At 43.9% G+C, this 72,089-nt stretch overlaps 1 protein-coding gene across 1 annotated transcript; it reads right to left on the reverse strand.

Moving 5' to 3' along the window:
* Positions 1-24,807: 24,807 nt before the first annotated feature.
* Positions 24,808-56,474, reverse strand: GOLGA5 (golgin A5). Its single transcript, XM_032837268.1, has 13 exons — positions 56,217-56,474; positions 53,701-54,274; positions 47,770-47,997; positions 46,204-46,423; positions 45,406-45,529; positions 41,715-41,918; positions 37,910-38,080; positions 35,345-35,473; positions 32,796-32,894; positions 30,821-31,046; positions 28,229-28,334; positions 26,588-26,651; positions 24,808-25,286 (listed from the first exon to the last, which is right to left on the reverse strand). Exons 2-13 carry the CDS (start codon positions 54,242-54,244, stop codon positions 25,206-25,208), a joined length of 2,196 nt encoding a protein of 731 aa, XP_032693159.1. The 5' UTR covers positions 54,245-54,274; positions 56,217-56,474; the 3' UTR covers positions 24,808-25,205.
* Between the last annotated feature and the right edge of the window lie 15,615 nt (positions 56,475-72,089).

The raw sequence follows: 72,089 nt of genomic DNA on the forward strand, positions 1-72,089 counted from the left end.
CTTTCAGGCACTGGCACCTCCTCATGAGAAGCAGTCAGCAAGGCATCCAGCCGTCTTTCAATCCCTGCTTCCTTCCACCCCTCCATTCATCCATCCATCCCCCCATCCTTATAACCATCACTCATCCTTCTGTGCAGTTATCCTTCCTTCTATCCATCCATCCATTCTTCCTTCCATCCTTCTATCCTTCCAACCAACCTTCACTCATCTTTCTAACCATTATCCACCTATCCTTTCATTCTGAATCCATTTGTCCTTCCTTCTTTCCATCTGCCATCTCTTCCCTCCTTCTCTGAATCTATTTATCCCCCATCGTTTTATTCATCCACTTCCCAAATCATTTTTCCAACTGTTTCCCAACTGTTCATCCTTCCATACATCCGTCATTCTGCACAGATCATCTCCTGGGGGGCTGCTATGTGCCGGGCCCTGGGCTTGCAGTTGGGGTCACAGAGATCAACAAGACATCTCTTCTCCTGGAGCTACTGACAGCCTTGAGGAAGGGGGAGTAGGGAGAGTGTGGGAAAGCACCCAGCACTTGGTGCACATCAGTACTTAGGATCTGGAGCTCTGTCGATGAATATCTCAGTAGAGGTCTCTCACTGGTAAATGGGGGAGCTGGCCACAGGACCCAAGATTTGAGTGACTGTTCTTTTCACGGCCCCAATGCTGCCTCTTTCCTGAGACTAGACTGACCATCGTCCACTGTAGGGAGAAAATGCCAAGGGGGGAAATGCCAGGGCCAAGACCTCATGTAGTGAGGACATCATCCTGGCCATCTTCATGGTGACCTGTGACACCAGTGACCTCCGCCCAGGGAACGGTCAAGGGGCAGGACAGCAGGCTGGGGGCCAGGAAGCAGGAGGCTCCACAGAGGGAGGGAACAGAGAATTTATTAGTCATACAGACCAGCCAAGCTTTTCACATTAAGCCCCTTTATCTCCCGGCAATTGCATCTGATCAAGCAATAGAAAGCAATTTGCTTAAGTGGTGAATTTAATCACGCTGCAGCCATTCAGAAACCACTTAACGCCTTCGCCTGCAACCCGCTCTGCTTACTTGGAAAGCACACTTCTTCAGATGCATGGCTTTCTGGCTCTCCGCGCCCGGGTGTGTAGGTGACATGAACTGCAGAATGTCCCTCGCGCTGAAAGGCAGCTCTGAGAATCTCCCTGGGTCGGCCCTTTCATCTTAAAGAGAAGAGAGAGTGGAAACTTGGGCAAGTCTTGTTCCTTATCTCTTCCTCCCAAGGGTCCCGTGGGTCTCACAGACGCTGAACCCACCGCCCAGACAGGTGGACTCCCTCACCGGAGTTCAAGTCCTAAACTTGAATCATTTCTTCATAATCGTATCTTCGCAGATTGCTTTTGTGAATTAAAAATTTTTCCATTAGAGTACTCAGCCTCCTGAATCTTTTTCCATTTTATCTTCTAATCTCTGCTGCTGGCTTCCCCCCGACCCCACAGCCACTAAGTTCAAGCCCGCATAACTCCGTGCCCGGATCACTGCGGCCCCGTCCCACCCCTATGATCACTCAGTCCCCAATCTTGATGTCCTCTATTTCTCCACCACATCACTGCCCGAGAAGTTTTTCTAGAGAACAGAGTTGGCCAAATCTCTTCTCTGCTTGAAAAGCACAACGGCTCCCATCACCCAGCGCAGTCCTGGAGCCCTTCCCTGGGGATTCAAATGGTGGAGAAGCGTCAGGGACCAGGGAGGCACCAAATCTGCCTTTCCGCCAGATTTACTCTAGAACTCACCTCCTTGGTTCACAGCCTAGCGCACAGCCCTCACCCTGCCTCTCCTCTGCACGGAGTCCTTCCTCGCTGCGCACTCTCCGCAGCATAAAATCTAAGGACGTTGATAGAACATTCAAAACCCTTTCCTGTTCCATCCTGCCTTGTCTTCCTTCCCACCTGAAAGATCCGCTCACCATTTCCCTAACAAAATATGCACTTTCAAATGTCTTTCTACCTCAGGGCCTTCGCCTATGCTCTTTTTCCCTCTTCCCCCAAACTGAGCCCCTTGCCCTGGCCCTCTCTAGCTCTCCTCATAACTGGCCACTTCTCACATTTTAGGTGTCAGCTTCAGGATTATCCCCCCATAGAGGCTGTCCTAGGTCAGCTTCATGCAAAGCCAAACCCTGAGTGGGGAGACATGGGTGAGGGATTGATTAAGGAAGTGCTGGCCTTGGGAAACAGGCTGAAGGGAGTCGGGAAAGCAGGCTAGGCCGAGGGGCCAGGCCAAGCGAACATGTGCTCTCTGGTCTGATCCCCCTAACCTCTCAGCCGGGGGTCCTGGAGAGTAAATCACAGTTTGGAGTTTTCTTTGACTCCAAGCAAGGGGTCTGGCTTTTGTACCCCTGCACTTCAGTCAGTGGCCAGGATCCCCCAGCCCCTGGATGGGGGGGACCTAAAACCCAGACACTTCCTACTGCAGTGGCCCAAGGGTTTCTTCCTTTCTTCCTTTCTTCCTTTCTTTCTTTCTCTCTCTCTTTCTTTCTTTCTTTCTTTTTTCTTTTAAATATTTTATTTATTTATTTGACAGACAGAGATCACAAGCAGGCAGAGAGGCAGGCAGAGAGAGAGGGGGAGGCAGGCTCCCTGCTAAGCAGAGAACCCCATGCGAGGGTGGATACAAGGACCCTGGGATCATGACCTGAGCTGAAGGCAGAGGCTTAACCCATTGAGCCACCCAGGCGCCTCAGCCCAACTCTTTCCACTCAAGAAATCAAAGACCGAGTGAACCAATGGCCAAGAAAGAAACTGGCAAAGATAACAGAAATGTTTTCATCTCAGAGGTTTTAATGGATAAATTCTTTCAAACTGTCAAAGGGCAAATAATCCTAAGAACATATATATTCTTCTGGGGGACATAGAAAAATGTAGAACGCCACCTAATTTATTTTACAAAGCCAACAAAATCCTGGATAACATCTGAGGTAAAGCAAAATCTATAGACAGCTCATGAATACAGAGAGCTATACTCATTCACGGTCCCTCCCTTTGTAATAGAGACCTGATTTTGAGTTCAACACATGGATGTCTGGAATAAATCTCTACCTTTCTCAGCAGTTAGGACTCAACTGGATATTAAGAGAGTAATCTGACATAACCAACTGGGATTTAGCCTAATGATGGAAGTGTTCCAATAAAGTGTAGCAAGTATTATATAAATCATGTGAGCAAAAGCATACAATTATCTCAGGAGATACTCCAAAAGCCTTCAGTGAAATTCAAGCCTTTGTTTTAGAACGATAAGGAGATTGCCTTAACACGACAGGAGTAGGTATCTCAGCTTCTATGCTCGTATCACATTTTATGATGCAACACGAAAGGAATTCCCATGAAAATCAATATTAAAATGAAGTGATCTCTGTCACTGTATCAAGTATGAAGCTTACGAATTAAAGTGGGTGGAAAAATAATGTCTTAAATGAGAGAGAAATTTCCTTCTCAGGCAATAGAAATCTGGACGTAGGGAATTCAGAGGAACTCCCTTGTCATCAGGGCACAGAATTTCTTCTTTTTTCCCCCACCATCGTCGTGTTTCCCCTCCATCCTAGGTCTGTATTATTTTCCTCTTGCTGCTATAACAGATTGGCACAAGCTTCCTGGCTCCAGTCAATGAGAATGTATTATTCTCATTGGGAAGTCAGGAGTACTCGGGAGTCTCACTGGGCTAAAATCAAGGCATCTCCACGGTCTGGGGCCGTGTTCTCGTGTTTCTCTCCTGCCCTTTTCGGCTTCCAGAGGCTGCCCGGGGTTCCTTGGCTCTTGGCTGCATCATTCCCATCGGTGTTTTCACATCGCTTTTCTCACCCTGACTCCCTGGCCTTCTTCTTTCCCTGATAAGGACCTGGTGATTACACTGGGCCCGTCCCCAAAACCCCAGTTGATCTCCCCATCTCAGAATCTTCAGCTTCACCATATCCGCAAAATGCATTTTCCCATAAAACCAGTACTCTCAGGGCGCCTGGGTGGCTCAGTGGGTTAAAGCCTCTGCCTTTGGCTCAGTCATGATCTCAGGGTCCAGCATCGAGCTCTGTGCTCAGCAGGGAGCCTGCTTCCTCCTCTCTCTCTGCCTGCCTCTCTGCCTACTTGGGATCTCTCTCTGTCAAACAAAGAAATAAAATCTTTAAAAAATACCCACAAAAACCAGTACTCTCCACAGTCATTTCCAAAGGTGAGTTATTTGTTTGCACATGACCGTGTTTACCAATTTATCTGATGAAAATTTCTTCTGCAACCTCTCAGACCTGAGAGGGGATAGCACAGTTCCCTGGGTCGAACTCTTATTGATAAATAATAATACCATCGAGTGTTTACTATGCACTGGGCTCTGCGCTAAGCGCCCTATCTTACTTACCCCTGCAGGCAGGGACTGTCTGTGTTGTTTTGCTGGGGAGGGAAGCTCGTAGAGGGAAGGGAATTTGCTCCTTTCCCCGAAGCTAAGAGCCAGGGTGGGGATTTAGGACCACGTGCAGAGAAGGAGCTTGGTCTGCAGCTGGTGGTGGCTGAGCAAGGCTCGAACTCAGACCTCGTACCCAGCCCCGGCTGTGTTTAAGGCTCTGCCATAACCCAGCCCTTCCTTAAGGGCCTGGGGCGGCTCTCCCCTGCGCTGGCCATCCAGCAGCTTCTGTTAAAGAGCAGCTCCCTCTAGTGCACTGAGATCGGTTATTGCGCTAGGCTGATTATTAAGGAGGAGGGGGCAAAGAACAAAGAGGGATGGGAGGAGGCAGGTGGAGAGAAGAAAGGAATAAAACCATTATCAGTCTAAGTAGGAGCCAGGAACGTGCAGGAGGAGATCTGCTGGAGTGTCTCTGAAGTCATCAAAGCAAGCAGCCAGCGTGCCCCAGGGTGCCTTGGGAGCAAATGTTCCAGCTGAGGTCACCCCAAGGCAGGCAGATCTCATCACCGTTGGAAATCTGTGAACCAAACCAGTCAGCTGCCCGGCCCCCACCCCTGCACGTCCCGTGCAGGGTCTGACAGCGCTGTTTGGGGAGCAGGGGTGTCCCAGTACCAGGGGAACCAGCCTCCTTCAGTTCCCAGGTCAGAGAAAGGGCTGAGCTCCTCACTGCCAACTAGAGATGCCCCCTCGAGGCCTGATTCCAGAAAGTCAGCACCGCAGAGAAGGCCTGAGACCCTATGTCGGGCTCCCCTGCTGAAGCCCAGAGAGGCCCTGGTCCCAACCCAGACTGCTTACCTGGCGGCAGCGGGTCAAGAACAGAGTTGGGGCTGTATTGTCCCAATCTCTTTCATCATTTCTAACTCTTTCTAAGCCCTCTTTAGGGCAATTCATAGGGACTGAGAGAGGCATCTTGGAAACAGCCTGTCTTTGATTGTCAAACACCTTTGCGTCTAACCACCAGGTTGCAAGAAACACGGGGTGGCGGGGTGGGGGGGTGGAGACGGAGGAACACAGGAAGACGGACCAAAAAGGCCGTCAGATAGATGCATAACGCAGAAGCTCTGCAGGACATGACCCAGTTTCTTCCCCAAATGAATTGCAGGGGGAGAAAGAGGGACACCTAATACAGGGATTTAAAGACACATCAACCTGGGATGCCTGGGTGGCTCTGTCGTTAAGCGTCTGCCTTTGGCTCAGGTCATGATCGCAGGGATCGAGCCCCGCAATGGACTCCTTGCTTGGCAGGAAGCCTGCTTCTCCCTCTCTCATTCCCCCTGCCTGTGTTCCCTCTTTGCTGTCTCCCTCTCTGTCAAATAAATAAAATCTTAAAAAACCCACAAACACATTGACCAAATGCAAAGCCCCCCCCCCCACCTTTGGGTCCTGATTTGAACCAGCCAGCTATAGAAAAAAAGAGCCTTTAAACATTAGCTAGACATTTTCATGATATTAAGAGATCATTGTCATATTTTAGGTGTGATATTAAGACGATGTGAAAAACAAAGGGACCTCGTCTTCTGCAGACACAGACTGACGTGTTACAGAGGAAATTGTAGGATGCCTGAAGTCCCTACTAATCCGGGAGGGGTGTGGGGAACCCAGACATGACAATAACTACCCGGGGATTCATTATCCTATTTCCTCTAACTTTATGTATTTCAATTTTCCCTCATTAGGAAAAAATAAGACCCGAGAGAAGGGGAAAAAAACAAACAAACGTGATTTAGAGGCAGACCTTGAATATTGAAGAAGAGTATTTCTTTTTCCTACAGTTTCGTTTTCATGAGTGCACAGAGGAGTGAGGACTGATGGATAAAATCCACACACAAAATGACACGAGGGGTAAATGCCGCGGGGGCATTGGCTGTGGTTTCCTCCGCGGCTCTGAGACTCGTTATTTGCTGGTTCTCCAGCGTGGAAACAGTCTTGGCTGTGGCCTGGGGGCTCGTCAGGTTAGCTGGGAGAAGCCCAGTGTGGGTCCGACCTGGCAGCATGCCCTGGGGGCTTTCCATTGCACACCCCCCCACCCCCCGGGTTCTCTGGGGACAAGGCCTGGCCTCAGATGCCAGGAACCCACCACAGCAGACACTGATCGACAGCCCCGGTGGGGCCACTGACACTCAGCAGGTGGCCTCTCGGGAAACAGAGCCGGAGCTGGCTGGGGGTCAGATCCCGCAGGAAATGTCAGACCAAAACTCAAACAGGAATCATGTTCGTTCTCCCCAGAGTTTGAAAGGATGGATGGATGTCCTCGCTCGGATCAGACAACTGCACTATTTCAAAACGCTGGCCAAAAGGCTGATCGGAGGCAGGGGGGAGACGGGGTCGGGGAGGAGCCAGGGGGCAGCGGGTCACCCCTTTTCCAGGCCAGAGTCTGCTTGTGAAAGATCAGGTCTATTTCCTGCGGTGTGGCTGCTCTGAGTCCACGAGAGAGGGACACCCCGACAGGCCCAACAGCCAGGGGGCAGCGGCAGGTGTCCTGGGAGAGGAGATGCATGAGTGACCCATGCTCACGGGAAGAAGCACGTGCTTTGCCAGAAATCAGAGATGAAAATCATGACGGGATATCACTGGGGCCTGTCAGGCTAGCCAAACCCACCGTGCGATCCTGCATTTGGATCCCGGAGTGGGGGGTTGGGGGTACACGCTACTGCATAGGACATTATTGAAATGGTGGGTAAATTGTGAATATGAGTTAGAAGATAGGATTGTATCAAAGCTAAATTGCTGATTTAAAAAAAAGATTTATTTATTTATTTTAGAGAGAGGGAGAGAGCGAGTGGTGGGGCGGGGGGGAGAGAAAGGGAGAGAATTCCAAGCAGACTCCGGACTGATCGCAGAGCCTCCAAAAATTCATGGTAATTATTTCTCTGCTTTATGTCATTTCAACTTAATGAAAGGTTGCATAGATCCCACTGTCAGATAGTTGGGGGTGGGAGGGAAAGCCTGTATACCAAAAAGGTTTTTTTTTAATGTGAAAACAAAACAAAACAAAACAAAACTTACCATGAATGCTCAGTGCTGCAGGGAGTAGGGACCAGAAAGCTCTTGTCCTGCCCCAGGGAGAGAAAAGCCACATATGGAATCTGAAGGATTAAGCAGAAAGAGCACAAGGTTTGACCCAGACCTTCTGCTTGCAGGTGGTAAGCCCCAAAACATAAGCACACCTGTGTATGAAGATTAAGGTACAGAAATTTTCACTGATGCCCTAAGTGTTCAACTGTAGGCTGGTTCAGTAAGGGGTGAACATTCACGGAAGGGAACGCAGCGTCATCATTTAGACGATTCTGTGGATCAGGATGTAATCACACGGAGAGACGTGTGGAATACACTAAGTGGGGAAAAGAGGTTCCAAGGGGGCACCTGGGTGGCTCAGTCGGTTAAGGGACTGCCTTTGACTCAGGTCATGATCCCGGAGTCCTGGGATCGAGTCCCGTACCGGGATCCCACCTTCACAGGGAGTCTGCTTCTCCCTCTGACCTTCTCCCTTCTCATGCTCTCTCTCACTCTGTCTCTCTCTCTCAAATAAATAAATTAAAAAAAAAAACTTCAAAAAATTAAAAAAAAGATTCTAAGACATTATGTTCAGTGGGACCATTGTGTTGAGTAATAGTCAGAACCAAACCAAACTCTGAGTGTGTGTGAGTACGTAAGTGTGAGTGTGTGAGCGTCTGGGTGTGTGTCTCCATGTAAAGCTCCTCGAGGTCAGGAATCGAGCCATACTTACTATCGTATTCCCCGTGCCTGGAACCATGCCCGACACATGCCCAAGTGGTAGGCAGAAGTTAATGAATGAATTAAGAGCTGCAGTAAAAGGGGCGGGAGGCGGGACTTCAAAATTCCGTAACGGTGTTTCTAGGTGGAGTAAATACAGACGATCTTCCTTTTCCTCTTTCTCTCTGTACGGTCTGAATGTTCTATATCAAGCATTGATCAGTTTTCCAGTAAACTATTTAAAAATATATAAGCAATTATTTAAAAAATACTATGAATAATTCCAAACAATAAATACAATTATTTAGACCAGTAGATACGGGGCGCCTGGGTGGCTCAGTCCGTGAAGCGTCTGCCTTTGGCTCAGGTTATGATCCCAGGGTGGTGGGATCGAGCCCTGCATTGGGCTCCCTGCTCAGCGGGGACTCTGCTTCTCCCTCTGCCCCTCCCCGCTGCTTATGCTCTTTCACTCTCAAATAAATAAATAACATCTTAAAAATAAATAAATAAAACAGTAATTAAAAACTGGAAAAAAGTCACCTTCTTCTCATGGTCCTCGAAGACGCTCTCTCTGGAAAAAGGGTCAAAGTTACGGAAATGACGGCTTCCAAACCTCCCAGGGCATCCGTATTCCCAAAGCCCAGTCGCATGGAGGTAGGAGGGGTTGTGACGAAAGGCAGGTCATTGGAACTTTCGGTGGCCCCTGGTGCCTCCCCTGTGGGGCAGGTGAGGATGTGTGTGGTGTGTAGCACAGAGTGATGGGGTCAGCACCCCTCCATGTCTGCCATGGACCCGGGGAGCTTTGGCAGGAGTGGGGAGGAGATGAAGATTATTGCCCCCTTGAAGATGCGGAGCCTGAGGTCCAGAAGCTTGAGTCCGAGGTGCAGGGGGGCTGGCTTTCATTGCATCTGTGCCTACCCCACCATGCCTGACAGCCAGGAACCCTCCTGAGCCCTGTTCTCACCCAGCCTACTGGACTTGCCCTGGGGGGAAAGCAAGACTCTCCAGCGTTCCCTGTCCCCTGAGCAACCCTAGAGAGACCCTGTCCGTCTTCGCAGAAGGACACACGTCTGCTCTGAACTGGCCGAGGCTTGTCACCTCTCTGCACCAAGGCATGAGTCAGAGCTGACCTCTCCCCCAGCGCGAGAGCCTGCCCAGATCTGCTGGGAAGACACCCAGCCGTGGACTTTGCAGCTCGCAAGATGGTTGTTGACAAACCCCAGGCTCTGGTTTTCATGAAAAGCAAAGTGAGGCCTTTTAAAAATAAATTAACACTTCATTCTTTAGAGCTGTTTTAATTTGTAGAGAACTGAGCAGACCGAACAGGGACTCCCACCCTCCCCCCACGTCTCCCCCGGTATCGTCTCACGTCAGCGCGGCCCATTTGGTACAGTCCACGAGCCACTGTTGTGACCTTATTTGTACCTGAAGCTCACAGTTTACGGTTTCTTCTCTGGCCGTGGTGGTAAAACACACGTCACCTAGAATTTACCATTTTAACCGTTTTTAAGTGCGCAGCGAAGAGACCTAAAGGACTTTTCACTCTGCTGCCCCTCCCCTGACCACCACCATCATCTCCCAGGCTGAAACTCTGTGCCCACCAAGCAGTGGCCCCTTCCCCCATCCCCGGCCCCCATAGGGCTCGTGTCTGCTGGTGAATCCTTCCTGGGGTTCACACACATCCTGTGCGTTTGGACAAATGTGGAAGGACCTGTCTCCACCGTGACACGGCACAGAGAAGAGTTTCCCTGCCCTAAACCTCGCCTGGGCCCCACCTGGTCATCCCCCTCATCTCCCCTAATCCCTGGCAACCGCGGGTCTTTTCACCGTCCCTAGAATTTTGCCTTTTCCAGAACAGCCTGTAGTCACCATCACACAGTGCGTCACTTTTTCTGGCACTCAGCTCACACATTTAAGGGACCTGGTGGCTCGACAGCTCATTTGTCTTCAGCCCCGAATTCTATTCTGTTGTCTGGATGTGCCCCAGTCTGTTCATCCCCAAATGAGGACTTTTTCATGATAAAAAAAGAAAATTGTATGTTAACTTTTAGAAACGGGGAAAAACCAAGAGAGGAGGAAGAAAAACAATTCCCATGTCATCCTGTGCCTGGAAACCACGTTGTTCGCATTCCTCTGTGCACGTGCGCGTGTGCGCACGTGTGTACGGACGCGCTTTGGGGTTTAAGATAGTGTGGTACGTAACATTTTTCTTCTTTTTTCCCGTTACTTATAACTTAGCTCTCTTCATGTTGCAAGCTGTCTATAAGCGTCTTTTCTTGGGCATGGTTTGAAGTGACTCCAGTATTTTCCCTCGACTGGGGATGTCCCAGTTTCTTAATCATGCCTCTGTTTCTCAACCCTGGGATGGTTTTCAATTGTAGGCCGATGTTAATAAGTCTATCTTGAGCTGTTGGTGCTTAAATAATTGTATGGGTATCCCGCCACTTGCTAAGAAGTGGAGTTGCTAAGTCAGAGAGTTCAAATATCTTAAAGATATCCCAGAGATTTCCTTCTTTATTTTTTTAAAGATTTTATTTATTTATTTGACAGTGAAAGCGAGAGAGCACAAGGAGGCAGAGCAGCAGAGGGAGAGGAAGAAGCAGGCTCCCCACTGAGCAGGAAGCCAGATGCTTAAGGACTGAGCCCCCCAGGTGCCCTGATTTCCTTCTTTTTTAAAATGTATTTTAATTGTGATTAAAAAACACCTAAGGGACGACTTGGTGGCTCAGTGGGTTAAAAAACACATAGAATTTTGGGGCACCTGGGGCACCTGGGTGACTCAGTCGTTAAGTATCTGCCTTCTGCTCAGGGCATGATCCCAGGGTCCAGGGATCGAGCCCTGCATAGGGCTCCCTGCTCAGCATAAAGCCTGCTTCTCCCTCTCCCATTGCCCCTGCTTGTGTTCCCTCTCTCTCTGTCTCTCTCTGTCAAATAAATAAATAAAATCTTTAAAAAAAATTGGGGGACACCTGGCTGGCTCCATCCTGGAGCGTGTGACTCCTGAAATCGAGGTTGAAAGTTCGAGCCCCACGTTGGGTGTAGAGATTACTTAAAAATAAAATCTTAAAAAGAAAAAAAATTATCATCTTACTTTTTAAGCGTACGGCTTGATAATGTTAAGTATATGTTCAATGTTGTGAGAAAATCTCCAGAATCTTTTCATCTTGCGGATCTAGAATTCTACCGCTGAAACGACAGTTCCCTGTTCCTCCTGCCCCCCAGCCCCCAGCAGCTACCATCTCACTCCATGTTTCTGCGAGTTTGATTACCTTAGATGCCACATAGAAGTGGAATCACAGTATTTGTCATTCTGTGCCTGGCTCATTTCGCTAAGCATCATGTCCTCAAGATTCATGCCTTTTTAAGGCTGGGTGATATTCCCTTGTATGGATACACCGTGTTTCGTTTGTCCATTCATTTGACGATGTACATTTGGGTGGACTCCACCTTTTAGCTGTTGTGAATGACGCTGCTAGGAATATAGAGCAATGAATATGTGAACAATTTCTGTCTCAGTCCCTGCTTTCAGTTCTTCCGGGTCCATGCCTCGAGGTGGGACTGCTGGATCATATTTTTAATTTCTGGTGGAAATTCCATCCTGTTTGCCATAGTTTTCACACCGGTGACATTCCTATGAACTGTGTTATTAATTATTCTGATTTCTCCACATCCTTGTCAACACTTGCTTTTTTCTGTTTTCATTTTAAATTTCTTTTAAAAGTCCAGAGGGATCATCTGGTCAGTGGTTCCCAAAGGTCACAACTTTTTTTTTTGTTTTTTTTTAAGATTTTATTTATTTATTAGTCAGAGAGAAAGAGAGAGCGCGTGAGCACAAGCAGGGGGAGCAGCAGGCAGAGGGAGAAGCAGGCTCCCTGCTGAGCAAGGAGCCTGACACAGGACTAGATTCCAGGACCCTGGGATCATGACCTGAGCCGCAGACAGATGCCTAACCGACTGAGCCACCCATGCGTCCCAGGTCATGACTTTCATTTGAGCTCACAATTCAAGAGATGTTTGTCTCTCAAACACACTTTACCAAGAATTTATTCTTTTCTCATCTCTACCCAGGTCTGGAGGTTTCCCTGGGAACTGACTGCTGACTGTCTTCCCAGGTCCGTGCCCTCTTCTTCCTGGGTACGCTTCCTGCTAGATACATTTCCCGCAGCCAGCGGGCACCATGACTCCGATCACAGATGAGTAAATAAAGATTTAAAAAGAAAAAGTAAGAAAACAAAACAAACAAACAAAACCACACCTGACTACTGATAGCGTACTGTCGACCAGAGCCTTACTGACTACAAACAGTCGATGAACACATGTTTCGGATGCCCCATGTGTCATCTACTGTATTCTTATAATAAAGTAAGCTAGAGGAAAAAGTGTTTAGAAAACCATAAAACACATTTGCAGCGCTGTACGTACCGAAAAAATGCCACGTATGAGTGGCCCCGCACTGTTCGAACCCATGTTGTTCAAAGGTCAACTTGTATGTGCTAACGATTGTGTTATTCATTTATTTATTTATTTAAAGTGGGAGACAGAGTGTGTGTTTGGATTTGCTTGCATGTGCAGAACACAGCTTCTGGAAAGACCCACAGAAGCCGTTATGAGCAGTTCCCTGTCTCACCCTTGGGTGGGGACAGGTGGGGGACCAGGCAGAAGGGAGTGAGGTAGGGGGAGGCAGGGGGAGGAAGACTTCCAGTTTGTCTTTTCATGCATTTTGCTGGTAGGACCACATGAATGTATTCCCTATTTAGAATTTAAATAAATACAATGTAAAAATTGTAATAGTCTGCTTTTCCATTTTATTGTAATTCGAAGTTCAAATACGCCCCATCCAGGCGTCTGATGTTGACTCCCTGAGCCGAAAGCTGCCAGCTGCAGGCAGAGCTGCTCAGGGCTCGAGCGGCCCAGTGGCCTCCACATGCCCAGGGCAGCTGGGCCACCCCCTCGCGGGACTCCTGTCCCTGTCTGGCCTACATCCGGCCCACGATGCCCGGGCAAGCTCCAGCCCTCCATCTGCTGCCCAAGCAGGCAAGCCACTCACCCACTTCCTGCCAACTGAGCATCCTAATCACACGTTAATACTAATTGCCCGTGACTAGAATCTTCCACAGTCATAGACATTAACCAAAGTCACGCCTAACGAGCCTCACCGTTAATTATCAGTGCTCGCTGCTCCAGGATTTAATTAAGCCTTGGCAGGGAACAGCAATCCACACAGGATGAGCGGGGAAAGGAGCTCGCAGAGATGCCCTCTTCCCCTCAGGTGGCCTGGCAACGCTGCTCGAGTCTTCCTTCCACACCTCCGGGGTTTTCCCAGTGAACAGGCAGAGACTGAGGATGGGAGCTCGCATCTACCCGGTGCTGGCTGCACGCCAGGCCGAACCAGACGCTGCTGCGCACTCATCGCATCTGACCCCTGCCGTCGCCGTGGAAGCTGGGGCTCCACTTGATGGATGAGGAGACAGAGGTTCAGAGAGGCCCAGGGACTTGCCTGGCGATTGGCAGAGCCAGGTCTGAGTTGCAGGCTCATCCATTTCCACGACTCGCTGGAGGAATGGTCTTGATCATATTTTATTCTAACCTTGAACTTGTCTCATGTTTTTTCTTTCTCCAAAGTAATCCCAAGCATTATTTCATCTCAGTTCACATTTGTTTATTAAGAAAACAAAAGGCTGGGGGCGCCTGGGCAGCTCAGTGGGTTAAGAGTCTGCCTTCGGCTCAGGTCATGATCTCAGGGTCCTGGGATCGAGCCCAGCTTAGGGCCCCCTGCTCAGTGGGAAGCCTGCTTCTACCTCTCCCTCTCCCCTCCCTCTGCTCGTATGCTCTCCCTCACAGTCTCTCTCTTTCTCATATACTCTAAGATCTTTTTAAAAAATAAATAAAACAAAAAGCTAAAGCACCTGAAACCCACAGAAAGTGTCATGGCGGGAAGGCAATGGAGTGGTGGGTGTCAGGGTCGCCCTGGTTCCGGTCCCAGCTCCGTTACTAGAGGCTCTGAGACCTTGGTCAGGTTAACCGTTGGGTGGTTCTAAGGACCAGATGATATTCACATGTGTCCCTTAGCACAGAGCGTGGTGCCTGGGAGCTGTCACTGTGTCCTCAGCCATCTTCTGTTAGAGCCACACCTCACTCGCTCGTCGCTTTTCCTTCAAAGCCACTTTGATTGTAAAAACTCGGCCCAGTGATTCGTGATTCCCTGCCCGCCTTTTGCACTGTGACAGGAACATCAACAGTGTTGCCTTAGTTCCTCCTGTGCTGAGTCTTCCTGCTAACATAACCTGATTTTAGAAAACACAATAAATAAGAAAAGTGTTCTATCCTCAAACTGACCAATAATCGAAGAAACGAATGCTCCACCAATGAGACACCGTGCTCTCTGCTGGACTTCTAGAACTCTTCTCTCTTTTTAAAAAAGATTTGTTTTTATTTGGTGTTGGGGCAGGGGAAGAGCAGAGGGAGAGGGACAAGCAGACTCCGCACTGAGTGTAGAGCCTGACACGAGGCTTGATCCCAGGACCCTGAGATCATGACCTGAGCCAAAACCAAGAGTTGGATGCTTAGCCGACTGAACCATTCAGGTGCCTCATCTGTCTTTTTAATTCTAACACTGCTGGTGCGAGTGCACCAGGAACTGAACTCAATTTTGGTGGGTGGGTAAGCTGGCACTATCTGGAGGGCAATCAGCCAATTTGCAGCGGGAGTCTGAAAAGTGTCTCTACCCTTTTACCTAGTAATTCCACTCTGGGATATATTCTCAGGCACTCATTCTCAACTCAAATATATATATATATTTGAGTTGAAAACACACACACACACACACACACACACACACACACCTTTCCATTGCTGCATTATTTTGAATGGTGAAAGGATTGTCTCCAAAAATATCCAGAATGAACAGAATGGTTAAGTTGTAGTCCAGCCACCCAGTGGACATATTATGAAGCAATTTAAAATGGTGGTTAGCAATTTAAAAAAATTGTTATGGGCTATTCTAATGTGGAGATTGTTGTTTCTAAATACTATCCATTGAAAAGAGACCAAGGGGCTTTTTGTAGAAATGGTGGATTCCAGATCCAGGGCAGGGAAAGTTCCAGGTTAGACTGGCATATTTTGGTGTTCCAGAAAGCAAAGAAGTGTGCCAGAATGAATGGTGATAAGTGGACAGGAAAAGGGAGCTGGCTTACAGGGGCTCCCACTAGCCAAATCTGGGACAATTTAAATATCAACAGGTATAGTGATAAGAATGAATTTTAACACATTGAATGAAAAACAAAAAGAATTTAAGTACATAGTGATCAAATTAAAAAAGAGGAGTGGAGGGGGAAAAAATGGTCAGCTAACAATGGTAGAAAAAGGATGACAGATTGAAAAAAGTCACCATTTTGCAATTACTGATATTAAAATTCAGGCAAGGATTGTCAGAGCATTTAAAAACAACTATTGGGGAACAGAACATTTCCATGGTCTCAAGGTACCACCCCATGAGACATTTATTCACAAAAAAAGGGGGAAATATGCCTTTATGATGAAGAGAAACTGTTTTAACCAAGTGATAAAATAGAGCATCACTGACATTGCACGTCTCCTGAATGACCCAACACCACCTGCACAGTATTTGTCCCCAAAATATTAAATCTGAATCCAATCATGAGGACAGACAAATCCATATTAAAGGTAACTGGCCCGTACTCTTCAAAATATCAGTGCGTGCGCGCGCGCACACACACACACACACAATCGGTGCACAAAGGACAAATGAAGGGAAAGGGAGAGCTGTTTTAGAATAAAGAGATTGAAGAGAGAGGTTAATCCAGTGCAATCTTGGATTAGATCCCGGATCAGAAAAAACTTATAAAATAGCATACAAAGAACATTTTTTGGACTCTGAGAAAAATGTGAACAGGAACTTGGGATACTAGGGAATGACCTTGCACAATGTTAAGTTTCTTGGATGTGTTAATGGTATTGTTACATAGGACATTTTCTTCCCGGATCCCAGCTGAGATATCCCAGAATGAAGAGTCATGAGGTCTGCAATTTACTTTGTCATTCAGAACAAAAATGGAAAACAGGTGGGGCAAAATGTTAACAGCGAGGGGATCTTGTGAAGGGCATGTGGTTTTCATTGTGTTATTTCTTCAACTTACCTGTGAATATAACATTTTTTGTGCTGATTTTTTATCAACATTGGCAAAAATTGCACAGGAGGTATTTATGACAATATTGGTAGATCCTGTTGTGTCATCTAAGTATTATATAAAGTTGCATAGACACATGCGTATACAAATATGCAGGTACCCATGCTGGATGGTCGTTACTTTTTTTTTTTTCTTTTCAGATTTTATTTATTTATTTGACAGAGAGATAAAGAGAGAGAGCACAAGTAGGCAGAGCAGCCAGCAGAGGGAGAGGGAGAAGCAGGCTCTCCTACCAAGCAAGGAGCCTGATGCGGGGCTCGATCCCAAGACCCCGGGATTATGACCTGAGCCAAAAGCAGCCGACCAACTGACTGAGCCACCCAGGCGCCCCTGGTCATTACTTCACTCATTCGGCTTCTATCCCACCTGCTTGGACCTCATTCACTTTTGGAGCCCACTCCTCTTTGTCTTGGTTCATGAGGTCTGGATGTGGGTATATGAACCACATCCATCTGTCCCTGGGGATCGGTGGGCACATATCTTCATTAAGTCCAACCAGAACCAATGGACATCAACCCCAGGGCTTTTTCTGGACCTATGGGGTAAAAGGAGTATTCTTTTTCATGGAGGCTGTCCAGCTGATGGGATGTGAACTGAAGCAGTATAGTCATCTTTGGGGAAAGCTTCCTATGAATCAAGCTGACACTGAAGGAAAACTAAGAAGGAAGGAAAAAGATACTAGTATACAGTGTCTGAGTACCTGGATTTAAATGTGCCTGAAGTCAGGTGAACCTGCCAATTTCCTTGTTGCTTCTACCAGTTTGAGCTGGTGTTTGTTGCTTGTACCCACGGCGCCCAACCACTACAGTATGGAAAAGCGTAGAAAAGTATACTAGCTTTCTATCACAATATAACCAATTACCACAAGTATAGTGGCTCAAAACAACACACGCTCATTATCTCACAATTTCTGTGGGTTAGGAGTCTGGGTACAGTTTAGTTGGGTGCTCTGTTCTGGGTCTTACAAAGTTACAGTGAAGATGTTGGCCAGGGCTGTGGTCTCATCTGGAGGCTTGCCTGGGGGAAGAATTTACTTGTTGTCAGAATTCATTTCCTTGTGGTTGTATGACTGAGGACCCGGGGTTTCTGCTGGCTGTTGGCTGGACACTGCCCACAGTCTCTTGACATGGGGCTTCCTCAACACGGCCACTCATTCCATAACCAACAAGGAGAATCCAGTCTGCTATGACAGCATCTTATATAATGTAATGTAATCACAATGCTGACGCCCTACTGCCTTTGCCATGTAATGTAACCAAATCAAGAGAGTGACATCCCATCACCTTTGCCATATTCTCTTGGTTAGAAGCAAGTCATGGGCCCCACCTGCACTCGTGAGGAAGGGATTACCCAAAATCAGAGACGGCAGGAGGTGAGAAATCACTGGAGGTCAGCGTACAGTTTGTCTGCCCCAAAGGAGATGAGGAGAACTCACTTAACAAGTGCCGCACACCACTAAACACTTATTTATTACTTCTGAGCACTAAAGCATCATGTGTATTAACCCATCTCTTCCTAATATCATGGTGGTTGTCACTGGAAAGGGGCTGGATGAGGAGGTGCTGAAAGGACACTAGAATGTTCTGTATACATTGGTGTTTGGAGTTTTTGCAATGAGCATGGATTCACTGAAAACTATGATTTCAACAATACCTGCTCTTTCTCCATTTCTGGATCTTTCTGCATATACACAAAGGGGGAAAAAAGACTGGAAGGAAATAGGCCAAAACGTGAAGACTCACTAATTTGGAGTGGTGGGCCTATGCATGAATGATACTTTCTTCTTTATACTTCTCTATTTCTTACAATTAAGGGATATTATTCTAACAATCAGGGGAAAAAGCCCAAGTGATCTGGATGTTTTTTTAGGTCCAATTTTACAGTTAAAAATAATGCAAACCTTCTTTGTTTACCTTCTGCAGAAAGGCAATTTCCTGCTTGGGTGGCTGATGGAGTGTCTGCTCCTAGAGCTCAGAGAAATAAATCAGATGGCAGCAGGGAACACACACCTGCTTCCTCTCATGCTGATAAAGAACAATTAACTCTCATCAGAACATATCTGGCTTTGCCCCAGGACTAAGTGTTATTTGAAAAAATATAGCAGGTTTTCTCCAGCGACTAAAAGCTCCTGGAAGGTTCTGGCCAAGATGGGAAATGGAAGACTCGCTACCAGACAGTTTTGGTAAGGGAACATGTTCAGTGACCAAGGAGTTTAACCTCATGACTATAAGAAAACAAACAAGCAAGAGATCGATTTGAGCTCGTGTTTGTAACCAGTTGGAGGACCTTGATGGGTCTCTGAACTCATCTACTTGCAGGCAGAATGAAGAAATTGAATATGGAGGACCCCCTGTCAGAGCCAACTGACCAGACCACCCCTGTGGTCAAAACCAGTAAAACACAAACACCCAACGTTCGGGCTATGCTTGCTGCAGCAAGGGAGAACGTGGGTCCGGAGCACGTCCACAGTGGAGACGAGAGGGGCTTCTCAAGGGTGTGGGCTTGTGTGGGATGATGGTGAGGGCATGAAAGAGTCGGAGAAGTTCTGGGTTGGACGGTTTCAAGAAGCGGGGGCAATTCTGTGACTGAGTATCTCAGCGGTAAGTGTCCAGCAGGGGAGTTAAAATGGGGTTTTATCCTCTGCGGTACAGCAGCACTGGCTCAGAGAGCAGCAGTGCTTGTCAGAGGAGGGGAGGTGTAGTCATTTTTGAGCTGGCCTTGTCGCCATCTTGCTCTAGGAAACATGGACAACTGGTTGTCTGCCAGGTTCTTTTCCACTTTCTCGGTCCACCCCAACGTTAAAATAAACACACTGCCCAACAACAACAAAACCTAACATTTGAATACACCTTCAACTTAGAAAATGCTCTTTTTACCTATGGGGAAATTCTTTGTCATTCTTTCCCGTTCCTCCATTCTTCAAGATGAGGGAACGGAAGTAGAGATGTTTAGGGGCTTGGCCGTAGCTAGGTAAGCAAGCTGGAAAGTAGCAGCAGCCAGTTCTCAGCTTCGTATTTCTTCACTGTCACACACCGCTATTCCTCCTTTGTCCTGGTTTCTGGAATTGCACCCATTCTGGAAATCGGCCATGCGCCCTCCTCGGCTCCGAAGACAGCACGGAGACAGGTGTATCAAGCGTGGAGTCCAGCTGGAGTGATGGAAAGAGAAGAGGCAGCTCCGTTCAGCACCAGTGTGATGAGCAGGGACTGTGGTGTGCGATGGGAGCTCATCACCAGGGAGGGACACTATGGGTGTCTGCTGCCACTGGAACAAATTACCACACAGTGGCTTAAGACAATACCAATGACTTTTTACAGTTCTGGAGATCAGAAGTCTGAACTGGGTCTCACTGGGCTCGTATCAAGGCCTTGGCAGAGCCGTGTTGCTCTGCGGAGGCCCAGGGGACACTCGGTTTTCCTTGCCGTCTCCGGCTTGGAGGGGTCGCTTGCATCCCTCGACTCACGGCCCCTTCCCCATCTGCAAAGCCAGCAACTGAACCCCTGACTTCCGCTTCTGCCACCACTTCTCCTTCTGACTCTTCTGCCTTCTGCTTCCATCTTTTGAGGACCAGCGTAGGATTACTGGTCCGGAGACTAGCACATGGGCATCTTTGGGGGGCCATTAGCCTGCCCACTATAGGCACCCAGCCTAGCATCTCTTTTCTTTTTTCGGAGGGATGGGGAAGGAGGTGTTTTGACTTTGTAGAGAAACTGGCATTTAAGCTGACGGCAGGAGGGACGGAGGGTAAACGGGGAGTGTTGTAAGCAGAGGGGAGGTCTGGAGGCGGAGAGGAGGTAATCATGCACTGGTGGGTATGTTAGTCAGCGATCACTAGGTTATGTTCCCCAACAACCAACCTCCCAAGTCTCCGGGTCCCACAGAAGCAAAGAGTTAAGTGCTCATTTAAGCTACACGTCCACTGCGCACATGCCCCACGTCTGACTGTGGCCCATGTCAGCCTTCCAAGACCGAGGCTGAAAGAGCAGCGCCTCTCTGGGACATGCTGGGCTCACGGCAGAGGAACAAGCTCCTGCTTGGGGATGACACATATCTCCTCCACTCGTATTTCACCAGCCAAAGAAGTCCGTTTATAAGGCCAAGGTTGACAGGAAGTGAAATGCTTCCAGAGGAAGAGGCCGTGAGTAATTGGGGAGGATAGGACTGGAACAATCCAAGAGACCAGAGTGCAGACTGAGATGTGTGATGGGGTTGGAAGCTCGGAGGCGGTGAGGACCAGACCATGCCTGGCTCCGATGCGCATCAGTTTCCCTTGCTGGGGTGCAGGTTCCATGAGGGCGGGAGCTGGGTCTCTGCCTTACAGTCCAGCCCAGTGTCGCCCAGCCTTTTCAGTCACTGCCCCTCCCCGCCATGAAATCTGTGCCACATTGCCTGGTGCACATGGCATGCACACCTGGGCTTTATATACAAAAACAGTACTTCTGCCCTCCCGAAAACCAATTTTCACCCCCTTGCTGTGACATCGGCCCGTTGGAAAGCATGTTCTAGCCACAATTCCATTTAAGGTTTTAATTGAATCTTGAGTTCAGTTGACTTACAGCGTATTTGTGAGTTCAAGCAAATTGCTAGTGGCTGAAAAGTGTGCCCGTGCAAACCTTACTGCTTTGTATAAACTCGGCTTAAGCAGCACTCCTAGAGGGGAGAGGTCCAGCAGGGAAGAGAGGGAAATTTGATATGAGGAAAGAGCGTAGTTATATGCAGGCGTTGCTTTGCAGAACTTCCGAAAATTGAACCTGCGTATCTTCTTGCTTTCAGGAGTCTTCTCCACTGTCTTTCGGGAGAAGTCCATTAAGCACGACTGAACTTTCCCCGATGAGTAAAGCTCTTGTCTGTGTGCAGCCGGGACCAGCAGGATCCTCGGGCCACCTTTTCGTTTTGTTATTTTAGATACTTACGGCCTTTCTCTTTCTGGGGAAATTCTGGCAAGCTGCCCGGTCAGAGTCCTCAGCACTGTCAACGTACCTGGCCAGGTGGCTGCTCCTCTTTGGCCTGGTTTTAGGAACCAGCCACGCTGCACGAACGGGCAGACGCTGAGCGACGGTCCCAGAGCACAGAGGGACGGTGCCGCTTGGTGCTCTGCCTGGCGCAGCCGGCAAAGTTCAGGGAACAGCAACGGAAGGCCCGTCGCGGGCCGGGCATTGGTCTGGGCACTGAGGATGCAAAAGCGGATACGGAAGGCCGGTCCTCTCCTCTGGGGATCAGAGATGTCCCAATATGTTGGGGTTTCTGAGGTCTGACCGCGTGCGACAGCGGTGGTGCTAGGCCGTGAGTCATGCCATGCTTGGACAAACACGGGACACGTTTATCTTCAGCTGTACTCTTGGATTTCATTTCATTTTTGTTTGTTCTTCACTTGAACAAACAGGAAGAGTTAACAGTGAATGTGGAGACGGAGAGGTTACGGGGGAACGCGCAAGTTCACTGACGCGGTGTCCCTGCAGCTACACAGGGAAACGCAAGCCCCGGGCCGCGGGTTCAGCCCGTCTTCACCGCAACGAGAAATCTACGCTTTTCATCGTTTGCGTCTGGAGCCATTGTAGCCTGTGAGTTTCTGAAGTACAGATTTTTAAGTTTTCAAGTTTTAATATTTAGAAAAGCAATTTAAAGGAATTGGTGGTTCAAGGTCGGAGGAGGTTACTAAGGAGAAACGAGAGGATTTCACATTCCAAGTCCTCCCCTCGGGCTATAGGTCGCTACCACGCTGGCCCACCGCTCTCGCTTTCCTCACCGGGCCTGCTCCCATTCCAGACGCCTTGGCCTCATGTCAGCTACTGCCCGGGAAGCCCAGCGGGTTTTGCATGGCCTACCCCGGCGCCCAGGCCGCGCGCCAGCGTCACTTCTGCAGAGGACTTTCCGGCCCCCTCCCCCCACCTCTCTCTGTTCCTTCGCGTTGTTCCTCCGAGCATTTAATACCAAGGGTCACGTTCTGCGCGTTTTGTCTGCTCTCCCACCTAAACAGGAAGCCCCACCAGCGCAGAGACTTCCGCTCCCTGCTACTCCCAGTTCCTAGAAGGGACCAGCACACAGGGCACGCATACGTTGAATTACTCTGTAGCCTTATTAGAGCTTAAAATAAAACTTGACCACTCGCCTTTTTCTTTGAGGCATCTTCTAAGAATAAGGCTTTGAACTTGATGTTCAAATGTTCCTTTAAAAGAGAAAATCTCTTGGGACGCCTGGGTGGCTCAGTTGGTTAAGCAGCTGCCTTCGGCTCAGGTCATGATCCCAGCATCCTGGGATCGAGTCCCACATCGGGCTCCTTGCTCATCAGGGAGCCGGCTTCTCCCTCTGCCTGCCATTCTGTCTGCCTGTGCTCGCTCTCTCTCCCTCTCTCTCTCTGACAAATAAATAAAATCTTTTAAAAAAGAGAAAATCTTATTTGAGGTGTATGCTTGAGTCTCAGAAGCATGAACTTCTGTGTTCTTCTCACTCAGGAAAGAGTTCATAGGAACACTAGTTAAACGTGTTCAGTATAACCACTAAGACTTTTTTTTTCTCAATCGTTTCTTTCTTCTGACTAGTCACAGCCTGAAGAGCCTCCTTAGGCTATCAGTCCCTAACTATGCTCTTAGGTTTAACAGTTCTTTCCTTCTACTTCCATCCTACCAAGGTGCCCATATAGGCCCTTTCCAATACAGCCAGCCTCTTGCCATAGAGAGCGAGCACCCAGTGAGGCATATCTGAGTAGTCGGGGTTTTTGCCCCCACAGGGTGAGTTGGATTCTTAAGGCTTCTTAAACTGAGGCTGGACAGCCTAGCCCCAGATAGCCGATCCCCTCCTCCCCAAACAGACAGGCTGTTAAACATGTGTTTACAAACCCATGCTTTTCCTTTGATGGTTTGGTACTGTAGCAACAGAAATGGTAGCCTCTGATATGCACAAAGTCTACAGAAAGAGAAATAGTCTTCTAATAGTAAAACAATCTTATTTTCCAATTGATAGCTATAAATAGAAAGCAGTACAGCGTTCTGATAATATCTGTATACATACATATCTGTAATGTATGTGTATTATACAGACACTACATATGTATAATGTCTTTAAATGAATACACTGGATAAAAATGGAAAACAACTGGCTCTCATGCAATCCTTTTAATGAGGTCAAGGTTTCGTGCTATCTGAGGATAAATGAAAGGGAACACTTTTTAAAAATTCCCCAGTTGTTAGTGGCTAAGAATATTGAAATTGAAACTCAATTAAAATTAAAACTAAAAAAAAAAAAAAAATCTTGGAAACACTTTGTCAAACTATTTCCAAAGCCAGGAAAGTGCAAAGACTGAAGAAAGATTTAGAGGCATCCCTACCAAAGCCAGGAGGACGCACAGAGACGGGAAGTCTGGCAGGACACGACAGGGAAACATGTGCTGTTTTCCATTTAAGTCACGTAACCTGGTTTTAATCATTTTTCAGAAATTTTTCCAAATTAGAAGAGAGGAAAAACCTCCTTTAAAAGATAGCAGCAAGAACTACACTTGTCCTTTATCCCATTTGAGATCAAACCTGGCCTCACAGCTCCACTGACAGGCCACCACACCCGAGTTAAGCACGGTCACGTAAACCCACAGTTTCTACTCCCAATCTCTCATCTCCACTTTCAGCTGATGCGGCATTTCTGCCTTCTTCATTCACGCTAAGTTGAGAAAAAGCTCAAGCATGCATCAGATAACCTTCAAAACTTCATTTTCTGATGAAAAATAAGAAACATATACATTTCCTAGGGTATCAAAACTTCTGGAGAATTAACAGCCAATTAAAATCATGGTACAGATGTCATTAACGGAAACTCTGGTCAGGTTTTCAGTTAGGCACCGGCCGACGTCTTCAACAACATTCCTGACAGGAAGAACTACACCCCCCGCCCCCTGCCCAAGATCTACATGTATTAATCACACCTGAAGACAAACCACCAGTAACCAGAAGACTAAGAATTCAGACATGTGGAGGAAAAGGAAAGCCAAAAGAGACAATGATCTTAAGGTAAAGGAAATGTCTCTTTTCAGAGACTCTGAAACATTTTTGCACTGGAGTGTTTTAAAAGTACAAAGGTTGATAAAACAGATTTCATTCCTAAAAGCTAAAAGCAGGGATGTCTTGAGCTAACCCAGGGCCCAGGCTAGAGAAAAGGGAAAGCGGAGGACAGTGACTGAGTGCGTAACAAGCAGAGGTGGCTGGCACGGTGGGGACGGGAGGGAGAGGTGCGCACGACCGAGTGGGGGCAAAGCACCATGAATGACCTACAGGAAGCTGCCGCTGCCGCTTTCTGCTCTACTCACGCCAGCTTGTTTGGGAAGGTCCTATTCAATGGGGATGAGAAACTATTATTTTAAAAAAGAAAAACGCACGGTAAATTTTATTTGTGTTTATACAAAAACTTAACACCAATCCAGTCTTTAACATGTAAGAAGAAAATCTGTATTTGCAAAGCTAAATATACGAAAATACAAAAGCAGACGGAATTATCAAAAAGAAAACATTTTATTTGTATCACTAAATACAATTAGTCTCCCTGATTATAACCCATAATGCGTGTCACCTAAAATAGGATGGTCTGTACAGAGGCGAACAAACCCAGCCGGTTTCTGTGTATATGATTATGCACTGAACCTCTGACTTCAGAAAAAGCAGAGCTGAGCTTATTAAATTATTGTCTGCCTGTTTTAGAAACTCTTACCATTTGAAGGAAATGAGAGGAAGATTTAGGTAGCAGAGTACTTGTATAATAACTTAACGAGTTAAAAGCCTGTAGTGATGAAGTAACCTTGTGCACCTTTCTCAGCGGTTTTAGGCGACTGGTCCTTCTGCAGATCCCAAGTCCGAAAACAGACAACCAATCACTGAGGTGACTGGGCTCAGTTCATTTGCCATGGGGTTGGTCGTGATGCATTTCTGGTGTGTAAGTCAACAGAACGATCATGACCCAGAGGTGAAGCAAAGCCTGAAGAAAGAGCAAACAATTTATAGATTAGCCAATAAATCAATCTCCACCAAAGGCTCGCTGTGTCGTACCCTGAGGGCGGGAACCACGTCTTATCTTTGCAGTCCTGAGGCTAGCTAGCACTGGGTCTGCAACCTTGCAAGCGCCTGGCTACCTGTTTACTGAATAAGTAATGAAGAAATAAACATGCAAACAGACGGGCTAAGTGCAAGGGAGGGTAACGGTTTTGAAACCTACACAATCCTCGGTTGAGAATTATCAGAGTTGTTAGCGCTCTCATAACACACACGGGTACACATAAATAACCCATCAGGGGATTAGAACTCAGAGTAGAGGCCAGGATTGAAACTGCTAGATACACATGAAGTTGGTTGCAAAGGCTTTTTAGAACAGAGTCATGGTTGTATGGTTGGCGTTTTGCAAAAGGGGTGAACCGTGATTTGGTCAAGAGGAGACGGGAAGACATTCCTGATGGGAATAATGTGTCAGGCTTCAGAGGCTGATTTAAGGTCTAACACAGGACCCACAGTGAGGACTTCCCCCAGCTCCCTCCTGGCAGTGCTGACAGCAGGACAGACACCTGGCGCAGGTGTTCCTTATCAGCTCCGACACCGGAATCCACCTGTGTGCCCCTATTCTAAATCCTTCTTGATGCTGTTCAATTTTTTTCTTTTCTTCTCTCCATCCCACAATTTTCTTAAGAACTTTTTATTCAAAGGAGTAACTCTTCCCTCTAGTGGATCACAGAGAAATTTCTACATAAGCTTTTTCTTTTTCAGGAAGACTGCTTGTCTTAATTGAACTCAACTAGATGTCCTCACTCGGAACAGTTAGAGGGCTTTTTACAGTCAAAGGACACATGAAACAGTATCCCAAACCATGGCGACCATTGTATTAGAGCTAAGAAACCTGGAAGAATGGAAATCAACCTTGAGGTCCTTTCAGAATGCAAAGCAAAACACATGAAAATAATCAAAGAAACTTTACATCGACATAAAAATGCAATCAACTGTTTTGCACGCCATTTTTGTCACTCGAGGGGCTCAGAAGTGGAGGTAACGAACTGCAGTACAGGTCGTTTTACTGTAGGACAAGCCTTTGAGCAATTTATGTTTTAGACATAGCGAACTGTAACTCTACTTGCATCCTTGAGAAAAAAAGTTTTCATGGCCAAAAATGAGTTCTATTTTCTTTAAAACTAATTGCTGGACTTTTAGCCAAAATGACCAACAACTGAAACAAATGTGCTAAAAATCAAGTGTAGCATTATTTTTTCAAATAAGTTTTTCAAATATACTTACCATATATATAATTACAAAAACTCGTGCTATGGGGTATCTTCGGAGAAAAATTCCCAGGCGGATGCTGCGCAAACAGGGGTAGGGGGGAGGAGAGGAGACAGTTACACTCAAAGCACAAATTCCTGGGGTAACAGCTAATGATGCTTTTTAGGATTTCCTGGATAAACTATTAAGGTGACCACCGTAAAAGAAAAATCATTTTACAGTAGACTGTTAAGTGATTACTTGAAATAACCGCACAGAAACATCACAGTAAACAAATACTTTCTCTATTCTTGGTGGCTTGACTTAAATACAGTCTAGTTCTCTTAATTCTTCAGCTACAACTATAGGGGGAAAACTCTCTAAATAATTCTTCTTTTAGAGACCAAAGAAGTTACATGGAAGAGACAAGGCGAGCATCAACACATGAACAGGAGAAAGAGTCTGGCTGGCTGACACCTGCACAGCTAATCTGGAAGTTGGTGCACGGACACATGCTCCTTCCTTCCTTCCCTCCTTCCTTCTTTCTTTCTTCCTTTCCTCTTTTTCTTTTTTTTTTTTTCCTTCCTTCCTTATTTATTTAAATTATTTTTATTAGCATATAATGCATTATTTGCCCCAGGGGTGCAGATCTGTGAATCATCAGGCTTACACATTGCACAGCACTCACCATAGCACACACCCTCCCCGGACACATGCTTCTAAAAGGCTTAGAACTACAGAGAGGCAACCAAACAATTAACTAAAGAAAATCTGGGAAGAATATGAAGCCCAGATCTTACTACTCACACCTCTTTGCAACATTTTTCCCCTGTCAAGATGGATACACATACAAGGCAAATACTTTCTTCTAGGCCTTTCTGCTTCTTTCACTGCTATCAGCATAATGCCCCGTATCTAATTTGTCTAAAAATTATTACATATGTTGAATAAATGAATAGTTGAAATAAATGTGCTTAATAATCTGAATGTAACGACTATGGCATCGTTGGCCCCGTGGCCTTCAGAACCTTAGCAAATCATTCCCTCCATTTTTAACACCACAGCTCTATTCTTACACAAAAAGGTAAGAGATTGCTCTACTTTGTAACAAGTCATTATAATTGTGTTTAATTATAAACACTAAGAGGCCAAATAGTTTAGTGGATTATTTAAACATGACGTTTATCAAGGCAAACATACACTGTTAAAACGTTTTCTTTATAAGGTGCATGTCTGCTAGTATAAAGAAGTTACAAATATACAAAAGCATGTATATACATGATATGTTGCTTATGTAATATATGTAAAATATATGTTAACATGAATACTGTTCACTTAAACATAGTGGCATCTTTTATTCTCATCACATGATAAAGTAATAAAAAAACATTTCAAAAGATGCATTTACATGAGATGGAGATTTTCTCAATGAACTTTAATACGAGTTTACTACAGAAAGAGGAGAGATGATCAGGGTTAATCATCTTCAGTAAAACACAGGCACTGGCCCACCAGATGAAGCAATCTCATGAGATCAAAATACCGTGAAAGGAAGCAGGAAAATATTGCTCTAAATTATCAGCTCTGCCTGATGGGACTCACTGTGACTGAAGCCACCAGAAAATGGTACAAGAGCAGCTGACAATCCATCACTCAATCATTACTGCCCTTGCTTACCTAAACTGGTCAATTGAACTAGCAGCTTTTCGGACTTTTCCGTACATTCCTGCCAGATTTGTTTCTGTATCATTAAAAAGCACAGGAACGTTTCGGAGCCGTGTGCCTGTTTAAATAAGAGAATAATGAATTAGTGTACAAATACCAAAAGCAATGTCCTAACAAAATTATAGTTGAATATATTACTGTATTAGAAATGGAAGAAATTCTCAAAGGCCAACTTTCTAAGCATTACACAAAGAAGGTCAAACCATAAAGACAGATAAATTTGATCATATAAAATATTTAAATTTCTATATCCATAAAAATAAAAATTTAAAAACTAAAACAATTATTTCCCCATGAAATTAGTAAAAACTGAAGTTTACAAATACCAAATGTTGTCAGGAGTCAGTATTAAGGAGCACTTTCTTCCTACGCTAGCAAGAGTGAGGCCAGACACCCTTTCTCCAATGCTGATGACTCCCAGATTGGTATCCCCAGCCTGGACCACCACTCCAGACTCATCTACTCATCTGTTTTGTTTCCATCTGGATGTCTAACATCATCTCAAGCTCAGCATGCCCAAAACCACGATTCTGACTTTCTGCCCTCCCTGCCAACCTACTCACCCTGCCATTTTCCCCATCTCAGTACATCACAACATTGTTCCATCAACTCGGGCCAAAACCCTTGACTCCTTTCTCTTGAACTCCACATCCAACCTGCCTACTCACCTTTACGATAACCCCCCTCAAGATCTCACTCTGGTTTGAACTGCCATCATCCCTCACACACATTAATATGATGGTTCCTCTCTGGTCCCCCGCCTCCACTCAGCTCTCTGTAATCTATTCTGGACATAGCTGCCAGAGGCATCTTGGCAAAATGCAGTCAGTCACCCCTCTCAAGATCCTTCAAAGTTCTCTGAATTCCACTTTGACTACTCTCCCCCCTCCCTCAGTCTTCTCCAGCTGCACTGGCCTCCTTTCTGTTCCTACAACATGCTGGCATTGCTCCTACCTCTGGGCCTTTGCACCTGCTCTTCTCTTTGCCTGGAAACTCTTCCTGCAGACCTCCCTTGGGACTTCAATAAAGTGCTTTAATTTGCCTTCTTTGGTATGTGTAATTACTAGTGAGACTGAACACTTTTCTAACCAGAAATACTGTAATTTTCTTCTAGTTTTTCCAGGTTTTAATACTTGATTCTTCAGTCTAATAGGGATTAATTTTGTGTGCAAATGAAATGAAGATTTAACTTTAAACAAATCCCCCCCCCCCCCAGCTCACCAGCTAGTCCAGCACCACAATGACTCACTGATTTCTGACAGACTGTGTTTAATTCTTATGTATTTATTAGGATCTTCTCCTGGGCTATTCTGTCACAGATTAGAATTTTTTTGTTTTCATTTTTTGAAGTAAGCTCTAGGGGCCTCTGGGTGGCTCAGTCATTTAAGTGTGTGACTCTTGATTTCAGCTCTGGTTGTTAGATCAAGCCCTGCTTTGGGCTCCACGCTCAGCAGGGAGTCTGGGGAGATTCTCTTTCTTTCCCTCCCTCCCTTTTTCTCTCTCCCTCTAATAAATAAGTGAATCTTAAAAAAAATTGGATTTATATGAAAAAGTTAAAAACCAATAAAATAGATAATATAAACATATACAGCAAAAAAAGTCTGGAAGGAGATATTCCAAAATGTTATCTGAGGGGAATGGATTATTTGGATGATTTTAATATCCTTTTTTTGGAGATTTCTTTTTATAGCAACCATGTTATTAAAAAACAAACATGTAAAATAACAAGTTATTTTTTAAAAACTTAAAAAAACTTTTATTTACTTTTTTAAAAGATTTTATTTATTTGACAGAGAGACAGTGCACAAGTAGGGGGAGTGGCAGAGGAAGAGGGAGAAGCAGGCTCCCTGCTGAGCAGGGAGCCCAATGTGGGACTCGATCCCAGGACTCTGAGATAATGACCTGAGCTGAAGGCAGATGCTTAGCTGACTGAGCCACCCACGCGCCCCTTAAAAAAACTTTTAATTGAAAGCCAAAGAACTGAGAAATTTACTGAATGACTACTTTGTAGGCTTTATGAAGCTCTAAGATTAAAAACCGGATCTGTTGAAGCTTATACTGAAATCTTTAACATTCTTCTTGATTATGTATTTTGGAAATCTACAGATTTCTCTATTGAAATTATAGAGCATGGATATACTTACAGGACTATTAACTTTAATATTCATAATTACAGACTGGAAGATTTTTACAGCAAATCGTGAAGTTTCCTGAAAACCCCTTACTGCCAAATTATCTACCTTGTCATCAATATCTTGTAGAATGTCCTATGTATTTCAATATGATCACTGTTCCTCAAGTCTCCCTTCTCCAAGTCCCATACTCAGCAGTGGTATATTAATAGCCCACTGTCCCATTTGCTAAAGATCATGTCAAACGGTGCACGGCTCAGGCCTCACATCAGGAGAAAAGCAGTGTTTTGCTGGATGGAGCTTCTTTTCAAATAAAAATGGTCTTTCTGTAACTTCTCAAAGTCACGCCTCAATTAGCAAGGTTGGAAATAAAGGCAATGCAATGTTCTTTTGAAATTCCTTTTTTTGTTACCTTCGCCATTGTCAACTCCAGACATATTAATAGAAGACCCATTGTTGCTACTTCCACTGGCGGAGTTCACCTGCTGCTCAAGGCGCTCCAGCTGGAAGACCAGAGAGTTCTTCTCTGTGCTGAGACTCTCCAGCATGGTCTGCTTCTGGATCAGAGTCTCTGTCAGCTGATGGAGTCGGTTTTCCAACTCAGACTGACTACTGTTGCTCAAAGTTTTATTTGTAAGCTGAAAGGCAAAGTGTTCATAAAATTAGTACATAAAGTAAAAGTCTTACAACATAGAACCTACACTCCTACATGTAATGTGTAGCATTATTCAATTTCTCAAAACTCACTGTCTATGGAAGAGATTTTCAAATTGTATTAATGGGCTGCAAAATCAATTTGATGGGTCACAACCAGATTTTAATAACAGTAATGGCCTAGAATGGGACAGAGAGTACACAGCACATAGCATAAAGAGTATTGTTTTGTGAAACTTCTGTTTTAGTATTATACTTCTAAGTACATCTGAGTTATTGGGACACAAGGTATACTTTACTTCTCACCGTGGTGTCGTGATCAAAGACATCTGAAAGCATCGATCCAAAGGACAGTCTGAACTTCTCGGCCAGGAATCAAAACCCTCCATAACTCAGCAGTTGTGGCGCAGTGCAAAGACCGCAAACTGAGGTTTTAGGTTTTCACCTCTGCTCTGCAATTTTCTAGTTGTCTGACATTGGACAAATTGCTACATCTCTCTGTACATGATATGTAGGGATACTATGACATTCTAGCGAGTATCCGTGCAGTGGTACAGTCCACTGGGGTTTTAACGTGCACTCCCCTGATGACGGATGATTTTGAGCACTGACTTACGTACGTATTTGGTCACTCATTTAGGGGTTGTTGGTCTGTTTGTTTGGACAATGTATGAAGACGCTGATCTCTTTTTAAAATTGTAAAAATCAACTTCCTGTTATGAGACAAAGATTTTCCTCTGTTCTACTTAGATCAAAAAAAACTTTACGAGCTAACCCCCTAAGATTAATTCTTAATTAACAAAAACAGGACAGAATCTTGGGCTTAGGAGGCACTCAAAAAACATTTAATAAATACAGGAATGCTTAAGGATTAAACCAATGGGTGGTTTATGGTCCTTTCTTTTGACTTTCTGCTAACAAGTCATGTTACCACTTGTAAGCACTTCACAAAAGTAGGTGAGGGAAGAATGGAACACTGAAATCAGATGCTCCTAACTCTTAGAAAAACTAAAATATTTTAAAATAGTTTAAATCATGGACTGCTACAAAGTCTGACAACTTAAAAACTAAAATTATTTGCCTTTTTAATGTTCAAACTACATCATCAGCTAACCAAAAAAAGAAGAATCAATCTTTATGTAAATTAAATGATCAATGAGCTCATTATTTATTATGTCAATAAATATAAGGGATAAAAGACAAAGTGAACATAAGGGAGAAAAGGAAACGCCAGAGTTATAGGATAAGTGGATGCATGACTTTGTCACAGTTAATGATAAGCGCTGGTAAATCTGGGTGGTGGGCACATGTTATTTCCTAAATTTTACATTTTCAGAGTTAAAAAGAAGTCTTGGTGACTTTACAAAAGACCCATCAATTGTTAACAGGAAGGTATCACTGGATTTTTCTTAGGAAAGAGAAACAGTAATTATTAAACTGGCCGTCAGCATAACCACCACTGAAGTTACAAGATACGAAATTTTGGGGTAAGTCCCGTGTCCTCGGATGGCTGTGGCTACAAGATACTTCTAGATGAAGAAGCTACAGAATACAGCAAACACAGATTAAAATGGCTTTAGATGAAAATTCTGTATCAGACTGAAAGAAATATCTCATTGTTCCAACAGCAGAATGCTACTGAAAATACGAAAAAAGAAGGTCTCTCTATATCCTTTGAAAAAAATTAGCTTTGCGATGTTATCTTTTCCCAAGTTGTGAACACTCATTCATACCTGATTCCTAAGTTTTTGAATTTCTTCTTCTCGATCTTTAATCCTGCTTTGCAATGTGTTCTTTGTTCGATACAGATCTTCTTCTATGTAGTGGAATTCCTACAAAGTGAGACATGAATAAACAGAAGCTAAATCAGTGCTCCCGATTTCATCCCCAGTATCTGAAACATTCCTGACACACAGGAGGCACTCAGCCAATGTGTGCCACGTCTATGCGGAATGAAAAATGAGGACCGTTGGAAGGGTCTGATGAACACTACTCCAGCAGGATATATCAAGTCTTTCCATGGTCACAGGTCTCCACTTTTCTTGGGTAGATATGTAGGGATAGCACTGCTGGATCACGTAAGTGTTATGTCTAACTTACAGGGAAAAAACTCACCCAATTGTTTTCTGAACTGGTTTCAAAATCCGTGTGGCATTTTGCAGCCCCACGGCAATATGGGAGAGGCCCAGTTCTTCCACATCCTTCCCAACATTTGGTATTGTCAGTCTTGGTTAAGTGTAACTATTCACTAGGAACAACCTGGTATTGCGCTGTGGTTCCAATGTGCATTTCTCTAACACTTAATGGTGCTGAGCAGCCCTTCATGTGCTTATTTCTATCAGGCAGTGTTAGAACCTGTTTTGTTCTATCATGGATAAATGAGGAAAAAAGAAAGACCTCCGATTCACTAACAACTACACAAATGAGCTGCTGGTTTGTACAATGGATACGATGAGTCAGTGTCAGTTGGAATTTAAGAGCACAGCACGTGTCAGGGAAGAAAGAACAATTAGCTAAGAATCTTCAAAAGCATTATGCTTAACTACAGATGAAGTAAGTAAAAGGAGCCGTATGAAGAGGTAAAGATAAGACAGGATCAAACTGCCAGACTCCTTGAGAACATTTAGTTCAACCAGCTCACTTCGCAGATGAAAGAAACTGAGATAAGTGAGAGCAGAGAAAATGAGGCAGTAATTAGGAAACGAGAACTGCAATTTATAAGAAGGTCTGCATGATTTCTTTTAAAGCTCTAGGCTAGCCCAAAATTTAAGGTTGAAATTACTTAAAATTAATAAGGAGCGCTAGAGGACTATTTAATCCCAAGATTAAGCACTTGCACCTAGAACATCCGATGATTAAATAAATAGCCTAGAGCTACATTCAGCTGTGCTCGCCTCTACTGGACTCCATCATTTTAAAAACTGGCCCCGGCAGTGGATGTGGGAAGACCATCTGCCATAAAAATGAAAATTCTCTCACTAACCACCAAGAACATCAAATTTTTGCCTTTCAATATATAATAGCTCCTTGAATAAATTAAAATGCAATTTCTGGAAGGACAGACAATTTCCTAACTAAATTATCTAGGACAGCCTATGATGTACTCTGCAGGTGGCTACTCGGTCATTTTCTTACCACTCAGGAAACAGATACAGGTGGGACCTTTGTAATAAAAACAAACATTTCTCATAATAGAACCAGTTTCAGAAATGATAAATCCTAATAAAAAAGATCTAAAGAATATAGACACACAAAGCTGAAAATGTTGTTTAAGTGAGGCACTGATCATTATAACAATAGTTTTCTGCAAAATGAAGAGAAAACAGATTTTATTGTGAGGATAAAATAAGATCATGTATACTAAGTGTCTATAATAGTGTCATTATTCAGTAAGTTATAAATGTTACTAACATTAGATTTAAAATCTTGTTCTGAAAATGTGGATGTAAGCATGTTTAGCTATTTTAATAAGGAAACTATTATGTAAGTATACTAAGTAAAATAATTTGGTTTGGGGAGCAGACAACTGCTAACTGAACAAAGAAATGTAATTTTAAACATGATTTGTAAGAACAGTCTATAAATATTTCTTCTCAAATAGAAAGATCAGTCTATTACCACACTAATGTTGTATTTATATTTCTATTAGATAATATTACTGTTGTTCTTAGAAAGTACAAGTGTAGTAAAATGTGAAAGTCAACAGATGTTTTTAAGTTTTCCATACATACACACTATAATGAGGAGATATAATAAAACACAGACAAGGTAGCAGCAAGGAGTCTGGGACAGGCCTTCTGGGTTCTAGTCTATTCTCTGGTTAACTGTGTGAGATTAGGCAAGCCCATAACCATTCTGCGGGTCTATTTCTTATCTGTGAATTAAACAGTGAGGGGGTGGGTGGTAACAAGACCGTAGAGGACTAGAAGGTCCCCTTTACCATCACCACTCCATACCCATTCTGCAAGAACTTCAGTAAGTTGCTTCACTGGAGTCTCCTCAGAGAACCACCAGCAAAGTGTCTTCCTTGGTAACCGTCCAGCTAAAATCCTTACCTGCGGGGTGCCTGGGTGGCTCAGTTGGTTAAGCATCTGATCATGGTCCCCTTGTCCTGAGATCGAACCCCATGCTGGGCTCCCTGCTCCGTGGGGAGTCTGCTTCTCCCTCTGCCCCTCTTCCCACTCATGCTCTCTCACTGGAGTGCATGCTCGCTCTCTCTCAAGTAAATAAATAAAACCTTTAAAAACAAACAAACAAACAAACAAACAAACAGGATCATTACCTGCTTCTGTCGCTCTAACTCGGCCTCCAGCTCCTGTTTCGAGGCTTTCTGCCCAGCTATTTGGTCTTGCAGCTCCTGTAACTGTTCTCTTGCGGTTTCTGCTTCGCTAACCTGCTGTGCCTCCACATCCTGAAACGATGAGCCCCACATGTGAAAGCAGTAATCAACTGTTCATTTCGACATCTTTCAAGTACTCCCGCTGTGCCATGAACTGGGCTCAGGAGGCCCTAGAGGGATGGGGATAAGTGAGACATGGTCTCAGCCTGGAAGGGGGCATGTAAGCAGCCACTTAACTGTACGCCACAGCCCACAGTGAGAGAAACGGACAGATCCTAGAGCCGCCAGAGCGCAGGAAGCCCGGAACTGGATGAGGATGTCAGCAGCGGCTGGGACAGTACAGCTCTAACCGAAAGCTAACAATTTCCAAAGGAACAGAAACATAACATCCGTAAGATGGCCCCTGGAATTGCAGGTTATAGTTTGTACACATGGGCGTCCAGTGGCAATGTAACTTCTCTCTCATCTCACCTGAGGTTAGCCTCTTTTTTCATTGTTTAGCTTTATTACCATTATCTGTTCTTTTATCTTTCTCTATTTCTTACTTCTTCACTTAGTGTCATTATTCTCACTTCTTCGAACTCAAAACCACCTTCTAGATTTCCTGTGGAATTTACTAGTGGCAAAGAACATGACTCTAGGTTTCTGTATTTTCCCCTGTACCGGTTAACCAGGTGTCTGTCCATACAGTGCTACAAGAGATTAAAATCAGCATCTTAATTTGCTTTTTATCTTTTGGCACAGTCTTTATATTCATCTATGCAAACTTTGGCACTTCACGTACTGTTTGAAAGAACAGGGGATTAATGATATGCCCAGATAAGAACACCAGTGTGCTACTCTAGTTACACAGCCTCCTGGATTTAGAGGAAAGCAGCAAGAAGTACAATTATTTCCCTCTCTCCTTGAGTTTTTGGGGCTAGTAGCAGGTACTCTAATCTTTGTCATCAAGTTGACTTTATCAGATGAACTCTTGAGAGGCAGACAGTATGAGCAGTGGGTAGTAACACACATTCTGGAAAAAACAAAACAAAACATGTGTTCTGGAATCAGACAGACTAAGGTTCTAATCCTGTTACTTTACTAGTTATAGGAAGCGACTTTCCTTCTCTGTGACTGAATTTCTTCAAACTGTAAAATGAGAATATACCATCTTCCTTGGGGGATTACAGCAGGGAATCAATGGAAGGCTGACGCTGAGAGGTTAGTGCAATGCCTGTCCAGAAAGTTCTTAGCTATTACAGGCATTAACAATTCTCCCATGTTGCTAGATATACCATAATGCTTACTGTAGATTTTATAAACTTCTTGAGAAATGCTCAATGTCCTCAATGATGCTGGGGTAAGGATATTAAATAAAACGAGTCATATTTTTTATAATCTCACCCAAATACACATATAATAAATAAGACAAGGTATAAACAGGATTAGCATCTACTCAGTGTCTAGGTTCACAGGACTGAAGTCTTTGGAATTCAAAATTAATTAAAGAAAAAAAAAATCCAGCCATACAGACTTTAAGGACGACAAGCCTTGATCAGCGCTTGTACTCTGCCAATAAGAAGTCCAGAAGTGACACTGGCTACTATTTGTTGAGGGCCTAATGCATGTCAGGAACAATGCTTGGCCCTCTGACACGTATCTTTATCCACAGGAGAACCTGTGTTTATCTCCACTTTACAGATGAGAAAACTAAGGCTCCATGAGGTGAAGCGTCTCGTGCAAGTAACAGATCTACTAAGTGCCAAAGACGGGACACCTCTGTCCAAATCTGGTATTCAAGCCCACACTCTAGGTAAGAAACCCTGGCCTTACAACTTCCACACTTTCCTCTTGTAGGTCCTGCCCATTTTACGAACCAATAATTTGCTGAGTTAATGCACGGATGAATATTCTTCGCAAAATGTTTTTCTTTTAAAGAAGGCTTATCAGCCCACACCTTGTCCTCCCTCATTCTCAGAGGCTCCTCTTATAATATTTATATCAGAGGCTCCATGTTTAATCTAAACAAAAGATCCAACTTACTTTTGGATTAAAAACAGCAATTACCCATAAACTACAAATCATAAAATTTCTCGTGAAAGTATAATTAAGGGACTGTCTGTGTGTCCATTCCAGTATCAGAAAATGTCCCAGTTTTATAGACAAGTCCAGATCTCAATTGTTTTTTAACCACTAGATTATAAGATCCATAAATATGAAGACTCTGTCTGGATCCTTGTTGTAACCCTGAGCCCACAAGATGACTGGCATATAGTGGGCATAAGGTTAGAATTTAATGATCTCATCTAGTTACCTTTGTTTGTTATTCCCAGGACTTCACTGTCCCTCAATGGACAGGAAACCAATCGCCTCAGATGCATTACTACTCGGCGACCACTATTCCCACACCAGTTCCACACACCCTCTCACTGACACAACTTCTCCCAAAATACAGACCACCGCCGCTCACCTGCAGATCGCTGGGGTCAGTGGCTGTCTATGCTGTGGAGCCGTACTCGATCTTACCTGTAATTCGGATCTCAGCTGATGTAACTGGCCCATCAGCTTCTGTATTTCCTCCTTCTGCATCTCCTTTTCGTGCCGAAGTTCTTCCAGCTCCATGCTGTTAGCAGTACTGCTGTCGAGGCCTTCAAAACCAGATCCTTCCTTTAAGCTGTTAATCAATTTTTCTTTAGACTATTATAAAAAAAGAAGTATCTTTAAGCAAAGCAGACATTAGCTTGTATACGGAATACCATCAATATTACACCGACTAAGCCACTACAGAAATAGTCCAATTACGTTCTCCATCAAAGAAAGCCCACATTGAGATAAGAACTCAGCAGGGCCTTGCTGTACACCGTCCTTGGATTTTAGTCCCCAAGACCACGTGACTGTTGAAAACTTGTCGTTAACAAGATTTCCCTTGTACTTTTTTCTCATCCTTTCTCATGCTTTTTATCTCCATCAGATGCTACTCAGCAAATATTTATGGAGCACCTACAATGGGTTTGGCACTCTGCTCAGAGTCCCATGCAATGAAGAGGTCTCTCATTTGGGATGGTACCCTCTGCCTTATAAACTAAAAAGGAAGTTACAAATATCCAGTATAAGACAATAAACAAGTTGAGAGGCGCATCTGCTAAGATTACTTGCAGGGTTCCGAGGAGAAACCACATATTGGGGAAGAGAAGGCTTTACTTGAAAGCAGCAGTTACGCTGATCCTGAAAAATGGCTAGGATTTTATTTTTATTTTTTTTATTCCTTTTTTTTTTAAGATTTTATTTATTTATTTGACAGAGAGAGATCACAAATAGGCAGAGAGGCAGGCACAGAGAGAGGGTGAAGCAGGCTCCCCGCCGAGCATAGAGCCCGGTACAGGGCTCCATCCTAGGACCCTGGGATCATGACCCGAGCTGAAGGCAGAGGCCTTACCCCACTGAGTCACCCTGGAGCCCCAATGGCTAGGATTTTAACAGGTGTGGAGAGAACAGGACAAAACATAATAATGCAAAAGCATTAGGGCGTACAAGAAAGTATTGTTGAGAGGTGCTCGGATAGGATCTTAGAGCCAACCTGGGGGGCTTCAGATGCCAGGCTAAAATGTTTGACTTTTATCTGGTGGGCTAAAACAAACAACTAAAAAGTAGACAGGGAAGTGACATGACCAGAGATCCATTTAAGGAAGGTTAATCTGGCAGTGTATCAAGCAGGGGTTCACAAACTATGACTGATGGGCCAGATCTGGTCTGTGGCCTCTTTGTATACAGCCCACCAGCTAAACATGATTTTTACATGTTTAGAGGATGATTAAAAAAAAAAAAAAAGACAAAGAGTATACGATGAAGACCACATAGAACCTGAAAAGCCTATAATCTATACTATTTGGCCCTTTACAGTAAAAGTTTGCTGAGCACTGGTGGAAAGGATGAGTTGGAAGAAGAGATTCGATGTGGGAGGACCAGTTTAAGAAGTGCTGTAATTATAATTCTAGGCCATCAGTTCTTCTGCCTTCAATATGAGGATCTGAGAAGCACTCTCCTCCATCAAAAATAGTTTTTCTTTTCACGTGGTAGAATTATGGGTGACTTCTTCAAAGTTCTCTGTATTTTTCATATTTCTATAACACACATAATTTTCTCTCTCTGCCCTCCAAGATAGTAAAGGTCCAGCCCCCTGTGATGAGCTTCAGGCCTCTACTTCTGATTGCCTTCCTGAAACTCCCACCTCGGTGTCACGTCAGTCCTGCAAACTCATTGTCACTTGTCCTAACGCCCGTCGGCACGAGCCTGTTCTCCTTCCTGGTCTCTGCCGCACTACACTGGGCGTATCGCTCATGCGCTCCGGAAACGAGTCCTTCTAAGGTCCACTTGCAGTTCCCCTTCCTCCAGCTGAATCCCTAAGTCGCACACACCCCACCTCCGACCTATTCCATCTGCTACCCTCACTGCCACAAACTAGACCTTGTCCTTGTCACTTCTCACCATTAATTCCGATACGCTCCCCTGTACCATCCCCCTCTCACCACTCCATCCTCACCCGTCAATGTCCACAGAGGCTTACCGAGCACCTCCCGAAGGCCCCGCCCGGTGCCAACTCTCCCCCTGCTCAGTCTCTCACCATTCCCCCCCACCACTGCTTAGGAGATAAAAATCAAAACTCTTCTGCGCAGGATGTGAGGCCCTCCATGGTCTCTGGCTTCTGCCCCTCACTGCGTTTTCTCCCCCCACCCCGGCTCCCACTTGATCCCTAAGCCTGCATGCTCCAGCGGAAGAACCAGCTGGCGTCCAGTAAAGATGTCATGCTCCCTCAGACACCCCTTGCTCTGGGACAGCCGTTCTGTCTGAAATCTCTTCCCTACCACAAGCCTTCCCACCCATGCTTCAAGTTCCTTATTACACAGTGTCATCCGGTCATCCCTGACGCCCCCTCGCAGATTTTAAGGGCTTACTGCATCAAAAACTTCGTCACATCGAGTACAGTGTCCCTCTGCTAACTGAACGCTCCTTACAGAAAGAAAACACCCCCCCAGCATCTATCATAATGCCTCGTGGATAGTTAGGTGCTCAGTAATAAATCAGAGTGACACGGCAGAAGCAATCGGAAAGAACCGTCTGGAGGAATGGATATGCTGTCTCATGGATGTGGAATCAAAACGGTATCATGGCTCAAGCTCTACTGCCTGGGAAGAAGGTGTCATATTTACGGAAATTGGAGAATGAACAAGAAGCTGGGGGGAGAAGGGCACATCCCACAGAGAAGCCTGGTAGGCATTTAGAAACCGGGGTCAGGAAGTGAGGCTGGGAGACATGCTTAAGTGACACCGAGGTGACAGACAGAAGCGGAGAAAGTAAAGGATAACACCACCTGAGAAGCAGTGAGGGGGGTGGGGCCTGATTTTGAAAGGACTCTTCGTCTCTGGAGACTCGGAGCAGTGAGAGAGGACAGGGAGAGAAGGCAGCCCGAGTGGGACCAGAGGCAGGAGTTTAAGGCGGCAGAACTAATGGTGTCCAGTGCTCTACCCCAATCAAAGTGGATGGAAATTAAGAAACGGAAGAAAGTATGTATTCAGGTCATTAAAGATATCTGGGAAGACAGTTTCAGAAATGTATCAGGGACAGAAATTACACGAAGGAGTTAGAGTTAACAGCTCTAAAATAAAGACGGCATATTTACGATAATTCTATTAAGTCTGATACTGAAGAAAACAACAGGGAAATGGATCCAAGCGGTCAAAAAAGACAAAGCGTTGTTTTCTCCTTAAGCAGGAGTTCCAGGACCTAGTCTTTGATCTTCCACCAAGCAACCGTATGCTCTTGAGTAAGCTGAGCCAGAAAAAGGGGGCAGAAAGGAAGAAACGGAGACAGGACAGACTTAGGAGGAAGAGCTTCCATATAGCAGAAGAGGAACCAGCGCACAGGCTAGAAAACCCTCCTAGAGAAAGATGAATGGATACCTTTCCTTCAGGAGGCAAAGGACAGAGAAGCCGAGGACTACATGAGGTGACATGGGGGAAGCTGGGTGAGGCCAAGACCACTAGCTCTGAAAAACTCAATGGGGGATCCTCCAGGAAGAGTAAAGTGGCTGCCTAATGACAAACGTTGATATTGCCATGTTTAAGGTGACTGGTGACCTGCGCCAGGCCGTGGCAGAGTGAATTGTCAATAAAAAGAAAGAAAGGCAGTAGGAACAAGGGCCATTTCGGTGCAGGAAGTCACCTGAAGTGAACCAACCCGGGCGAACACGAATAAATCCTCCCGCAGATCCAGACGGAGTCCGAGAGCGTCTCCAACCTGGCAGATCTTAATATCCAAGACATTTCCTGCCTACCTGGAGGATTCTAGTAGCTTTTTGCTTGTAGTCGGTCAGCTCCTGCTTGGAGGACTCCAAGCCGGCCTTGCACACTTTGACTTGCTGCTGCAGCTCCTCAACCCTCTTCTTCTCCTCCGCGCATTTTCTTTCTGCCAGAGTGACTGCTTCGGCCAAATTCTGACGTTCTACTTCCATCTTGTTTAGGCGCGCTGCAAACTCACTCTGTAACAAATTTTTATATCATCTTTAGATCACGTCCTCTGAAATATATCTTACCAACCATCCAGTCAGATGTCTTATAGGATTTTTTTTTTTTTCAGTTCAGCCCAACCACATAACAGGGAGGTTAAAAAATTAAACAAAACACCTCATTTATTAGGAACTGAAGACTAGGGACTCGAAGGTTGTTGGCTCCCAAACATGGCAATGCATCAGAATCGATTAGAGGGTTTTATTTATTTTTTTCTTTTTTTTAAAGATTTTATTTATTTATTTTGAGTGACAGAGAGCACAGAGGGAGATGGAGAGGGAAAAGCAGACTCCCTGCTGAGCAGGGAGCCCAATGTAGGGCTCAATCCCAGGACCCTGGGAGCATGACCTGAGCCAAAGGCAGACACTTAACCGACTGAGCCATGTAGATGCCCCAATTAAGGAGTTTTAAACAAATACCACCACCCAAAGACTTCCCTAGACTTATTGACTTGGAATTTCCAAGATGATGCTTGGAAATGGAAATCTGTTTAAGATATTTCCAAGGTGAATCTGGTCAGCCTGATACAAGCTGATCAATCAATAAAACAGAAAGTCTATCAGAAAGCAAATGAAGGGGCACCTGGATGGCTCAGTCGGTTAAGCATCTGACTTGTGGTTTCAGCTCAGGTCACAATCTCAGGGTCAGGAGTTCAAGCCCCACATCAGGCACTGTGCTCAGCGTGGAGTCTACTTAAGTCTCTCTCTCTCTCAAATAAATAGAATAAATTAAAAAAAAAAAAGGCAAACCAAAGAGATAAGTAAACAGCCACATCTTTTTTAATAGCATGGCTAACGTTTTCCTTCTATTTCAAATTTCCTAATGAATTATTCAATATAATTATTTTAGCTTAAGAAACTTCCAAAGCACATTCTAGAAAAACACATGCCTATCACTTACTAGCCTATCCAGTTCTGAGATTTTATTTTACTTTTATTCTCAAAAGTTCCCATCACCAGAACACTCAGGTGAGGCAGAAGTCTGCAAGCATGTACAGTTCACACACCAATAACTAAAGCCACAAACCTTTGATCCAATATTAACTTCTGTTTTAAATAAAAAGAGCAAGAGGACATGCTAATCTCTACTAAACATGTGAAATGTGCCTAATGCAACTCAGAACTGAATTTTTCTGCTAATTAACTTTAATTTTTCTGTTAATTCACTTTAATTAAACATAAAACTACTTAATTCAATTAATAATAGGTTCATTGGGATATAATTCACACACTGTAGAATTCACCCTTCTATGGTGTACAGTTCAGTGGTTTGCAGTGTATGCAGAGTTAATTGTACACCCATTACCACTACCTAATATCAGTATGTTTTCACCCCCAAAGGGAGATCCTCTACCCACTTCTCCCTTCCTTCTAGCCCCTGGCAATGATGAATCTACTTTCTCTGTAGATCTATTACGGACATTTCACGTAAGCGAAATCATCTAATATGTGGCTTTTGGCGTCCGCCTTCTTTCACTTAACATTTTACAGGTTCGTCCATGTTGTAGCATGAATCAGGACTTCTTTCCTTTTTATGGCTGAATGGTATCTCCTTGTATGCATATAGCACACTTTGTTTACCCATTCAGCAACTGAAGGATATGTGTATTATTTCCAGTCTGGGGCTATTGTGAATAATGCTGCTGCGAATATCTGTGTACAATTTTCTGTGTGGACAGATATTTTCAATTCTCTTGGGTACACACCTAGGACAGAACTGCTACACCATATGGTGTACTCTATGCCTAAATTTTGAAGCACTGTTAGCGGAAAACTTCTGAGTATGTTTAGAACAACTGGGCATGTGAATTACTTTTTTACCCATCAAATTTATTAAATCTAAATATAGACCAAGTATTATGTAAGAAAATTTATGACTGGGTGCCTGGGTGGCTTAGTCGTTAAGTGGCTGACTTTGGCACAGGTCATGATCCCAGGGTCCTGGGATTGAGGCTCATATCGGGCTCCCTGCTTGATGGGAAGCCTGCTTCTCCCTCTCCTCCTGCTCCCCCTGCTTGTGTTCCCTCTCTCACTGCATCTCTCGCTGTCAAATAAATAAAATCTTTAAAAAAAGAAAAAGAAAATTTATGACTGAATTAAGTACAAAATATACCATATTTTAAAGCAGTTGCAAAAAAGAATGTAAAATACCTCATTAGTGATTTTTATTATTAACTATATGTTGAAATGATAGTACTTTGATTTTTGTTGTTGTTTTTAAGTAGGCTCCATGCTTAACATGGAGCCCAACGCAGGGCTTGAACTCACAACCCTAAGATCAAGACCTAAGCTGAGATCAAGAGTCAGACGCTTAACTGACTGGGCTACTGAGGTGCCCTGAAATGATAGTACCTTGGATATACTGTGATAAATAAATACATTCATTAGATTTCCAAAAAGCCCACATGAGCTGATAGTTCCTTTCAGGGATAAACTATTTTTACCTGTTGAAAAGACAGTCTGAACCAGTGGTTCACTGGCCAATAAACACACCTGTGAATCTTATGAAACTCAAACACCACTGCTTACACCCGACCTCACGCTGTGGGACTGGACTCCCTGGGAGTAGAGACCTGGCATCAAAAAATATTAAAAGCTACACAAGTGATTCTAATGTGTAGACAGGGATAAGAATCACTAAACTAGATGCAAAAAAATTCATTTAAGACTAAAACTCTACATATATTACATACAATTTCTCTGGAAATAGATGAATCAGATTAAACTGGAATGAGAAAAAGCTTACATAAAAAAATTAACATGCCTCACATCAGTTTTTTTCCCCCTCATCTGGCAAAGTGTTTTATTCAAAAGTTTCTCAGCACCATCTAGTTTTAAGAAAGAGGCCCCAACCCCTGGGTGCCTCAGTGGGTTAAAGCCTCTGCCTTTGGCTCAGGTCATGATCCCAAGGTCCTGGGATCGAGCCCCGCACCGTGCTCTCTGCTCGGCAGGGAGCCTGCCTCCCCCGCTCTCTCTGCCTACTTGTGATTTCTGTCAAATAAATAAATAAAATCTTAACAAAAAAAAAAAAGAGGCTTTTTCTTCAGCTTTTCATCAAATAATGGTAATGTTGGCTGTACAACAAAATAAAGTGAAAAAATATCTATCTCTACTGAATATTAATTATTTTAAGTGTATTCCTTTCTTAAAGGGGTGCTGAGGGGCTGCTTCTGCTCTATGACCACTGCCCAACCCGTGTACCCCCCCTTCAAAGACCGTCTCGGAGGAAAAGTGCCCACACTTCCTGCCAATGCCTTGTTGATGGATCATAGAGGATGTTGAAATTTATTTTCACTGTAATCCAATACATAAGGTTGAGTAAATTTAGCAAGTTATCAAGCTAACTTTTCAAATACTTAGTTGTTGTCACAGAAACAGATTTTTCTGAGAATGTGCTGCAGGATTTTATCACGGACTAACTGTGTTCTAAGACAGCAGAAAGGCATTGCTCCTTTCTAACCTGCATCTGTTTGCAGCTCTCCTGCTCTCTCTTCCGGGCAGCATCCGCCTCGTGCAGTCTCTCCTGAAGGGTCTGCAGGGCTTGGCTCTGCAGGCTGCTGCCTTCGCTGTGATCCTGCATTATTCTACAAGAAAAGGCATCACTTGAAAGGACTTATTGCCACCGTGTCCAAGTGAGAAGGTGCAATAACTTTCAAGGCATCAGCTTGATGGCACAAAAGAGAAGATTTGACTGGGGTGCCGAGGTGGCGTGGTCAGCTGGGCATCTGACTTCTGGTTTCGGCTCAGGTCACGATCTCAGGGTCGTGATACTGAGCCTCATGTTGGGCTCCATGTTCAGCACGAAGTCTGCTTGAGATTCTCTCTCCCCATCTCCCTCTGCTGCCCCTTCCCCCACCCCTCTCTCCCTAAAATTAAAAAAAAAAAAATTTAAAAAAAAGATGGTTTGACTAAAATATTCTTAAAGAAATATTTTTGCCTTTTAATGGAATGTAACCTATATTTTTAGGCATCCAAATAGAAGCACAGACCACATATCATTATATGCCCAAAAGAGTTAAGGACACTATATTCTTCAAATATTTTTAAATTCAGATTTTGCTAACAACGCATCTCAAGATTCAAGTAATAAATCAACTTGTAATCACGCACATTTACAACATTACCAAAAGCTAAATTATCCCTCCCTAAATTTCGAAAGCTAAGTTTTCATAAAACAGTCTACACTGCAGTGTTCATCATTACTTGCACGGGGAAGAATCTTTCTAGTCCCTCTGTCACTATCACCAGGATGAGCTACCGTGACTTCTCCGTCTGCAAGGCTTCCAGGGCTTCGGAGCGCATGGCCAGGAGCTGGTCGGCCTCCTGCAGCCTCACTTTCAGCACGGCCAGCTGCGAGTCCTTGGCAGCCACGGCTTCGGTCAGGTCATCGACCTGGGCGCGGAGCTCTCGGGTTATTTGATCACTCTTCGAATGGTCAACATTCCACTTCTCAACTCTTGCTCTTGCTTTGGTTAATTCTTAAAAAAAAAAAGGAATGATAATGAGAGAGATTTCTCTCTTCAAGCAGACACACTTCTCTCAGAGCACACAGACTCTCCTTTGTCCCTGTCGGGCTTCCTACCAGAATCAAGAGCTTACAAGTGTCTTCCAATTATTTGCTTCAAGTGGGATACCCGCTTCTCAAGGCCAATGTTCCCCCCTGTTTCACGGTTAATAGGTTGGAAAGGGCACAAGGGTGGCTGCTCTTCCACAAAACAATCTTTCTGAGACATATCCCAAAGCATTTGGGAATCCAAACCAGTATACGGCAGCGTTCAGAACAGCAGCCCAGTCGGTGAATTTGCTGAGTTCTGCTAGTGACAGGAAGAATGCAAATACAAATCAAGGGCACAGAGTGAACCCCACGGTAGGACCAAAACAAACAAAATCAAAACCTGAAGATAAAAGGCAGGAGAGAATGTGTTTCTCTTGATTACTGTAGCAAAAAGATGCTATTTTTTAAAAAAATCTAGGACACTGGTGCCAGAAGAGCAATCGGTGCAGATTTCCACACTCTCACACATTTATAATAGCAGTTTGCAAGCAAAAAAAAAAAATTTTTTTTTATACTGAAGCAAACTCTACAGGGTCTCAGGAAAAGCTCTATTTCTAGGTCTTTATTAGTCTGGTAAAGTGAAGATTTTCTGAAGTCAGTCCAACAAGCCCTAAACTTTCTGGGCCTCCATCCATGTCTTGGCAAAACTTTTCCTACTGTCCCCACACTCCTTTCTAATTGCTGCTAGGAACCAAGGCAGAGACTTCTTCGCTTCTCCCTTTTATTTTCCCTCAGCCACACTTACATTAAGACTAACACAGTCCACCCCCATCACCTCATTCATGAGATTATTTACTTTTAAATTACCCATTTCTGAGGAATCCAAGAGTTTTCTACTCTAGGGCCACTTCACTGCGTATTTCCAGAGGGTATTATTCAAACTGAATTCCATGTTCACTTTACATCCCCTGGAGCAGTACGATACTGTGACCTTGTCTACTGGTATCCACTCCTTTGTTTAACCCCACCTCTGGTTCATTAACAGCTCCCCCAAAGGTTCAGAAGAGATCAAATGAACCAGATAATTACTAATGTCCCCAGTTCTTAAATTTCATAACTCCTAAAGAATGGCCAAACAAAGGCAACATTCTGTTTCAGATTAGTAGGAGGATGACTGGTTCTATTTCTAAATCCGGGCCCTATATTTCTATGAAAACCGGGTTTTGTAAGTCTCATGTGAAATATTTCTAAGTTTCGATGTAATCAGGTTTTCAGTTTATTTTTGAAATGTTAAATTCCTAACCCTCCACAATTTAAATAAGGCTCTACCTTCTTGAGTTTCCTTGGATCTTTGAAGTAATGAGGCCATTTCTTGATTTAAAGACTGAACTTCATTCCTCAACAGCTGATTCTCCAATCGAAGATTAGACAGTTCATGGGATTTGCCATCGTGACTAGGTGCTGGGCTGCGGTCAGCAGGGACAGCACCTGATGATACATTTTCCTTTGAAGAATCCTCTTGACCTTCATGGCCAGAATCTGAATTATTAGAGGTTACTGTAAAAAAAAAAAAAAAAAAAAAAAAAAAGAATCCACTTTTATTACACTGGAACACTCACCACATACACATTAGTAGCTTACTTTGGTAGAATGCCTTTTGGCTCAAGTGGACTGCTGAAGCTTTAAAAAAAAGCAAACATTCTTTTTTTTTTTTTTTTTGCAAACTTATATTCTCAATAGAGTTCCTTCTGATGAAATTTCATTCACCTACATGGAGGCTACAGATCTCTAAGGATCTCAAATTTTGGATATACTGAATGAATGGTGATAAACAACAGACACAAGAATACAGTTCTGGAAGGAGGAAAATCAAGAGATCATCTAAGCAGTTGGGATTAGGAAAAAAGGGTTTCAGTCTCCCTCTGTCTCTAAAGCATCTTCTAAACCAAGAGGAAAGTCTCAACAGTGAAAATACTAAAAAAGCACAAAAGAACAGCTGTGGGTTTCAAGGCAAAGACAGTAATCATAGGTCAGAGCCATTTGTTACATACCAAACTGGAATCTAAAAGGCCTTATACAAAGAGACAGAGACTCATAAATTCAGATTGATCTTGTTTTGGACTAAACGTGATCCAAATGCATTTTTAAGGAGATTTTATTTATTCATTTGGCAGAGAGCGAGCACCCAGCGCACAAGCAGGGGGAGCAGCAGGCAGAGGGAAGGGGGAAAAGCAGGCCCGAGCTGAGCAGAGAGCCCGACCTGACAACCCGATGAGCTGAAGGCAGACACTTAACCAACTGAGCCACCCAGGTGTCCGTCCAAATGCGTTTTTTACTCTAAAAAAAATTATGTTTGTGCTAAAAAGTGAACTGTATCTCGATAAAATGGACTAAATAACTATGGGCAAAAGAGGTGACACTTCACAAAGGAAGATAAACAAGTGATCAATAATCTTATGAAAAAGCTCTCAACATCTTCAGGGATCAAGGAAATGCAAATTAAAACCACAGTGAGAACCAGTACACACCTGCTAGAAGGGCTAAAATTAAAAAGACAACACCAAACACTGACAAAGACATGGAGCAGCCAGAACTCAGATTATTGGTGGGAGTACGAAATGGTATAACCACTGTGGGTAAAGGTTTTGCAGTTTTTTATGAAATTAAATACTCCCAGTGACATTTTGCCCAGTGACTCCCCTGCCAGGCTTGAAAGTGAAAACATTTTCCCACAAATAGACAAGTACGAAAATGTTCATAGCAGCTTTATTCACAATAACCCAAAACTGGAAACAATCCATTGTCCATAAAAAAGAGATAAACTGTGGTATATCTCCAGTAGAATACTACAGAATAAAAAAGAACCAACTATTGATATACCCAATAACACGGATGAGTCTTACTAACATGATGAGCAAAAGAAAGCCGAGAAGAGTGTGTATATCCTACAACATTCCATTTATATGAAACTTTACGACAAAAACTAACGTGAAAAAAATCAGATCAGTGGTAGTTGGGGAAGTGGGATGGAAAGATTAGCTGGAAAAGGACATGAGGGAAGGGGGCAAAGAAGCGTTATCACAAAAGTGTGGGTTACATAGGTATAGCCATTTATCTGTATAGCTAAGATTTGTGCATTTCAACATACAGAAAAAATTATGAGAAATGGAAATTTGAATAATGACTAGGCACTAGATCATATCAAGGAATTATTACATTTTCAGGGTGATGATGGTGTGGATGTTTGTTTCTAAGGTTTACATTCTGGGTCACCTGGGTGGCTTAGTAGGTTAAGCATCTGACTTTGGCTCAAGTCATGGTCTCAGGGTCCTGGGACCAAGCTTGGACTCCCTTTCCCTCTATTCCTCCCCTTGCTTGTACGCTCCCTGTCTCTCTCTCAAATAAATAAAATCTTTTAAAAAAAAGTTAGCATTTTTTAGGGTAATAAAATGAATTATTTCTAGATGAAATGATATGAGATCTGTAATTTGCTGCAAAATAATTCTGTGGACAGTAGAGGTAAGAAAGGGATGGAAAGTGGGAGGTATAAATAGAACAAGAATGGCCATGTTGATTAATATAGCCAGACAATACGTAATATTGGAGGGAGTCATCAAAATCTACTTCAATATGTTTGAAATTTCCAAAATAAAAATTTTTCAAAAGAAATAAAGTATATATCCAAACTTGTGGGATACATCCAAAGTAGTATTTAAAAGGACATCTATAGTCTTTAATATTTACATTAAAAATGAAAAGAAAGAAAATCAATGAGTTTTCTATCCACCTTAAAGGCTTTAATAACAGCAGAATAAACCTCAAAGCAGAAATTAACAATAAAGACCAGAAACTAATAAAATAGAAAAGAAACTTGCTAGAGAGAATTAAAATGGTCTTCTGAGGGATATATCATAAACAATATGCCAATAAATTTTTTAAATGTATACTATGTTGAAACCTACCAAATTATATACTTAAGCATGTATAATTTATTATCCGTCAGTTACACTTCATTAACACTATTTGAAAAAAAGGCATCTGGCACAGTTCCAGATATTATTTTTCTGTGAGTATCTGTGATCAAGCTTTGGTTTCTGCAGGGTTAATATGAATGATTAATGTACAAATGGGTTTTTTTTGGCTGTGATACTTTCATTATTTACCTGAAATTAAGTAAAATAAATATAATCCCCCTAAGTGTATATAAAATAGACAAATTCTTAGGAAAAGATGTAACTCACCAAAAATAGAGGAAATGGAAAGCCAATGCAATCAGTAGTTAAAATCTTCCATTAAAAATACCCCAGGGGCCCTGGGGTTGCTCAGTCAGTTGAGCATTTGCCTTTAGCTCAGCTCATGATCCCAGAGTCCTGGCATCTAGCCCCACTTTGGACTCCCTGCTCAGTGGGGATTCTGCTTGTCCCTTTCCCTCCGCCTCTCCCCTTCTCCCAACCCCCACCCCCATTTATGCTCTCTCTTGCTCATGCTCTCTCAAATAAATAAATAAAATCTTAAAAAAAAAAAAAAAAAAAAAAAAAAAAAAGAATAGCCCAGGCCCTGATGGTTTTACCACTGAGTTCTAGCAAACAATCAGGGAATAAATAATCTTACATCAAATAATTAGTACAATAGGAAAGGAGAGAGCACTTTGCAAATCACTTTATAAGGCTAGCATAACCAGATTACCAAAACCTAACAATACTACCAGTCAATTTTGCTTATGAAATAAATGCAGAAATCCTAACCACAATATTAGCAAAATGAAAGTTAAGTTTGGTTTTAAGTTATAAAAAGTCAATTAATTTGTATACCATATCAATATTAAAGAACAAAAATTTAAAAAAAATCCCCAGATACCTCATTACATACAGGAAAAAAATGCTACTAAAACTTAACAGAAAAACTCAAACTAGATATATAGAAACATTCTTCACCTGATAAAAAGTACCTATGAAAAACCTTACACAAACATTATATTTGGTAAGACAGCCAAAGCCTTCTGTTGAAGACAAAGATAAAAAAACTGGTTTTCATAAGCCAATGCAGTGAGGCAAGGAAAAGATTTTTTTCTTAAAGATAAACAAGTTAAGAAACCAAACTGTCATTATTCAGATACTGTACTGCTGAAAATCTAAATGAATGTACAGAAAAATATGAAGATTAAGAGCTATGTAGGTTACTGTGTGTCAAAGGCCAATATATCAGCAACAGAAAGCAAAAATTTTTAAAAGATATCACCTAAAAGTTTCAGACTAAATTTGACAAAAAGTATGCAAGACCCTCATGGAGAAAACAATAAAATCTTAGTGAAAGACACTTAAGAATGGAATTGAGATTATACCACGTTATAGTGGGTGAAAAACCTCAGTATTGTAAAGACACTGATTCTCCCTCAACTAACCGTCCATATAGAAGCAATGGACTCTCAATAAAAAGACCAACAGAATTTTTGTGAAACTTGGCAAATTCTAAAACGAATATGGATGTACAAAAAAAATCCAAGAATAGCCAAAACATTCTTGAAGGACCCGGTGGGAGAAATTCCTCTAGGAGGCATCAAAACACTATAAAACTGCATTAATTAAGACAGCGTGGCATGGGTCGGGGTGCCTCGGTGGCTCAGTTGTTGGCTGGCTGGTTCAGGTCATGATCCCAGGGTCCTGGGACTGAGCCCTACATCGGGCTCCCTGCTCAGGAGGAAGCCTGCTTCTTCCTCTTCTGCTCCGCCCACTTGTGGCCCGCTTGTAGCCCGCTTGTGTTCTCTCTCGCTATCTCTCTGTGTCAAATAAATAAATAAACTCTTAAAAAAAAAAAGCGTGGCATTGGCACAAAAACAGACAACCCAATATAATTAAGTGCCCAGAAACACAGCAATGTATAGATGGATGCTTGATAATATGCCTGGGGTGATATTGCAGATTGAAAGGGAAAGGAAATATTTTCAATGAATGATGCTAGATGCCGAGATAACAGATTTCCAACCCCTCTTCTTTTCACCTGAAAAATTTCTACTCATTCTTTAAGACCCAGCTCAAATTACAGACCCCTGTGAATCGTTCCCTAAATACCTTAGACAATTAGTTACTTTCCTTAGTGCCTCCACAATACTCTAACCATATCACAATTGCTATACTTACTATCCTATATACTAATATACATGTAAATTACTTGTTTACATGTCTGTCTAACCCATCAGACTCTGTGGGGAGAAATTTAGCCGTGTGGGCGTACATAATTAGTCAACAGCTACTGCATGATCTGGTCTTGAATGCCCCAAACACTTGCCTCTTCACCACTTTAACCTCCAAGATACAAGACAGATTTTTATTCACCAACAGCCAAGACTGTGGGAAACACTGTAACATTTAAGAAAATAACAGGCTTCCATTCATCAACTTTATACAAAGAATCTCTGCAAGAAGTGATGTACATTGCTATTTTAAAATGGGAAGGGGATGCCTAAGTGGCTCAGTTGGCTAAGTGTCTGCCTTCAGCCCAGGTCATGATCTTAGGGTCCTGGGATCAAGTCCCGCATCAGGCTCCTTACTCAGCAGGGAGCCTGCTTCTTCATCTGCCTGCGGCTCCCCCTGCTCATGCTCGCTCTCTCTCTCTCTGACCAACAAATAAATAAAACCTTTAAAATGGTTAGTAGGTACTTGAATTAGCCACATTACCATGTTAACCCCATTTCTGCAGGTGAGAAGATACACACGTAGAGTAATTTCACAGCAAATTAAACAACTGAACACCAGAATTCTAAACTATTATTTCACTACCTTCAAGCCTTCAACTTGAAGTTCAGTCTCTCAGCTTTACATCTCAGGGATGCAAGGAGGAAAGAAAAACACACACAAAAAATTCTCAGTATCCAGAATATATGTGAAGTACAGCCTCCTATTTTATAATCCCAGAAAGAAATGATATGAGACAGTCCCAAATCCAAAACGATGTTTTCTTTCAGATTTTAAAACTGTTCTTTCTGTATTTCAAAATATCTTAGAAAATCATTCTGGACGGAAATTCTTAGATGCTAGGCTGGGCAAAGTTACCCAACAGCATTTAAAGGTCCCTATTATAACTGTGCTGACTAAGAGCATGCCAAATGGTCTCCCTAGTTTATACCATGCTTCAGAGACTGCCTTTACACCAGTGGGGAAAGGGAACAAAACAGAGGACGAGAAACACTACCAAAACGTTTTAGACTAGGGCAACACATCCAATTTGCTTAACTCTGAAAGAAACAGAGGGCCAATTAGCTACCATCGCTTTGGCTCCCAGAAGGATTTTCCTCCGTGGCTTTGACGGCGGTTATGCTGGTGGTCACAGAGCTGGCGCCTGCTGTCCGAGAACTCGGAGGAACAGGTGTCCGGCTCCTCTCTTTTTTGATTTCCACCCTCCCAGTAGGCTCCTTCTGTGAACTATTAAGAAAGTCAAACAGCAGCTCATCATCGGGTTCTGACTTTTTTCTTCGAACGAACTGGGACGAAGGCCTAGGAAGAGATGCATTTTCAACAGGATGGGAAGCCTCCGTGGATGTCCTCGATCCGACTTTTACATTCGCAGTGCCAGCTAAGAGAGTGGCTTTCTGATTTCTAATGTTATCAGCTGCTGAGGAAATATATGCAGCTTTAGATCCAGTCTGGTAAGTCAAATCCATATTTTGCTGAAGTTCAGGATGGTCAGCAGTTTTGTTGTAGGTGACGTTGCCGCTGTTCTCTTTTCTACTGAGAGCTGTTGCAGCCCCCTGATCAACCCGATTTAAAAGATCTTCTGCCTTTCCAGCAAGATCCGCAAACCAAGACATGATGGGAGCAGAAAAATCCTACTGGTGAACCTGTAAAAAGGACAAAATGGGATCAGTGTGGCCTAAGAGCAGAGCACAGCAGTTAAGACCAGACTCTGGAGTCACACAGTCCTGGACTGAAAGCCGAACCCTGCCTCTTACCTATGTAACCTTGAGCAAATTACTTCACTTGAAAGTGAGCAGCTTTATATAGAAAATGAGGAAACTAAATGTACTTACATTATAGGACAGTTTTAAGATGAAATTATGTAAAAAAAAAAAAAGAAAAAAACCTCTTTGCAAAACCCTGACACAGCAGACATCATTTTAGAAGTTGCTCTTTTACCACAATCATTACACCTGTCACTACCATTACAACTTCTACTTCAACAAAAGGCAAATGTTAATATAGCAAAAAGCATTCAAATAGCAAATCATGAATATGGCAAAATTGCAGTACAGCCAAATAGAAACAATTCCCTTTAGTTTGCTTTAAGGTGCTAAAACCTGAAGAAACTCCTAATACTAAATCCATCTTCATGTTAAAATGCAGCACTATTATGGATAATTTAGGTGTATATAACCTGTGTAAAGTGCACCCACAATAATTTAAATACTCAGTACCCACTATGTGCACATTGGCTAAATTCAGAAGTTTAAAAAAAAAAAAAAAGGCCGCATAGCCATTTATTTGATAAATAGACCTGAGTGCTTATGGCGTGCCAGAATGAATCAGAACGGTAAGGTAATTAGTCCTTATAGACATAGAAGTGTACTATATAAAAAAGTCAATATCCATTTCTTGAATGTGCACATTGTTTCTTTTGCCTGGAATGCTCTTTCATTGTTAACTCTTTCTTGTTCTTAGTCTCCACTTGAAAGTCTTCAGCTCCAAAACACAGCTCTTTTCTTTCCTTCCATCTAGATTAGGTTGTATCATTCTCTGTTCATATGTTATGCTTCCCCCTCACAGCCCTTCATGGTTTATTGATATTCTCTTGTCTCATTATCTTTATCACACATCATTTTCACAACCACATTATATGGTCGGTAACAATAACCTTTTTTCCACAAATGGGGAGTAGATGGCAGCTGGGGAACTCAAATCTAAGTCAGCCAAACCCACCTTTTTTGAACTCCTGCCTTTCTCATCTAGCCTCTCAGGATCTGAATAACCTCAAGAAGAAATTCACCTTCTAAACCTGCTCTGTACAAAAGGGGACGCTGTGTATTTCAGTTTATGTGTCACCCAACGGAGGTATGTAAAACTCCCTAAAGATGTAAAGTATTATTCTCAAGTAGACAGTGGTGGTGATTGGGCAGCAAGCGGTGCTTAGTAATGAGGCAATTAAACACTCTTATTATTAATTCTTATTAATATCTCGCCTCCCATTTTAAAGTTAATAGGGCTTTAAAACAAAACCCCGTGCCTTAGTATTGATTACCCAATTTAAATACAAACATGGGCCCCAGGCACTTGCCCCAGTGACAAACTCCAGCGGACTTTAGAGGTGCAGTGCCCTCAAGTAATTTCTCAACACTGCCCCCAAGAAATGGCCCACACGGAGGCGAAGAGCGGGTGACAGTGGTGGCTCGGGGAGGGGTCCACGGACAACAGTGGCAGGACTTGCTTCGAGGGTCAGATGTCAACACAGCGGAAGGGAGGCTGGGGTCAGCCGGTGCGTCCTAGGGATTTGTCATCAGTGGACCCCAACTAGAGGAGTTACAGACCCCCACTTCGCTCCCCACCCCGCTCGCAGAGCCCCTGGAGCGGGAGCAGCGGTCAAACCAGGCTGGGGCGGGGGAAGGAGAAGAGAGGAGGGCACTAAACGACACCTGCTGAGGCCCCAGGGGGTTCTCCTGTCCCCTCTCTTAGCCCCCCTCAAAGCGGAGAGACCAGAGTCTCCGCTGAGGGGAGGCCAGCCCCGCGCCTAAGGCCGTTAACGCCCTAGGCGGACCCGTCCGGCCAGCAGGGCTCACGCTGCCGCCTCACCTGAGTACTGCGGAGGGGGTGCACGCTGCCTCGTCGCCCTCCCGGGCCGCCCCCCAACTCAGCAGCGGGCGGCAAGAGGGCCCGGCAGAGTAAACCTAGTTCCGGCCCCGCCGCGGCCCGGCTACTCTTCCGGGAGACGTGGAAGGGCGGCGAGGACCCCAAAACAGAGTGACTTCCGAGCTGCCTGAGCGGCCCGGGCCGACAGCAGCCACCTGAAAGCGATTCAGGCGGCGGCGCCGGCGGCTGCGGGGTCCTCGCTCCTGGCCACGCCCTTCTTCCGCCTGGAGCGTGTGACGTAGCTCTCTTCCCGTGGAGACCGCCCGCACGCGGCGGGCATAACATTGTAGGCCACGCCCACCATGGGGGTGGGACCCCGCTGCAGAGCGCGAGGGTGACCCAGGCGGTACCCCGACCCCAAGGAATTTGAGGCCTGAGGTGGGCGGGGCGTGAGACCCAGGTGGACCAGACAGCCTTCTCCTTTCCCTCTTCCTCCTTCGCCTGCCTGTTTTACGGAGGAGGATGCTGAGGACCCAGGGGAGGAGCTGAGAATACAGAACAGTTTCCCTGGTTTCACGGAGCTTCCTTTCTAGTGGCAGAGACAGATGTTAAATAAACCAATGATGGAACGAGACGATTTTAAGCGGTCGGGAAACACTTTAAATGTTGTGATCAGGGCAAGTCTTTCCGAGGAGGTGACATTTGAGCTGAGACTCAAAAGGCGGAAAAGACCTGCAAAGGGTCTTTCTATCTAGCCATGTTGTAGTTATGTTATGCATACAGTTGATTATTTGAAATTAGCCTAAAATCCACATTCAGTAATTAAATACTCAGCTCCCGCTATAGTGCACAGGCTTAGGCTAATTTGCCCCTAATGGCAAGCCCACAATATAGTCCCAGGGATCCCTATGTTCAGATTGATGAAATTAAGGCTCAGGGAGGGTAAAGTAACTTGTCTAAGATCATGAGGAGTCCACATTACTCCAAAGCCTCTGCCCTTAGACTCAGTGTTTTATTTTCTCCAATGGAATATTGGGAGTGATTACAACTCCCTTTTCTCTTCTCAAGTCGGTTTAGCCCAGTCTAGTGAATGGGAAAACTTAGCAGCAGCAGGAATAATAATACTATATAACGGTTCTTGAGCTCTTATTAAGGGCAGAATACTGTCCCACACTGGACATGCTTCACCTCCTCTCATTCTTAAAACCACTGTAAAGGAGATGCTGTTATTATCCTGTGATAGGTGGCCTTTTCCCCCAACTATTAAATAGCTCTTCCTATTAAGGATTATACATCACTACCTGTTGCCAGGGGATCACAATTCCTCCTATTAGAGTGACCTCACCAGCCTCACTGATGTCAAGCTTGATCATGTGACTTGCTTTGGCCAGTGGAATGGGAACAGAAGGCCTTTTGCCACATCTGAGCCAAAGTGTTAAGAGCCATTCTGTATTTCCATCAGCTCTCTTGATATTCTTCCTCTCTCATGAGAATGGCTAGTTCAGGTAGAGCTGCTACCACCCACCGGGTCCTGGAAGGAAAAAGACATGCTAAAGCAGCCCACTTCTAACAGATCATAGGAGTGAGTATCCTACACAGACTTACCTAATGAAATATGATTAATACATAGCCCCATTTCACAGATGAAGACACTGAGATTCAGAGAGGTTTAGTTCCTTTCCCATGGTCACTGTATGGTACACGCAGGATAGCTAGGTGGTGCAAACATAACCCTGAATGCCCACGTTAATCACTATCTTGGAAATGTGGAGATTTTGTCCTCTGTCTATATTCCCGTCAAGGAGAATGTGCAGCAGAATGTGTTGTTCAGTGTTCAAGGTCTGAGCTCTGGGGGTGGCCAACCCAGAGTGTCTCCCTTGCAACAAAGAGTGTCCAGGTGGCAGGCCTTGATCTCCTCGGAAACGCTGGTCATGCAAAGAAGGGAAGGGCCCCTGATAATTGCTAAGTTAAGTTGCTTTTATATAAAACTTGCTGCATGTAGATCCCAGCAGCGGATGGTTTGTCCAGTTGGCTGCTCCTGGACACCCCGGGAGTTACCGCAGTAAACCTATGTCTCAATCACTGTCTCTGGCTCTTTTCTTTGACCTCACCAGACTATCACCCACTAGCTGACTCTAAGCTAAGGTGCAGCTGCTCAGGCACGCAGCATATGAGTCGTGCATCTGGGACTCAAACCAACTTAGTGTGGCTGCAGACGATGCTCTTATCCATTGAAGGGGTGAGGATGAAAGAAGTTGAAGCAGAGCCAAATCTCCACATCAAATGTATTAGCAGTGGTAAATATATCAGAAGTCAAATATAATTGGCAGGAGTTAGCATATTTCACCATTCTGGAAAACTCCGAAAGAATGTTTCCAGAATTTTCACATGTACTCCCTAAGACAGTCAGCATATAGAAATCTGCCACTCTGAAGTCATTGGGGCCAGGCTGGCTTAGCCAGAGAAACAGCACAACTAAGAGAAAGAGGTTACAATTTTGTCCAGTAGGTAAGAAAATTTGCTTTTTTCTTTTCCCGTCCTCCCTGTCCTCATGGACCAGAGGAGCTAACTCCTTGAAAAAGAGAGACGACAAGGCATGTGAAGACCAGATGGAGACCCCAGACTCCGCTCTAAATCTCTAGTCCAGTCAAACTGGTCTGCTCCAGGGACCAGGGAGGATAACTTTGAATAGAGCTTAAGAATAAAATTTTAGGGATACCTCGGTGGCTCAGTTGGTTAAGCATCTGCTTCCTGCTCAGGTTATGAACCCAGGGAGCCTGTTTCTTCCCTCTGCTTGCCACTCCCCGTGCTTGTGCGCTCTCTCTCTCTCTCTTTTTCAATCTGACAAAAAAATAAAATCTTTTTAAAAAAAGAATAAAAAGAATAACATTGAAACAAACTATATTGTGACTTTTGGAATGGCAGAGTGAAGAACTCACCAAATCCTCTCCCCAGTGATGAGACTGGACAAAATTGCTATTAAAAAAAAATGTCAACTCCCTGGAAATCAATCCCAGGCATAACACAAATTAAGGAGCGTTTATTCAAGTAAAGCTACTAAACTTTGGGTAGGAAGAGTGAGAGTGTATGACATTTTAGCCCAGAGCAATTCCCAGTCTCCCCCTCCAGTTCGATGGAGATTGTCCTGCAAAGGCTGAGAAACTAGGGAAACCAGCAGCTTTGCAGCTGAGGAAGGCAGCTTGATTTGGAATGGAGCCAGAAAAGCCTCATGACCAAGGGGAAGCCTCTGTTTGGAATGTCAACATTGTAGCTGCCTGGGGTTGCCATATTGTTTGGTCCAACAACTAACCAGAAGGCTTCCTAGAAGTTTAGCAGGGAAAGTCCTGCTTAATGAGATAGTTATAATGGACTTTGATAAGCTCCCACATGCACTGATGGTCTGGGAGGCTATGTTCAAGGCTGTTTAAGCTCAGAAGACTGTTGAGATGGCCCTAGTTGTCTACTCATCCTGCCTCAGCATGAAGCCTTACACAGATATGGAGGAGACACTAGAAAACCCAGCAGAATAAAAGACAGGGCAGTCTTGTAAACAGCCTGACTTTCAAATGACTCATCACATACACAGCACGAGAATAAAAGCTGATGTCACATCAGGAGCAATGGAGAAGTCAGTGGAAGAGAGAAGGCAGTGGAATGGCATATTGCAAGCGCTGAGGGAGAAAAAAGCTGTCAGACAAGAATTCTCTAAAAGAATGATCCTTCAAAAACGAAGTCAAGATAAAGACACTCCCACAGAAACAAACACTGAGAGAATATGTGGGTAAAAGATCTGCCTTATGAGAAATAAATAGTAATAATAATATAATTGTATGGATAATATATAATAAGTAAATAATATATAATAATAAAAACATAATGTATAATAAATACTAAAGGAAATCTTGCAATCCGAAGGGAATACCAGGTGGTAACTCGAATCTTAGTGAAGAAGTAAACAGAACTGTATGTTAAATACCAGGGCAAGTCTGTTCTAATAACTGAAAGTGGCTGAAAGTTATAGAATCTGGCAAGATCATCTCAAAGAAGCTATCATTCAGAGGAAAAAATGGGATCTCCTACAAATCAAAAGTATAGCTGAAGAGAAGGAATGGAAGAAATGGAATTACTTCCTGCCGGTGTCCCCAGTGAGTTGGGACTTCCTAATAAACTGGTTACACTAACAACTCAGAGTGTTTGCCTCCACCAGCAGTAAAAATATAAGATCCATGTAGGGAGTGACTCCCAGTTGACTGGCATCACACAGCTGCTATACTCTTTCTTCCAGCTTATGCTTCTTCTTCATAGCATTTACACAAGTGTGATTACGTGAAGAAGGGCAGGGACTATCGCTGTTGTCTGTGGCTCTATTAGCAGGGCTTAGGAAAGTACAAGGAACGGGCAGATGCTCTGACATATTGAGTAATGAATGACTAATAATGTACAATGAACTGAGACAGCATGGTAAGAAGGCAGAAATTGGGATTCTTATTTGGCTGCTAGTTAGTTAATCTCTCTGGTCCTCAATTTTATCAGACCAAAAAAAAAAAAGATTACAATGAACTAGAATATATTTAGGCTGAAAGTAAGAAAACCTTGGTTTTGATTATAGTTCTAGTTCCTAGCTGTGTGAACTTGAGCAAATCGCCCCACTTTCCAGGCTTCATTTATGAAATGAATAATTGAACCAGATTTAGTGGTCGTAAGTTTGCAATCTCAATTAATTGCTTTTGTTTTGTTTTGGCCACAGCCAAATGTTTAATTTTAAAAACCCACAAACATACACTCATATTGTGTTGGCAAGAGTGGAGAGAAATCAGGGCGCCTGGGTATCTCAGCTGGTTAAGTGTCTGTTTGCCTTCGGCTCAGGTCATGATCCTGTAATCCCAGGATGGAGTCCCACAATAGTCTCCCCGCTCAGCGGGGAGTCTGCTTCTCCCTCTGACCCTCTCCATCTCGTGTTCTCTCTCTCTCTCTCTCTCTCATTCTATCTCAAGTAAATAAAATCTTTACAATGTAGTAATGTACATCAGAATTTTAAAATGTACAAGCCCCTTGCTGAGTTTGATATCCACATGGGATAAAAATGAATCTTATCCCTTTGCTATAGACTGAATGGCACCCCTAAAATTCATATGTTGAAATTCTAATCCCTAATGTGATGGTATTTGAGGATAGGGTATTTGAGAAGTGATTATGGCCTTGAGAGCAGAACCCACATAAATGGGATTATTGACCTTATAAAACAGTCCCCAGAGAGCTCCCTTGCCCCTTCCACCACTAAGGTTATAATGAGAAGATAGCTGTCTATGAAGCAGGAGCAGGTTCTCACCAGACCGTGAATCTGCTAGTGCCCTGATCTTAGACTTCCCAGCCATCAGTACCGTCAGGAATAAATTTCTGTTATTTGGGGGCAAGGGGGAAGCAGAATCCCCACTGAGCAGGGAGCTTGATGTGGGGCTCAAACCCAGGACCCTGAGATCACAAACAGAGCCGAAGGCAGATGCCTAACAGACTGAACCACCCAGGCACCCCAATTTCTGTTATTTATAAACCACCCAATCTATGGTATTTCTGTTATAGCAGCCCAAATGGACTAAAACACTCCTACTTTACACCATACATAAAGTCAGTTCCAAAAGGATTACAGATCAAAGTGTAAAATGGAAAATAATAAAGCTTCTACAAGAAAATGAGAACATCTTTATGAGCTTGAGGTAGACAAAAAAAAACCCTTTTAAAAAACACACACAAAATATTAACTATGAAAGAAAAGATTAATAATTTGGGCTTTGTTAAAATTAAGGACTGCTTTCCATAAAAAATAAAAATTGAAAGTGAAATGATAGACAAAGATTCAAAGAAGATATTTACAATACATATATTTGGAAAGGATTTGTACCCAAGATAGGTAAAGCTCTTTGACAAATCAATGAAGAAGGGCAATCAACCTAACAAAAATGGACTAATAAATAAGCACTCCACAAGGGAAAATACATAATTGGCCAAAAGCACAGGAAAAAGCTATTAGTCATCAGAGAAATGCAAATTAAAATCACAATGAAATATCTTTGTACATCGGCCAGAATGGTTGAAGTGTAAAAGGATGGTTAGGCACCTGGGTGGCTCAGTAAGTTAAGTGTCTGCCTTCAGCTCAGATCAGGATCCCAGGGTCCTGGGATCGAGTCCCACATTCTCAGTTTTTGACTCTCTGCTCAGCGGGGAGTCTGCTTCTCCTTTCCCCACAGCCTTCGCGCATCCACCACCACCCATGCTCGCTCTCTCTTGCTCTATCTCAAATAAATAAATAAAATCTTAAAAAAAAAAAAAGGAAAAAGAAAATACCAAGTACTGATGAATTCATGGACCTTCTAGAACACGCAGGCATTTCTGACAAGAGTCTAAGTGGTAGAACCACTTTGGAAAATAGGGCTCTGTCTATTAATACTAAACACCAGCTAGCCCCTGAGACCTGAGTTCTACTGCCCGCCTGCAGGTACTCACTTCCTTTTGTCTTACATTTTTCCTTAAGCTCTTCTTTCCAGCTTACCTCTAAACGGGCAGTGAAACCTGAAATATACCCCTCAGTGACAGGGACTATTTGACAAGACCTCCAGCTGGCCCAGACCACCCAGAGCTTTCCGGCTAAACCACTGATTCACTCACACCTATGTGGATGTACCATGGTGTGACCCCCTGGAATGACCTACAATTACCTTTACCTCGTTATAAAACCAAAATCTCCACCCAAGGAGGAGCCTTGGGCCCATTTACATGCAATGCTTATATAGGCAGGTTTTCTTAAGGTCCATGTACACAACCTTATGCTCAGCTCTACATATGATGACAAGGCTTCCCTATCTAAATATTCATCCTAACCCTAAACAAAAGGTATCCATTCACCTTCTCCCTGGGAGTCATGGCTTTGGAAGCTACTCCCTGTGATCTCCTTATTTGCTGCAAATAAAGATCACTTTGTGATCTCACCTGGTGCATCTGGGACTCTCCAAGAAACAAACTCACCTTGGTTCGCTTCTGGGTCTGGTCTGTAACTGGGCAAAAAGCACATGCAATGAAAACGAAGAGACTATAACTACTTGTAACAACATGGATGAGTCAGACCCAGTGGGGTTAAATGCTGAGTGTCCAGTTAAAAGAAGCTGGTTCAAAAGACTACAGACTGATCATCCCATTTACATGAATTTGAAGGGCAGGCCAAGCTACCCTATGATTATAAAAGTTAAATAATCATAGTTACCTTAGAGGAGGGGAGCAGATATTGACTAGAAGTCTAGTGGTTCGCTGGAAGTGGTCACAATGGAGGCTTCTACGGTGCTCATGATGTTCTACATCTTGACTTTGGTGTTGATAGGAGGTGTGGATACATATGTAAAAGTTCCTTAAATGCTATATTTAACATTGGTTGATTTTTTTTTTGCATCTATGTTACATCTCAATAAAACAATTAAGAATACTCTCTCTCTCTTTTTTAAAAGATTTTATTTATTTGACACAGAGATAGAGAGCACAAATAGAGTGGTAGGCAGAGGGAGGAGAAGCAGGTTCCCTGCTGAGCAGGGGAGCCTGATGTGGGGCTCGATCCCAGGACTCTGGGATCATGACCTGAGCCGAAGGCAGACGCTTCACTCATTGAGCCACCCAGGCACCCCTAAACACACACTCTCTTTTAGAAGGCAATTCCACATTCAGGAAGTTATACTACAGACTTGCTTACACATAGGCAAAATGACATATACAAAGTTATTAACTACAGCGTTGTCTAGATAATAACAAATACTGGAAATGAGTTAAATGTTAATTGATTTGAAAAATCTTGGCACATTCATGTCTTCTGCCCATTTTTTGACATGATTATCTGTTTTTTTGGGGTGTTGAATTTGAGGAGTTCTTTATAGATCTTGGATATCAGCCCTTTGTCTGTAGTGTCATTTGCGAATATCTTCTCCCATTCTATGGGTTGCCTCTTTGTTTTGTTGACTGTTTCCTTTGCTGTACAGAAGCTTTTTATCTCGATGAAGTCCCAAAAGTTCATTTTCGCTCTTGTTTCCTTTGCCTTTGGGGATGTGTTTTGAAAGAAGTAGCTGTGGCCGATGTCAAAGAGGTTACTGTCTATGTTTTCCTCCAGGATTTTGATGGATTCTTGTCTCACAGTGAGGTCTTTCATCCATTTTGAGTTTATCTTTGTGTATGGTGTTCTCCAAAGAAGACATACAAATAGCTAGCAGACACATGAAAAAATGTTCATCATCATTATCCATCAGGGAGATTCAAATCAAAACCACATTGAGATACCACCTTACACCAGTTAGAATGGCAGAGATTAACAAGACAGGAAACAACAAGTGTTGGAGAGGATGTGGAGAAAGGGGAACCCTCTTCTACTGTTGGTGGGAATGCAAGTTGGTGCAGCCACTTTGGAAAACAGTTTGGAGATTTCTCAAAATATTAAAAATAGAGCTACCCTATGACCTGGCAATTGCACTACTGGGTATTTACCCCAAAGATACAGATGCAGTGAAAAGAAGGGCCATGTGGACCCCAATGTACATAGCAGCAATATCCACAATAGCCGAACTGCGGAAAGAGCCGAGATGCCCTTCAACAGATGAATGGATAAAGATGTGGTCCATATATACAATGGAATATTACTCAGCCATCAGAAAGGATGAACACCCAACTTTTGCATCAACATGGATGGGACTGGAAGAGATTATGCTGAGTAAAATAAGCCAAGGAGAGGAAGTCAGTTGTCATATGGTTTCACTTACTTGCAGAACATAAGGAATAACATGGAGGACATTAGGAGAAAGAAAGGAAGAGTGAATTGGGGGAAATCAGAGGGGGAGATGAACCATGAGAGACTGTGGACTCTGAGAAACAAACTGAGGGCTCCGGAAGGGAGAGGGTGCAGGGATGGGTGAGCCTGGTGGTGAATATTAAGGAGGGCACGTATTGCATGGAGCACTGGGTGTTGTACATAAACAATGCATCTTGGAACACTACATCAAAAACTAATGATGTGGGGAGCCTGGGTGGCTCAGTGGGTTAAAGCCTCTGCCTTCGGCTCAGGTCATGATCCCAGGGCCCTGGGACTGAGCCCCACATAGGGATCTCTGCTCAGCAGGGAGCCTGCTTCTCTTCCTCTCTCTCTCTCTCTCTCTCTCTATCTGCCTCTCTGCCTACTTGTGAGCTCTGTCTAATACCAAAAAACAAAAACAAAAACAAAACAAAAAAACAACAAACAACTAATGATGTATTTTATGGTGACTAACATAACACAATAAAAATTTTTTTTAAATAAATTAAAATAAAAAAGGAAAGAAAAATCTGGGTATATTCAACCAATGGAATGTTATACTGTTGTTTAAAAAAACTACAGAAGCTCTAACATAGAGATAGGAAATGAGCTCCAAGACTTGAACAATGTATATTAAGCTAAATAAATAAATAAATAAATAGGAAAAAAATTGTGTTCATATATGCTACCATATGTATAAAACATCTTTTATGGGTGGAGTTTATCTCTTGAGGAACACTTTCTTTGTCTCCTGGGAGGAAAGTTGATTGGGTATCAGGGGTGAGAGGAAGGTTTATTCTTCAATGAATTCTCTTCTGCTGTACCCTTTGCCCTCTGTACCATGAGAATCTATTATATTTTGAAAATAAATAACATTCATTATTTTTTAACTTTGAATACCCAAGGAAGCTAAATGTATTCCCCATGTCCTGTGGTCTTGCCTCTTGGAATCAAATGATATTCCTCATTTCCATTACCTGTCCCGCTGGTGCAGGCATCCCTTAGGGATTTTGTGACCCTCATTTGAAGATTCCATGTTCCTTCAGCTCCTGGGTTCTGTGGTTATACTTCCTGGTTGAACAGATCTGAAGAATGAAATTTGTGCCTTTTTATCTTCCAGCATTAGGAGGCACTGAGTACTTACAAACATACGTATGTAAGGCTTTACATACGTAAAGCAAGGTTGGGTGGAGAAGAGGCTATGTGTTGTCCTGGAAACAGCCCATGCCTGGGCATGAACAAGCAGTGTTTTGTGCCGTGCTTTGGCATTGTGGACACCTCCCTTGAACTCTCAGGACTTCCTCAGTTTCCTCATCTGTGTATGTGAGTGATCGTTATGCATAAAACTCTTTAAAGGAAATCCTAGGTCTATGCCCCGTATATAAAATGTGTCACAGTGGAGCAGTCCTGATTGAGGAATGTGAAGAGGGTAGGCAGAGCCTCACCCGGTCATTCCCCATGCCCCATCAAGAGAGAGCTCAGAGTAATCCCGAAGGAATTAAATGTGTTAAATGTGCCCTCGGTCCCTTCCAGCTCTGAGAAGCTGGGATTCGGTGCACTCAGAAGAAACTTTCTTCCCCCCTCAGTTAAATAGATGATCTAAATTAAAGGCCTTTGCAAGAATAAGAGTGATTGCCAGAGATATATATTATTGGGGTGACCTATGGTAGGGCAAACATCTAGTTACCTAACATCTGCTTTTTTTACTGCCTCATGAGGTGCCTTCCTTCCCTTGAAGCCCCAGACCCCTGCCTCTTCTCCCTCCTTCAGGCTGGACATACGTATTTCATTTTGCCTGACCATCTTTGGAATTCCCATGTCTGTGTGGCTTTCCCCATACATATGAAATTAAATTTGGTTTTCTCCGGTCCATTTCTCATGTCAAGTGGATTCTTAGCCTAGCTAGAAGGACCCTGTAGGAGACAGGAATTCTTGCTCCCTGACAGGACGGAATTGTGTGCCCCCATGAGTTCATATATTGCAGCCCTGACCTCTGATGTGACCGTATTTGGAGTCAGAGCCCGTAGGAAGGTAGTTAAGTGAAGTCATAAGAGTGGGGCCCTGTTAAATAGGATTAGTCCCCTTTTAGGAAAAGATACCAGAGAGCTCTCTCCTCCCCGCCAGGTGGAAACACAGTGAGAAGCCCGCCATCCCTCTTTCTCATCCAAGGTTCACCCTCTGAATTTAGCATCCACTGATGTTTTGTGCCCGAAACAATGACTGCCAAATGATGGTTTTATGGTCCCACCACTCCTCCCACATTTATTAGGTAACACTCCACTGCAGGAAGTGCTTTTCTTTTTTTTTTTTAATTTTATTTGTTTATTGGACAGAGAGAGAGATCATAAGTAGGCACAGAGGCAGGCAGAGAGAGAGGGGGAGAAGCAGGCTCCCTGCTGAGCAGAAAGCCCGATGTGAGGCTCTATCCCAGGACCCTGGGATCATGACTTGAGCCAAAGGCAGAGGCTTTAACCCACTGAGACACCCAGGTGTCCTAGGAAGTGCTTTTTTTTCTCTTCACTCATCCGTTCATTTGCGGACATCAATGTATAGACTCATGGATTCCTGTGTCATTGAATGGAGCACCACCTGACCTGTCTCTCCCGCTGTGGTGATATTCAAAGTGTCCTAGAATCTGGCTTCTTTGTCCCGTTGGCAGGTTGCTTTCATGAGAGCACCTCCTTGCTTTCTGATACCAGCATGTTTCAGGTTTATTGTATACTTCCTGTGCCCCACTCCCAGAATCAGTAACTTTTCTAAGGGTCCCTTGTTCATTTGGCTAGGAAAAAAATGGCATTTAGAATCCAAGATCTGAGTGCTGTCATTGTTCCTTGCTGTCTATTTCTATAGCTATCTTTTATTTTGAGGAACTGAGTTCAGCAATACCTCCAATGCCAATCCAACACCAAAGGTTCGTTCTAGATTTCTCCTTTATAAGATTTGGAGCTCTCAGGCACCTGGGTGGCTCTGCTGGTTAAGTGTCTGCCTTCCGCTCAGGTCACGATCCCCGCTCCTCGGGGAGCTTGCTTCTCCCTCTCCCTCTGCCCACTGCTCCCCCTGCTTGTGCTCAATCTCTCTCTCTCTCTCTCTCTCTGTCTAATAAATAAATAAAATCTTAAAAAAGAAATAAAAGATTTGGAACTCTCCCTCCTGACATTGAGAAACCTGCTTCCCATTACCCATTATCCTCAATATAGTTTTGTATTTGCTCAATCCGCCTTCATGTAACTAACCTCCCAGCTCGGCTGTGTCACTGGCCAACTTGGCCACCTACCTTTCTGAGGCCCCAACTGCCAGGTCGCTGACCTGCTGAGTATCTCCAGACCGGTTTGTCTTCCTTGTCTGGACCTGCGCAATCACTTTTCAGCTGGATTATTAGGGAATGGAGCAAAGAAGGAACACGGGGACCCCATACAAATATCTCACATAAATATAAAACAAATTACATTTAAAAAAGAAATCCCTCAAGTCAAAATAAAAAATGAAATAACATCTGTGTATTGAGCTGTGGCATGACCACAGAAACAGAAACTATTTCAAGTGACTTTAAAACAAGATAATTTGACTGCACCTTCTCATAGATATGTATCCTAAGAACAAAAAGAGCTGCAAGATAACTTAAACAGATTTAAGTAATGACCCAGAAATTCTACTCCTTAATGCATACCCAAGAATCCTGAAAAAATATGTCCACACAAGAATTTGTACATGACTGTTTATGGTAGCATTTCATAAAAAACAAGTAGAAACAACCAGAATATCCATCAACTTTTGAATGGATTAAAAATGTGGCATATTGGGGTACCTGGGTGGCTCGGTTAAGTATCTGCCTTTGGCTTGGGTCATGATCCCAGAGTCCTGGGATCGAGTCCCGGGTTGGGCTTCTGGCTCAGTGGGGAGCCTTCGCTCGCTCTCCCGCTCCTCCTGCTTGTGCTCTCTCCCCCCGTTTCTCTGTGTCAAATAAATAAGTAAATAAACAAACAAACAAACAAACAGACTTTAAAAATGTGGCCTATCCATACAATGGAATATTATTCAGCCATTACAAGGAAAGAAGTATTGATACCAGCTACAATGCAGATGAACCTTGAAAATATTCCGCTAAGTACTTAAAAAATCCAGACACAAGGGGCGCCTGGTGGCTCAGTCAGTTGGGCGTCTGACTCTTGGTTTCAGCGCAGGTCGTGATCTTGGGGTTGTGGGATTGAGCCCCGTGTTGGGCTCCATGCTCAGCATGAAGTCTCCTTCTCCCTCTCTCTCTGCTCCTCCTCCTGCTGTCACTCTCTCTCTCTCTCTCAAATAAATCAATATTTTTTTTAAAAATCCAGACACAAAGGAACACATACTGCATGATTCCCTTAGAGCTGAGCCTTGATCCCCACAGGTTTGACTGGTGAAGGTCCGCTGGTACAGAGATTTTTTTTTTTAATGTATAGTACAATCCTATAAATATATTTTCTCTCCCTTGTGTTTTCTTAATAACATTTTTTCTTTTTTTCTAGCTTTATTATAAGGATATAATACATAATACATGTAACACACAAAATACTGAGTTGACTCTTTATGTTATCAGTGAGGATTCCAGTCCACAGAAGGCTCCTAGTAGTTACATTTGGAGGGAGTTAAAACTTATACACGGAGTTTCTACTGCATGGGGGGTCAGCACCGCTAACTCCTGCATTATTCAAGGGTCAACTGTATGTGAAACACACAGAGTAGGCAAACATAATTACAGGAATTAAATTAGTGTTAGCAGGGGTGGAGGTGGAGGAGATGGGGAGTGACTGCCAAGGGGTATGGGATTTCTTTCTGGGGTGGTGGAATTTTATCTAATTCCAGAATTAAATAGTGGGGTGTTGGCCACACAACTCTGTGAATATGAATTGTTACATTTAAAAGAGTGAATTTATTGTATGTGAATTGTATTTCAGTAAAGCTGTTACTTAAAAAAGAGAGAGAGAGGTAACTAGGCACGGGGTGCTTCCTGAAGAAACATTCTCATCAAAAATTAGAATCTGAATCTTATTAAGCCTTCAGGGAGGAACATGTCAACACCATGAAGATATAATCAGAAAAATCCAAAATGAGAGAAACTCTACAGGGCAAATTGCTTTCCTCAGCGAACACATTTGAAAATAAAAAACAGAAGCTAGAGAAAGAGACAGAGAGACTTATAGATTCATATGTGTCTATATATGGCTATTACTTAGATATTTCTTTTTTTTAAAGACTTTATTTATTTATTTGACAGAGAGAGAGAGAGAGAGAGAGAGAGAAAGTGCAAGCACAAGCAGGCAAAGCAGCAGGCAGAGGGAGAGGAAGACACAGGCTCCCTACTAGCAGAGAGCCTGATGCAGGGCTCAACCCCAGGACCCAGGGTTTGTGACCTGAGCCCAAGGCAGACCCTTAACTATCTGAGCCACCCAGGCGCCCAGTGGATATTGTTTCAAACAAATGTAAACAAAAAGAAAGAACTGGAAATTTGAACAATGGCTGGATTTGGTGATAGTGAGGGATGATTTATTTAGGGTGAGAATAGTACTCAGATTATGCTTTTATTCTTTTCTTTAGAGAGAGAGAAAGAGTGTGAGTGGGGGCCAGGGAGGGGCAGCTAAGGAAAGGGAAAGAGAAAGGGCCAACCTTAAGCAGGCTGCACACTCAGCACTCAGTGTGGAGCCTGATGTGGGGCTGGATCCCACAGCCCTGAGATCAGGACCTGAGCCAAAACCAAGAATTAATACTCAACCGACTAAGCCACCTTGGCGCCCGAAGATTATGTTTTCAAAAGAGTTTTTTTGTGTTGATGAGATAGTTCTGTATCTTGACATCCTTTTTTTTTTTTTTTTAGATTTTATTTATTAGAGAGAGAGAGAGAACACAGAGGGAGAACGAGAGGGAGAAGCAGACTCCCTGCTAAGCAGAGAGCCTGATGTGGGGCTCAAACCCTGTGTTAGGGTTCCGGCCTAGGGGCATGGCAGGCCCCACCTGCCGGTGTAGAGGCAGGCTCCCAGCGGGGCTGAGCAGAGCACGGGTTTGGCGGCATTCGGAGGAGACCAGTGCCTCGAGTACACCTGCCCTTTAGAGCGCTGTCCCATAGGCTTCAGGAGATGCCACCCAGAACCCCGGCCTGGGCACAGGAGACTCCCCCGAAGGCCTCTGCTGCTGGAAGCGAGTTCTCCTGGGCTTTCTGGCCAATTCTCACGAGCTTTCTGCCCAAATCGACATCGATTCTGGACGAGTCTGATTCAGCCCTCAGCAATGTTATGCAGCAGCTGGCTCCCTGGACCCTGTGTGGCACTGGCACGGGCCTGGCCTAGGCCACTTGTGCCGTCGCGATGGAGAAGCCTAGCTTTTTCCATCCTCCTCTACCCTCTGTCAGCATCTGGCTTTCCCACCAGCCATGTCTTTGCAGACAAACTCTGAGATGGTCCATGGCTTGGGAGTCCATTGACATCCCACAGTCTCGTTATAACCAGTGTCAGAGGTTTCTGGGGCCCTGCCGTGACCTTTTGTTCCCAGAATATGCCCCAGGTAGTGTCTCAGGAGAGTCTGGGAGCCCAGGAAAAATACAGGGGTGGTTTCGGCTCTAGCTACAGTCACTCTGGGAGATCCTGCTGGAGGCCATCTCCCATCTCTGTCTGGCTCTTCTGCTGATTTCCAAGACGACCTAGGAGAGTCACTTCATTGGAGCTTAAGACTCATGCTTTCTAAAAGGAGGAAATGGTTTCAGATGAATTGATTCATGCAAGACGATGGAATGAACTCCTGGAAAGTTCTGGGCAGTCTCCGGGATGGATTCTATCTCCGGAGTTCAGACTCCCATCGACCCGCTCCTATGGGGTCCCCTATGGGACACAAAGGCTGTTCCACGGAGATTCTTCAGGGCAACACTGGACTAGCCCGTGACTTCAGGGTGTGCCCCCAGGCCATCTGATGTGGCTGAGGGGCACATGAGCCATCCTGAACCCAAACCAGGGTTTTGGCTGTGCTGCCTGACTTGCACAAAAATAGCAGCGCGTGGGGCAGGTCTTCACTGCAACTGCTGAGCCGGCTTAGTGAGG

Source organism: Lontra canadensis, unplaced genomic scaffold (genome assembly GCF_010015895.1).
Source record: "Lontra canadensis isolate GAN:19392208 unplaced genomic scaffold, GSC_riverotter_1.0 scaffold98, whole genome shotgun sequence".
Taxonomy (NCBI): domain Eukaryota; kingdom Metazoa; phylum Chordata; class Mammalia; order Carnivora; family Mustelidae; genus Lontra; species Lontra canadensis.

Coding starts and splice junctions, on each gene's coding strand:
- GOLGA5 (XM_032837268.1), bottom strand. CDS start 54,244: ATGTCTTGGTTTGCGGATCTTGCTGGAAAGGCAGAAGATCTTTTAAAT. Junction 28,335..30,820: donor TGGAGTTGACAATGGCGAAG/GTAACAAAAAAA, acceptor TTATTTAAACAG/GCACACGGCTCCGAAACGTT. Junction 25,287..26,587: donor TTTTTGTAATTATATATATG/GTAAGTATATTT, acceptor CTCTTTCTTCAG/GCTTTGCTTCACCTCTGGGT.